Source organism: Argiope bruennichi, chromosome 11 (assembly GCF_947563725.1).
Source record: "Argiope bruennichi chromosome 11, qqArgBrue1.1, whole genome shotgun sequence".
NCBI classification, from domain to species: Eukaryota; Metazoa; Arthropoda; class Arachnida; order Araneae; family Araneidae; genus Argiope; species Argiope bruennichi.
The window spans coordinates 102,699,330-102,771,418 of NC_079161.1; the positions used below are offsets into that span (position 1 = coordinate 102,699,330).

The 72,089-nt window shown below is 40.1% G+C and overlaps 5 protein-coding genes across 5 annotated transcripts; all 5 read left to right on the plus strand.

The window, feature by feature from the left end:
* Positions 1-13,832: 13,832 nt before the first annotated feature.
* Positions 13,833-14,828, plus strand: LOC129956824 (uncharacterized). Its single transcript, XM_056068776.1, has one exon. It carries the CDS (start codon positions 13,833-13,835, stop codon positions 14,826-14,828), a length of 996 nt encoding a protein of 331 aa, XP_055924751.1.
* Positions 14,829-20,388: 5,560 nt separating this feature from the next.
* Positions 20,389-21,597, plus strand: LOC129956825 (uncharacterized). The gene has a single exon (XM_056068778.1). The coding sequence runs from the start codon at positions 20,389-20,391 to the stop codon at positions 21,595-21,597; it is 1,209 nt and encodes a 402-aa protein (XP_055924753.1).
* A 2,036-nt stretch (positions 21,598-23,633) lies between these two features.
* LOC129956826 (uncharacterized) lies at positions 23,634-26,023 on the plus strand. The gene is made up of 3 exons (XM_056068779.1): positions 23,634-24,610; positions 24,713-25,016; positions 26,003-26,023. The coding sequence occupies exons 1-3, from the start codon at positions 23,634-23,636 to the stop codon at positions 26,021-26,023; spliced, it is 1,302 nt and encodes a 433-aa protein (XP_055924754.1).
* Positions 26,024-44,611: 18,588 nt separating this feature from the next.
* Positions 44,612-45,883, plus strand: LOC129956827 (uncharacterized). The gene has a single exon (XM_056068780.1). It carries the CDS (start codon positions 44,612-44,614, stop codon positions 45,881-45,883), a length of 1,272 nt encoding a protein of 423 aa, XP_055924755.1.
* Positions 45,884-58,760: 12,877 nt separating this feature from the next.
* LOC129956828 (uncharacterized) lies at positions 58,761-62,370 on the plus strand. The gene is made up of 3 exons (XM_056068781.1): positions 58,761-59,211; positions 60,025-61,421; positions 62,224-62,370. The coding sequence occupies exons 1-3, from the start codon at positions 58,761-58,763 to the stop codon at positions 62,368-62,370; spliced, it is 1,995 nt and encodes a 664-aa protein (XP_055924756.1).
* The last annotated feature ends 9,719 nt before the right edge of the window (positions 62,371-72,089 follow it).

Below are 72,089 nucleotides of genomic sequence, written 5' to 3' on the forward strand. Positions count from 1 at the left end.
TTATTTATTAAAAAAGTTAAATATAAAATAAATCTAAAAGGGAGGTTTTTAATCATGCGATTTGTGATTAAATCCAATCCTGGCGATTTATTCGGCTTGAGGTTATTCATGAATTCCATGATTTCCGTGGGCCGAACGGGGTGAAGGTCGTTTACGTGTTGTTGCGATAAGAAGCTCTCCAGCTGATCTGTGACGAATTGAGTCAGTGGGGGTTCGCCAGCCACGCGTCCGCGTGGGGGGCGAACTGGTCCTGTAGGCTATCTGCCAAAGTTTCCGCCTTCTCAATGGGAGCAAGTGCGAGTTCCCCCGTCCCCCCTCTTAGGGGGGGGATCGGGGAGAATGGTTTTCTAAGGAAGGAGGAGCGGCGCCAGAGGCCGCGTGTGTCAAGGTCTTCTAATTGACTCGCTCGCAGTTGCTCGAAGTGACCTACTTTTAACCCTTTGATCTCATCCTGGATTCTGCAAAGTTCCGTTCTCACTTGAGGATCGCGAGAACGTTGCCAAATTCTTCGCAGGTAATTTCGCAGTTTAATTTTGGTTTGGATTTCGAAAGGAAGCTTTTCTGGAGGTTTGTTAAATTTTGGTTTTGAGGCTTCTGCGAGCGCCTCCGTGAGAATTTTTCCTAGACTTCCAACTGCAAATTCGGCGTCATCATTGCTATCAATTTTGAAGGGAGGAAGGGGTTTTGAATTTAAAATATGCCGAAAGTTCTCCCAGTTGGTGGAGAAATGTGCTGGTGAATTTAGAGAAAAGGTTCCAGTATTAAAAGTCAAAACTACTGGAAGATGATCTGATTCTAGACAATTTAGCACTCTAATTTGAGAGTGGAAAGGAATTCGCTTTAATATTGTGAAATCTATGACGGAATCATTAGAGCTAACTTGATTAATGTGGGTTGGAGAGTGTGGCGCCAAAACATTGATTCCGTCCTGCGTTGCAAGATAATTATACAACTGCATACCATATCTAGTTGATTTATAATTGTTCCAAGCGATATGACCTGCGTTCATATCGCCCGCAATGATGACGTTAGGGCCTAAATTTAAAAGTTTTTTCAAATCCTCCAGAGGGAATCTGTACGAACTCCCAGATCGTACATATGCTGACACAATTTTGAGAGGGGGGAGATTTCCTAACTTAACCTCAATAATTGTCGCGTCTATCCTCTCTAAAACGGGAGTGGGGATGACGTGATGTTCAATTATTGATTTCACATAAATACAAGTGCCTCCATGATTGCCTGGCCGATTATTATTATTTCCGGATCTATCTGTTTTATAGATCCGGTAATTAGCGATTAGGGGTGTGAACTCCGGGGGGAGTCGGGTCTCTTGTACCAAAAACACATCAAGATTTTGCTCTGAAACAAAGTCTCTAACTTCCGCGATCTTGTTACGCAAGCTATTTGCGTTCCAAGTGCAGACCTTAAGATTATGCAAGTTTATTATGTTGTTGCGATTGAATGTTAACGTTGGGGACCGTAACTAAGACTGACGTATTCTTGGAAGAGAAAATACGCCATATCAGCACCGTGGGATGCAGCACGAATTGCTGGTAATGCCTTCCTAAAGGCTTCGAGTAGAAGAGGTGGTTCACACCAATCTTCTCTCATTACTGTTGCTAGGCCAGAAAAAATGTCGGTGAACATTTTAGAATTTTTAGCATCCGCTGGGACCGACTGATTTGGAATAGAGGTTTTAGCAACTGATGGAGTTGTTTCGCTCTCCACTGGGGTCTCTAATGGAGGAAATTCTGACTCTGAATTTGTCAGAATTTGTGAGAATGACACATTTCCTTCCACTTTCCTGAAATTTTTAGGAGGTCGATGCGTCCTGGGTACATCCCATATGGATTTTTTGGAGGGGTGATTTTTAAGGAAATTAGTAGTGGTGTTATTTCTACCACTTTGTCTAGGGAAGCGGGGACATTGGCGCCAGTTCGCTGCATGCTCACCTGCACAATTTGCACACGTAAGTTTATCCTCATAGGCTAGAGTACATTCCTTAGCCCTGTGAGGTCCTGCACACTTGACACATTTAATTGGTAATTTGCATGCTTCAGAGCTGTGGAAGAAGCCCTGACACCGCCAGCATTGAGATGGCCCCTTCCTTCCTCTGTATCGCTCCACTGAAATTTTCGTGCCAAACATTTCAGTGAGAGTGTAGACCGTCTCTGACAGAGGTCCGTTTGCTACTTGAACGTAGAATAACGGCATAGATGATTTTGTTTGGAATTTGGTCAGTTGAGTTATGCTAACAACTGAGAAGCCTTCCTTATGAAATTCCGATTTAATGTCCTCAATAGGAGTGCAGGATGGAAGTCCTCGAATAACTACTTTTATGGGCCTATCTTGTTTCAGCATAAAAGTTTTAAACTCAGCACCCTGAGATTCGAGGAGGTGGGATAGGCTTCGGTGCTCTTCCTCAGTTTCGACAGTTAATTTTAGAAATTTATTGCTCATTACTGAGCGTAGGGAAGGAGCCTCTAATTTTAAGATATTAAGCATAGTTCTAAAATCTGCTCGGGGGGGTAACAAAAAAGGGCGGCACTCTTTTTTGTTTTGGTTGTGCAGGTGAGGGATCGGCATCGACCTCGTTGTCTAGCGCAACCTCTTCTATTCCTTCAGGAACTTTTTTAATTTCAATTTCTTTATTTTTAACACTATTGGGTTTTAAGTTTTTAATTTTTCTGACAAGGTGGGCAGCCGGGGCTATAAACCCATCCTCGTCAGCAACACGTTTTTTGCTTTCTTTAACTGGACTGCCTTTTGGCGAAGAAACACTCTTATTTTTATTTCCACTAAGATCTATTTTCCTTCTAGGTGCAGCTTTAACATTTACATTAGATTTTACACTTTCATTAGATTTAACATTAGAGTTAACATTTTTAGCTTCTACATTAGAGGCTGCGCTAGGAGCATTTTTCATCCTAACCTTTTCACAGATAAAGTTAAGCTTTCTAACATTTTCAGGAAGTTTAAACAGGGGGATCCCTAATTTAATTAGCAATTGATTCACACAGCCGCTTACCTGCTGAATCTCCCTCTTTACTTGAAGGTGCTGTCCTTCATCCTTTGCAGCTGCCAGCGCTTGGGCCCAGTTGCCCAGGTTTTCTTTGAGCGAGATGGCTTGCGTGATTTCGAGACTATGCTCTGCGATGAATTCGTCCGTCACTTCTATTGACGCTGGGGAAATTGGTCTTGGGACCGTTTTAATTTCTTGTGTTCTTGTTACTTCTTCACTGGAGTTACCTTGGCACTGTTGTAAATCCATAGAATTTTCCTCATCGGATGATGAGCTCATCTCCCCCTTTCCGCTCAGGTTCTGATAAGAACCAGTCCGGGGGGTCTGCGCTCCAGGCATCGTCCGCTTCGTCGGCGTAATCACCCGCAAAAGCAGCTCCTGCTCCGTCGGAAACGGAGCTCTCTCCACAAACGACCTCTCCATTTGGAGTCCAAATCGAGAATCACTCTAATCTACGGCAACGGCAACGTCGTGATGTTTCGGAGTTCCGCGATGTGACAAAGTGGTCACGAGCACCTCCACATCATAATTTGGAATAGATACTTTAATTTGTTAATTTAGGGAAAGTTAAATTTAATTGAACTAGTTTAGACGAGCGCAGTAAAGCTCTAACGTCATGAAATTTGGTAATTAATTTAATTTATACATATTTTTCAATATTTGATCTCATTTAATTAATTAAAATAATAAAAAGATTATTTATGGGGTAAATAGATAATTTTAATGGATTTACGTTGCACGTGCCTTTTTTCTATGGGGGACTGATCATAACTGGGCTGAATAAAAATTACAGAAAATTATCACGCGTGTAGCACATCGTAGCTATCTAGGGCCTAAACAGTAATAATTTTGAGAATTTTAAGCCTCCAAATTGGCAACAGAGTTACGATGTCCTCAGCTTTTTTACGGCTGGGAAATTAATGTAAACATTATCAATTGCAGCTCTAGGTCTTTTCCTAGAGCTGGGTAAAGCAGGATCGTATGCTGGTAGATTTAGTAACTCGTTGCGAATCTGGGGTAATTTTTCAAAGAACTTAATTGACGTTCTTTTAATAAATTCCGAAACAGGTTCAATTTTGAGGTCGTTATGTATTATTTTTCCTCTGACGTACCAGGGTGCGTTAACTATTTTCCTCAGTTGTCTGTTTTGAAAAACTTGCAACCTCTTTATGTTAGTGGCTGATGTCGCCCCCCATATTTGGGATCCGTACATCAGAATTGGTCTTAAAATGGCTTTGTAGAGCAGAAGCTTGAGCCTAATCGATAGCTGGCTCCATGGAGCAATTAAGCTGTTGAGTTTACAACTCATTTTGGTAGCTTTGGAGAGGGCTGCTTTAATATGACTATTAAAGCTTAATTTTGCGTCTAAAACTAACCCTAAGTATTTGTATTCATTTACAAAGGGGACGGGTTGGCTGAATATTTGGATTGGGGCTAGGTCAGGCATATTCACTTTTTTAGTAAATAGGAGGCACGCGCATTTACTTGGGTTGACTTTTATTTTCCAGCCGATGAGCCAGCACTGCAAAATGGTCATGTACTGTTGAATGTTTGCTATGACTATGTTTGGATCTCTATGCTGTGTAAGAATGGCGGTATCGTCTGCAAAAATTGCTAAGTGACAATTGCTAGCTCTAGGTAGATCGTTAACATAAATGTTAAAAAGAGTTGGAGAGAGTAAACTTCCTTGCGCACAACCGCTTCGGATTGGTCTGGGGGAAGAAATTACATCATTAACTCGTACCCGAAAATTACGAGAAAGTAGGTACGAGCGTAAAATTTTGACAAATTGCGCCGAAAATCCAAGTCGCATGCACTTGAATAAAAGCCCTTCGTGCCAAATTTTATTAAAGGCCTTGGCTACGTCCAGAAAAAGTGCACCTGTGGTTTGGGACTTCACAAAGCCACTGTGAATCAATTCTGTAACACGAATTAGCTGGTGATTCGTCGACAGATTTTTACGAAATCCGAATTGCTCGGAAATTAAAATATTATTGTCGCTTAGAAATTGATTCAGGCGTTTGAGAAGCACAGATTCGTACACTTTGCTCAAGCTACTAAGTAGCTAGATGGGACGGAAATTTTGAGGTAAAGTCAAATCAGAGTTTGGTTTTGGAATAGGGACAACCACAGCTGTTTTCCAGCAATCGGGGAAATAACAAAGTTCCATTAATTTATTTATTAAAAAAGTTAAATATAAAATAAATCTAAAAGGGAGGTTTTTAATCTTGCGATTTGTAATTAAATCCAATCCTGGCGATTTATTCGGCTTGAGGTTATTCATGAATTCCATGATTTCCGTGGGCCGAACGGGGTGAAGGTCGTTTACGTGTTGTTGCGATAAGAAGCTCTCCAGCTGATCTGTGACGAATTGAGTCAGTGGGGGGTTCGCCAGCCACGCGTCCGCGTGGGGGGCGAACTGGTCCTGTAGGCTATCTGCCAAAGTTTCCGCCTTCTCAATGGGAGCAAGAGCGAGTTCCCCCGTCCCCCCTCTTAGGGGGGGGATCGGGGAGAATGGTTTTCTAAAGCCGCGGTCCAACGGCCGGATGATCTTCACAGATGTGGTCATAAAACTGTCACCCCTCCTTCGTGGTTTCACCCCCGCCTGTGGCAGCGGACCCACGACCAGAGAAATCTTCAGACGGCACGCGTTCCCCTTTCGACCGCTCAAAACCCTCAGTTTCTTTGACTCCCTTCCCCCCCATAGCCCAAACAAATTTTCTGGCTCTTTGATGTTTATCCATCTACCGACATTTTGCGGGAAACTACAGGCGTACTACAGGCGTACCGCGGGCGATGGGGGAGTGTGGTCCTCTAGTGGGTTGGATGTCAGATTTATGACCAAATCCGTGAGGTCGCAGGTCGTTGGACCGCCGCTTAAGGAAGGAGGAGCGGCGCCAGAGGCCGCGTGTGTCAAGGTCTTCTAATTGACTCTCTCGCAGTTGCTCGAAGTGACCTACTTTTAACCCTTTGATCTCATCCTGGATTCTGCAAAGTTCCGTTCTCACTTGAGGATCGCGAGAACGTTGCCAAATTCTTCGCAGGTAATTTCGCAGTTTAATTTTGGTTTGGATTTCGAAAGGAAGCTTTTCTGGAGGTTTGTTAAATTTTGGTTTTGAGGCTTCTGTGAGCGCCTCCGTAAGAATTTTTCCTAGACTTCCAACTGCAAATTCAGCGTCATCATTGCTCTCAATTTTGAAGGGAGGAAGGGGTTTTGAATTTAAAATATGCCGAAAGTTCTCCCAGTTGGTGGAGAATTGTGCTGGTGAATTTAGAGAAAAGGTTCCAGTATTAAAAGTCAAAACTACTGGAAGATGATCTGATTCTAAACAATTTAGCACTCTAATTTGAGAGTGGAAAGGAATTCGCTTTAATATTGCGAAATCTATGACGGAATCATTAGAGCTAACTTGATTAATGTGGGTTGGAGAGTGGGGCGCCAAAACATTGATTCCGTCCTGCGTTGCAAGATAATTATACAACTGCATACCATATCTAGTTGATTTATAGTTGTTCCAAGCGATATGACCACTCTAATCTAACGGCAACGGCAACGTCGTGATGTTTCGGAGTTCCGCGATGTGACAAAGTGGTCACGAGCACCTCCACATCATAATTTGGAATAGATACTTTAATTTGTTAGTTTAGGGAAAAGTTAAATTTAATTGAACTAGTTTGGACGAGCGCAGTAAAGCTCTAACGTCATGAAATTTGGTATTTAATTCATATTATTATAATTTTTGATACAATTAATAAATTTAAAAATAATATTTATATTATTTATGGGGTAAAATAGAACTTTAGTGGAATTACGTTGCACGTGCCTTAACTATTGGGGCTTTTTTGGAACTAAACTTTCTGAAGGAAAAATTTCAAGGAATTTCACGCGTGTAGCTCATCGTAGCTATCTGAGGCCAAAACGAATAATTTTGAAAAATTTAATCCACCAGATTGGTAACAGAGTTAATTAATTCTCAGTTTTTTAACTGAGGGGAAATTTACATAGACATTGTCTATTGCAGCTCTAGGTCTTTTCCTAGAGCTGGGTACTGCAGGATCATAAGCAGGTAGATTAAGTAACTTGTTACGAATCTGGGGCAGTTTTTCGAAGAAATTTATTGATGTTCTTCTAATAAATTCCGAAACAGGTTCAATTTTGAGATCGTCATGTAAGATCTTTCTCCTGATATACCAGGGGGCGTCAACAATCTTCATCAGATGCCTATTTTGAAAAACTTGCAACCTCTTAATGTTTGTGGCTGATGTCGCCCCCCATATTTGGGAGCCGTACATCATTATTGGTCTTAAAACAGCTTTGTAGAGCAGAAGCTTGAGCCTAATCGATAGCTTACTCCTAGGAGAAATTAAGCTGTTGAGTTTAACACTCGTTCTAGTAGCTTTGGTGAGGGCTGCTTTAATATGACTATTAAAGCTTAATTTTGCGTCTAAAATTAACCCTAAGTATTTGTATTCATTTACAAAGGGGATGGGTTGGCCAAAAATTTGGATAGGGGCTAGGTCAGGCATATTTACTTTTTTAGTAAACAGGAGGCACGCGCATTTACTTGGGTTGACTTTTATTTTCCAGCCGATGAGCCAGCACTGCAAAATGGTCATGTACTGTTGAATGTTTGATATGACTATGTTTGGGTCCCTATGCTGTGTAAGAATGGCGGTATCGTCTGCAAAAATTGCTAAGTGACAATTGCTAGCTCTAGGTAGATCGTTAACATAAATGTTAAAAAGAGTTGGAGAGAGTAAACTTCCTTGCGCACAACCGCTTCGGATTGGTCTGGGGGAAGAAATTACATCATTAACTCGTACCCGAAAATTACGAGAAAGTAGGTACGAGCGTAAAATTTTGACAAATTGCGCCGAAAATCCAAGTCGCATGCACTTGAATAAAAGCCCTTCGTGCCAAATTTTATTAAAGGCCTTGGCTACGTCCAGAAAAAGTGCACCTGTGGTTTGGGACTTCACAAAGCCACTGTGAATCAATTCTGTAACACGAATTAGCTGGTGATTCGTCGACAGATTTTTACGAAATCCGAATTGCTCGGAAATTAAAATATTATTGTCGCTTAGAAATTGATTCAGGCGTTTGAGAAGCACAGATTCGTACACTTTGCTCAAGCTACTAAGTAGCTAGATGGGACGGAAATTTTGAGGTAAAGTCAAATCAGAGTTTGGTTTTGGAATAGGGACAACCACAGCTGTTTTCCAGCAATCGGGGAAATAACAAAGTTCCATTAATTTATTTATTAAAAAAGTTAAATATAAAATAAATCTAAAAGGGAGGTTTTTAATCTTGCGATTTGTAATTAAATCCAATCCTGGCGATTTATTCGGCTTGAGGTTATTCATGAATTCCATGATTTCCGTGGGCCGAACGGGGTGAAGGTCGTTTACGTGTTGTTGCGATAAGAAGCTCTCCAGCTGATCTGTGACGAATTGAGTCAGTGGGGGGTTCGCCAGCCACGCGTCCGCGTGGGGGGCGAACTGGTCCTGTAGGCTATCTGCCAAAGTTTCCGCCTTCTCAATGGGAGCAAGAGCGAGTTCCCCCGTCCCCCCTCTTAGGGGGGGGATCGGGGAGAATGGTTTTCTAAAGCCGCGGTCCAACGGCCGGATGATCTTCACAGATGTGGTCATAAAACTGTCACCCCTCCTTCGTGGTTTCACCCCCGCCTGTGGCAGCGGACCCACGACCAGAGAAATCTTCAGACGGCACGCGTTCCCCTTTCGACCGCTCAAAACCCTCAGTTTCTTTGACTCCCTTCCCCCCCATAGCCCAAACAAATTTTCTGGCTCTTTGATGTTTATCCATCTACCGACATTTTGCGGGAAACTACAGGCGTACTACAGGCGTACCGCGGGCGATGGGGGAGTGTGGTCCTCTAGTGGGTTGGATGTCAGATTTATGACCAAATCCGTGAGGTCGCAGGTCGTTGGACCGCCGCTTAAGGAAGGAGGAGCGGCGCCAGAGGCCGCGTGTGTCAAGGTCTTCTAATTGACTCTCTCGCAGTTGCTCGAAGTGACCTACTTTTAACCCTTTGATCTCATCCTGGATTCTGCAAAGTTCCGTTCTCACTTGAGGATCGCGAGAACGTTGCCAAATTCTTCGCAGGTAATTTCGCAGTTTAATTTTGGTTTGGATTTCGAAAGGAAGCTTTTCTGGAGGTTTGTTAAATTTTGGTTTTGAGGCTTCTGTGAGCGCCTCCGTAAGAATTTTTCCTAGACTTCCAACTGCAAATTCAGCGTCATCATTGCTCTCAATTTTGAAGGGAGGAAGGGGTTTTGAATTTAAAATATGCCGAAAGTTCTCCCAGTTGGTGGAGAATTGTGCTGGTGAATTTAGAGAAAAGGTTCCAGTATTAAAAGTCAAAACTACTGGAAGATGATCTGATTCTAAACAATTTAGCACTCTAATTTGAGAGTGGAAAGGAATTCGCTTTAATATTGCGAAATCTATGACGGAATCATTAGAGCTAACTTGATTAATGTGGGTTGGAGAGTGGGGCGCCAAAACATTGATTCCGTCCTGCGTTGCAAGATAATTATACAACTGCATACCATATCTAGTTGATTTATAGTTGTTCCAAGCGATATGACCACTCTAATCTAACGGCAACGGCAACGTCGTGATGTTTCGGAGTTCCGCGATGTGACAAAGTGGTCACGAGCACCTCCACATCATAATTTGGAATAGATACTTTAATTTGTTAGTTTAGGGAAAAGTTAAATTTAATTGAACTAGTTTGGACGAGCGCAGTAAAGCTCTAACGTCATGAAATTTGGTATTTAATTCATATTATTATAATTTTTGATACAATTAATAAATTTAAAAATAATATTTATATTATTTATGGGGTAAAATAGAACTTTAGTGGAATTACGTTGCACGTGCCTTAACTATTGGGGCTTTTTTGGAACTAAACTTTCTGAAGGAAAAATTTCAAGGAATTTCACGCGTGTAGCTCATCGTAGCTATCTGAGGCCAAAACGAATAATTTTGAAAAATTTAATCCACCAGATTGGTAACAGAGTTAATTAATTCTCAGTTTTTTAACTGAGGGGAAATTTACATAGACATTGTCTATTGCAGCTCTAGGTCTTTTCCTAGAGCTGGGTACTGCAGGATCATAAGCAGGTAGATTAAGTAACTTGTTACGAATCTGGGGCAGTTTTTCGAAGAAATTTATTGATGTTCTTCTAATAAATTCCGAAACAGGTTCAATTTTGAGATCGTCATGTAAGATCTTTCTCCTGATATACCAGGGGGCGTCAACAATCTTCATCAGATGCCTATTTTGAAAAACTTGCAACCTCTTAATGTTTGTGGCTGATGTCGCCCCCCATATTTGGGAGCCGTACATCATTATTGGTCTTAAAACAGCTTTGTAGAGCAGAAGCTTGAGCCTAATCGATAGCTTACTCCTAGGAGAAATTAAGCTGTTGAGTTTAACACTCGTTCTAGTAGCTTTGGTGAGGGCTGCTTTAATATGACTATTAAAGCTTAATTTTGCGTCTAAAATTAACCCTAAGTATTTGTATTCATTTACAAAGGGGATGGGTTGGCCAAAAATTTGGATAGGGGCTAGGTCAGGCATATTTACTTTTTTAGTAAACAGGAGGCACGCGCATTTACTTGGGTTGACTTTTATTTTCCAGCCGATGAGCCAGCACTGCAAAATGGTCATGTACTGTTGAATGTTTGATATGACTATGTTTGGGTCCCTATGCTGTGTAAGAATGGCGGTATCGTCTGCAAAAATTGCTAAGTGACAATTGCTAGCTCTAGGTAGATCGTTAACATAAATGTTAAAAAGAGTTGGAGAGAGTAAACTTCCTTGCGCACAACCGCTTCGGATTGGTCTGGGGGAAGAAATTACATCGTTAACTCGTACCCGAAAATTACGAGAAAGAAGGTACGAGCGTAAAATTTTGACAAATTGCGCCGAAAATCCAAGTCGCATGCACTTGAATAAAAGCCCTTCGTGCCAAATTTTGTCAAAGGCTTTGGCTACGTCCAGAAAAAGTGCACCTGTGGTTTGGGACTTCTCAAAGCCACTGTGAATCAATTCTGTAACACGAATTAGCTGGTGATTCGTCGACAGGTTTTTACGAAATCCGAATTGCTCGGAAATTAAAATATTTTTGTCGCTGAGAAATTGATTCAGGCGTTTGAGGAGCACAGATTCGTACACTTTGCTCAAGCTACTAAGTAGCGAGATGGGACGGAAATTTTGAGGTAAAGTCAAATCAGAGTTTGGTTTTGGAATAGGGACAACCACAGCTGTTTTCCAGCAGTCGGGAAAATAACACAATTCCATTAATTTGTTTATTAAAAAAGTTAAGTATAAAATAAATCTAAAAGGGAGGTTTTTAATCATGCGATTTGTAATTAAATCCAATCCTGGCGATTTATTCGGCTTAAGGTTATTCATGAATTCCATGATTTCCGTGGGCCGAACGGGCTGCAGGTTGTTTACGTGTTGTTGCGATAAGAAGCTCTCCAGCTGATCTGTGACGAATTGAGTCAGTGGGGGGTTCGCCAGCCACGCGTCCGCGTGGGGGGCAAACTGGTCCTGTAGGCTATCTGCCAAAGTTTCCGCCTTTTCAATGGGAGCTAGAGCGAGTTCCCCCGTCCCCCCTCTGAGGGGGGGAATCGGGGAGAATGGTTTTCTGATAAAGGAGGAGCGGCGCCAGAGGCCTTTTGTGTCTAGGTTCTCTAATTGACTAGCTCGCTGTTGCTCGAAGTGACCTACTTTTAACCCTTTGATCTCATCCTGGGTTCTGCGAAGTTCCGTTCTCACTTGAGGGTCGCGAGAACGTTGCCAAATTCTTCGCAGGTAATTTCGCAGTTTAATTTTGGTTTGGATTTCGAAAGGAAGCTTTTCTGGAGGTTTATTAAATTTTGGTTTTGAGGCTTCTGCGAGCGCCTCCGTTAGAGTTTTTCCTAGACTTCCAACTGCAATTTCTGCGTCATCATTGCTATGAATTTTGAAGGGAGGGAGGGGTTTTGAATTTAAAATATGCCGAAAGTTCTCCCAGTTGGTGGAGAAATGTGCTGGTGAATTTAGAGAAAAGGTTCCAGTATCAAAAGTCAAAACTACTGGAAGATGATCAGAATCTAAACAATTTAGCACTCTAATTTGAGAGTGGAAAGGAATTCGCTTTAATATTGCGAAATCTATGACGGAGTCATTTGAGCTAACTTGATTAATGTGGGTTGGAGAGTGGGGCGCCAAAACATTGACTCCGTCCTGCGTTGCAAGAAAATTAAACAACTGCATTCCATACCTAGTTGATTTATAATTATTCCAGGATATATGACCTGCGTTCATATCGCCCGCAATGATGACGTTTGGGCCTAAATTTAAAAGTTTTTCTAAATCCTCCAGAGGGAACATGTACGAACTCTAATCTAAATAAAACCACCATCCATGTTCCATCTCGCCCCTCCTATTGGCAGTCACAAATAAAATCTCACCCCATCCCCCACACAACCACTCTACCGGCAATCTGTGTTTTTGACTCACTTACTTCCCAGGATGCACCTCTGCCATAGCCCAACCCTCCAGCCGTACCAAGACGACCTCGATGACAGACGGAAGCTTCCCATTGGTTGAGAGACAGATCCAGCAAGAACTATAAATGACGCCGCTCCCTGCCGCCAGCCTCTTTCAAGAACATTTTTATTCACCGCTAAGTTTTACTTCTTGCTAGATTTACGGATGGTGGGGCCTGCGGCCCCAATGAGCCGTAATCCCGATCTCAACTATCAGAGCCTCTTTCAAGACCCTTCCTCACTCATGACCAAACCATCTTTCGTCATGCAGAAAGATTTTGTCGATCGGAGATGGCGCCCTACGGGCGCCGGCGTTCCAAAATTTTTCCTTGTGTCCTTGTGGGTTGTACCAGTTAGTGAAAGGGTTAGATGTGTTAGAGGAGTACGTTTTTTGGTCTTTTTATTCGCGGATTGGGATCGTAATTAGGGATTAGTTTTATAGCTTCGTTATCTATATTTACTAGATTGTTATGGAAGTTAGTGGCTATTTTTTGTATGAATTTTTTGAGAGGTGGGTAATCGAGAGCTTTATAAATTTCAGAATTGGAGAGATATCTGGGTACTTTACAGATACTTTTTATAATTTGATTTTGTTGCTGAATAATTAATTTTAGGTTACTTTTGGCAGCATACCCCCACACTGGGCAGGCATATGTGAGTACTGGACGCAAATAGGCTGTGTAAATAAGTAATTTATTTTTCCTATTCATTTTTGAATTCCATGATAGTAGGGCCCCTCAGGGGCTCACCTTCTTTAGGTGAGTACGGGTGTCCCAATCCCGAGGTTCCCAGGGATCTTTACTCCCTTCATGTTCAAACTCCCCTACGCCTTCTGCTTTCTGCTGTTTTTTCCTTCCCTCGACGGCAAGCGAGGGAGCTCTCCATGAGAAGCTGTCGCCGCTCTGTTTGCTTCTTGCTTCTCATGGACAGCCAAAAACCCCACGTGTTTGCCGTGCGTGGCGACCCATTAGACGGGTGGTACATTTCGGTCCCCGGTGTATCAATCGGATGGTATCCCAGCCATTTGGCTGGTCTGCTCAAGGGGATCAAGCGAAGGGGTCATCTTCTGGGGCTCTGCGTTAAGGGTGGTAGACGTTCCTGGAAGTGGCTCTTAGCGTATAGGTCCTAGCTAGCACCAAGGTAAGCGCCGAGGCTGGTAAGATCTAGAGCCGGTGGCTGCCTTCCCTTGTTGGGCTCCGTGGTGGGCGGTGCCGTTGGGACCCGAATTTCTTTCCCTTTTGTATGGGTCCTTCTAACTGCACCATAGTCACTGCTGATACAAAATTTTTCATCATGTCAACAACAGATACGTTTCATGAAATCTCACCTTTTAAAGTTCACAAGCTCATTTTATCTCATATTGGAGAAGTAAAAAATGTAAAAAAACTGAAATCTGGGGATTTACTCATCGAAGTATCTAATCCTACCCAAGCAGCAAGTCTAAGCAAATTAACAGCATTAGGAAATATTAAAGTCAACGTTTCTGTACATAGGAATCTGAACTTTTCACGCGGAGTAATATCCGAACGCGGTCTCAAAAACCATACAGAATCTGAACTTGTAGATGAATTGTCTGATCAAAAAGTTTGTGGAGCTCGTCGTATTCACATCAAACGTGATGGTAAATTAATCCCTACACAACATGTCGTTCTAACTTTTTCCACCACAGAATTACCAAAGTCAATAAAGGCGGGTTATTTAAGATGCCCTATCAAACCCTATATTCCTAATCCAGTCAGATGCTTTAAGTGTCAAAGATTCGGACACTCGCAACAAGCTTGCAGAGGTACAAAAATATGTGCCAAATGCTCCGTTCCTGGACACGATTCTTCAGAATGTATCTCGGAGGAAATTAAATGTAGGAATTGTGAAGGTGCTCACCCAGCCTTTTCAAGATCTTGTCCTAAATGGGCCTTGGAAAAAGAAATTCTGACTCTTAAAATGAAGAGAAATATTTCGTTTGCAGAAGCCAGAAAAATAATTACCGAACGTACTCCCAAACCAGGAGTTACATATTCATCGGTTATTAAACAATGTACACATTGCGGACATATTCCAAATCCAAATAATACAGAAACCGGAATTTCATTCCATTCAAATGCGTCGAGGACACCTGTACCGTCTAACTCATCACAATCCATAAAAGCGCAACCTATTCCAATGAAAATTCCTTCCGATACTTCTCTTTTAAAACATGCGTCATCCTCCTCTACACAAAAACAAGTAAAAAACAAGTAAAGCAAAAAACAACAAAAAACCTGACCGAGTAAAGGAAACTAAAGCAACTAAAAAGGCTCGTCTTGCAGCTTTAAAAAAAGATAAACTTTTACAAAATCAACCAAAAATTAAAGATGATTTCTTGAAAAAAATGGGAAAAACAGAAGACTCAAAAAATGCTGATTCAATTATCAACATACATCCATCAGATGACGACATTCTGTCCTCAGCTAGTGAAACTGATACTTCATTACGGTCTCCTTAAAAACTCATTTGCTTTGTGTTTTAATTTTTTTGCATGGCCAATATTGTCTCTTGGAACTGCCGAGGAATTAAAAATAAGATTTCAGACCTTAAGGACATCATCAATGTACACCACCCTTCCATTATTGCTCTCCAGGAAACCTACTTAAAGCCTAACAACACAATTCCAATAAAGCATTATGAACTCGTACAAAAAAATGGTACAGGCGATAGAGCTTCGGGTGGGGTAGCTTTGCTGATCTCGAGCTCTTTTCCTTCATCTCCACTAGCATTAAATACCCCTTTGCAGGCAGTAGCAGTTCAAATTCATACTCATTCCTTATTTACAGTCTGCAGTTTATATCTCCCACCAAATACTCCTGTTGAGCAAAATAAGCTGAATCATCTTATTTCCCAGCTACCGGAACCATTCATCATCCTTGGTGATATGAATGGACACAGCCAACTTTGGGGTAATACTGATGCAAACACAAGGGGCAAACAAATTGAAAAATTATTAGATGATTACAGTCTTTGTCTGCTTAATAATGACGAATATACTTATTTTCACGAGCCAACTAGAACTTTTCACTCTGTAGACCTTGCAATATGTTCTCCAACCCTTCTGCCTCATCTTACACTCCATATTGCCAATAACCTTCACAATAGCGATCATTTTCCTTTAATTATTTCTGATAACAGACAAACACCTTTAACTCATCGCACACTGAAATATAATTTTAAAGCAGCCAATTGGGTAGAATTTCAGTTAAGGGCAAATATAACTAAAGAAATGATCACTAACAATAGTATAGATACTGCTATCAAAAATGTCACTGAAGTGATAATTGCTGCAGCCGATAATTCAATTCCTAAAAGCTCCAATAATTTTAAAAGACAAAGGAAGGTATGGTGGAATGAGGATTGCCGCGAGGCATACAAGAGGCAAAGAAAGGCCTGGAGTCGATTCCGAAGAAACCCAACCACGGCGAACTTAATTAGTTACAAGCAAGCAAAGGCCAACTCGAGAAGAATACAACGACAAAGTAAGCGGGAGTCATGGGAAAGATACATTAGCAGTATTAATTCCAACATATCTAGCAAAAAACTATGAGAGAGGGTAAAGAAAACCTGCGGCATATACAAATCTAACAATATAAGAATTCTCTATGCTAATGGAATCTCTGTTTCATCTCTAAAAGACGTTGCTAATTGCATTGCTTCAGAATTAGCTAAAACATCAAATAGTAATAATTATTCAACTGCGTTTGTTCGCCATAAATTTACAGCTGAAAAGCAAAAAATTAATTTTCATTCCTCTCCATTTGCTCCTTACAATACAGATTTCACTTTTCCTGAATTAAAAAGATGTCTCTCTGAAATTCGTAAATCATCTCCAGGTCCCGACAATATCAGTTACCCTATGATACAACATCTGTCTAATATATCTTTACGCAATCTACTATTTCTCTATAACAGAATTTGGCATGAGCAATCTTTCCCATCATCCTGGCAAGAGGCTATTATAATACCTATTCTTAAACCTGGAAAAGAGCCATCAAACCCATGCAACTACCGTCCGATTGCACTTACTAACTGTCTATGTAAGGTCCTCGAGAAGATGGTCAACAAGCGTTTAATATATTACTTGGAAACTAATAAATTTCTTAGTCCCTTCCAAAGCGGGTTTAGAGAGGGACGTTCAACAATCGATAACTTGCTCGCCTTGGAAACAGAAATTCGAAATTCGTTTGTTCGCAGACAGCATACCGTAGCTATTTTTTTCGACATAGAGAAAGCTTACGATCGTGCTTGGAGATTTGGTATTCTTCACGATCTGTATAATTGCAACCTTCGTGGTAATCTACCCATATTCATTCAGAATTTTTTAAAACTCCGAAAATTTAGAGTAAGAATTGGAGACCAACTATCAGACTATTTTATTCAAGAACAAGGCGTGCCTCAGGGTAGTGTACTTAGTGTAACGCTTTTTGCTTTAAAGATCAATGACATTTTAAAACAACTTCCACTCTGTGTCAAAGGTTTCCTTTACGTTGATGATCTTTACATATCTTGTTCAGGGGATGATATTGCGTTTATGGAACGACAACTTCAACTGGCCGTAAATAAAATCCAACAATGGTCTACTCTTAATGGGTTCTCTTTCTCCTCAACGAAAACAAAATGTGTACATTTTTGTCGTAAACGCCGCCTTCATCCAGATCCTGAGATCATACTTGACGGTCAACTCATCAATGTTGTTAATGAAATTAAATTTTTAGGACTAATTTTTGACAAAAAACTCACTTTCGGCCCACATGTTTTATATTTACGAAAGAAACTCGAAAAGGCTTTAAACATCTTAAAAGTTCTTTCAAATACATCTTGGGGAGCTTCCAGAACATCCTTGCTTCGAGTTTACAGAGCAGCTGTGCTCTCCAGGATGGATTACGGATGTGTAATATACGGTTCTGCAAGACAGAGTGTGTTAAAAAAATTAGACCCTATTCATAACTCAGCTCTCAGACTTTGCAGTGGCGCCTTGCGTACTTCTCCTGTCGAAAGCCTGTATGTCGAATGTTGTGAGCCCTCTCTCGATCAGAGAAGGAAAATGCTAACTCTCCATTACTATTTTAAACTTTTATCCCTTCCATCACATCCGTTTTTTAATTACAAGCAAAATCAATTCATACTTCGCTTACAAAATGCCAGACCATCCGTCATTCCTTCATTCTTTAACAGAGCAACAAACATTCTAAACAGTTTAAACATAGACAATATCCACGTTGTATCAAACGTAAAATATTACCTCACTCCGTGGAAATCACATGGACTAAAATACTTAAATCCATTTACACCTTTTGATAAAACTAATACGGCCCCTGAGATTTACCTCCAACTTTTTGCTCATCATCGTGAATCTTATAAAAATTTCATTCCAATATTTACAGACGGTTCGAAAAGTTCTTCATGTACTTCATTTGCTTGTGTTTTTATCAATGATACCATCTCATTTCAACTTCACCCTTCATGTTCTATTTTTACTGCAGAAATTACCGCCATCCTTCATGCATTATCTCACATTTCAAATAGTCCACCTGATAACTATATCATTTATTCAGACTCAAAAAGTGTCTTAGAATCGTTGACATCACTCCACCGTTTCTCTCATCCATTGACTTTTAACATACTTGAACTACATGATAATCTCACTTGCAAGGGGTTCAAAGTTCTTTTCTGCTGGGTTCCTTCTCACGTTGGTATACGGGGAAATGAATTAGCAGACAATCTAGCGAAATCTGCTACCAGTATATTAAAATCTCCTATTCCATTAAAAGATATAAAAAACCACGTTAAATCCAGTTTGCATTTCAAATGGCAAATCCAGTGGGATCTTACAGAGGCAAATAAACTTAAAACAATAAAGCCTCTAATCGATTGTTGGCCTTGTTTGCCTAGTAGAAAAATTGATACCATTCTTACCAGATTAAGAATTGGCCATACACGGCTCACACATAAACATTTGCTGTTGGGGGAACCCGCACTCCGATGTACAGCATGTCAGTGTCCTATGACGGTTCTTCACATTTTAATAGAATGTCCACAATTTAACAATGAACGAATTCGCTGCTTTCACTCTCATCAAATTAAATTAAAAGATATTCTTCATAAAGTACCCCATCCCCACCTTTTTACCTTTTTAAAAATGATTGGCTTTTACTTTTCAATTTGAATCTTAAATAACTCTTAGATTCTGTTTTACCATGCTCTTACGTTTTGTAGATTTTACAGGTAGACAAGCTCAGGAAAATGATGCAATTTAGAAATTTTTAAACCTTTTAAAAGAGGATTAATCTCACCGTATGTTTGGCGCAGTTTAATCAAAAATGGTTCTTGCGCCAATAAACTCCATCAACCAACCAACCAACCATGATAGTAGGGGGTAAAATTTTCTCGAGAGATCACGGAATTTGTTTTTGACATATAGTAGGTGAGGCTTCCATGTTAGTTTTCTATCTAATATTACACCGAGGTATTTGCAGTTCTGAGACCACGGGATAAATTTATTATTAATTTTAAGTTGGGGGAAGGATTTATTAATAGGTGATTTGTGGAAGATAATAGCTTCTGTTTTAGATACGTTAATGGAAATTTTCCATTTTTCGAACCAACCTTCAAGATTGTGTAGGTGTCTATTTAGAGCTAGCTGCATGTAGTTTGGATTTTTGTTTTTAGCGAGTATCGCTGTGTCGTCTGCAAAAATGCATAGCATGGTATTGAACTGCTTGGGTATGTCATTAATAAATAATGAAAACAGCACTGGGCCAATTTTTGAACCTTGTGCGACGCCGGCTTGGATGTTTTTTTCCGAGGAAATTGCATTTTTTATTTTAACTTTGAATTTACGGTTTGATAGGTAGGAGTAGATTATTTGAATTAAATAGTTGGGGATTTTGTAATTTATTAATTTATATATTAGACCGTGTTGCCAAACTCTATCGAAGGCTTTTTGGATGTCTAAAAAGACCGCTGCTGCTTTTTCTTTATTAATGAATGCTTCTTCGATGAATTCGGTAACACGGTATAGCTGATGAGTTGTAGATAGGTTTTTTCTGAACCCAAATTGTTCTGGGATAAGGATGTTATTTTCTTCAAGGAAGTAATTAAGTCTATTAAGGATAATTTGTTCAGTTAGTTTACTTATTGAGGGTAGAAGTGAAATGGATCTGTAGTTGGTTGGGTCGGTTGGGTCTTTGCCGGGTTTGTGTATTGGAACCACAGTTGCTGTTTTCCATCTTTTAGGAAAATACCCAATGATTAGTCCCCTCAGGGGCTCACCTACTATAGGTGAGTACGGGTGTCCCAATCCCGAGGTACCCAGGGATCTTTTACTCCCTTTAGGTTTACTCTCCTCTGCGCCTTCTGCTGTCGCCTTTTTTTTTTTTCTTTCCCTCGACGGCAAGCGAGGGAGCTCTCCATGAGAAGCTGTCGCCGCTCTGTTTGCTTCTTGCTTCTCATGGACAGCCAAAACCCCACGTGTTTGCCGTGCGTGGCGACCCATTTGAAAGACGGGTGGTGCACTGTGGTCCCCTGTGCATCAATCGGCTGGTAGCTAGTCACCTTAGTGGCTAGTCTGCTAGGGATCAAGCGAAGGGGTTACTCCTTGGGCTTGGCGTTAAGGGTGGTCACTGTCCCCGGGGGTAACTCCGAGCGTATAGGTTCCGGCTAGCATCAAGGTAAGCGCCGAGGCTGGGAATGGCCAGAGCCGGTGGCTGCCTTCCCTTGTTGGGCTCCGTGGTGGGCGGTGCCGTCGGGCCCGAATCATTCGCAATATCGTATGGGGCCTCAAAATCAAATTCCATCACCATCGTTTTTCATAATTAGTCGTGTATCATCTGAAAATGAAACATTTCACGGTGTGTCACCATTTCTAGTTGAAAAGGCTATATCCGGGCATATCGGTGAAGCTAAAGCAATAAGGAAAATTCGCTCTGGCGATTTACTTGTTGAAGTAGCCAATAAGAAACAAGCTCAAAAAATTTTGAAAATTAAATCTTTGTCAACGATACCTGTCACTGTTAGTGCACACAGATCTCTGAACTCTTCTAAAGGAGTTATTACTTGTGGAGAGCTGTATAATGAGGAGACTGACGAAATTTTAAAAGAATTACGAAACCAAGGCGTTACGGAAGTCCGGCGAATAACAATTAAAAGGAATGGTAATGTTATAAAGACCAAACACCTTATTCTGACATTCCACTTTCCAAAGACACCCGAATTTATTAAGGCGGGTTACATGCGATTAGCTGTCAGACCATACATACCAAACCCACTTCGTTGCTTTCAGTGCCAGCGCATAGGTCACTCCAAAGCTACTTGCCGAGGTACTCTTACCTGTGCCCGTTGTGCTGAGGCCGGGCATGAGAGCGTTGATTGCACTGCAAATGAAAAATGCGTTAACTGTAAAGGAGAGCATAGCTCCTTTTCCCGCACTTGCCCTATCTGGCAATTAGAAAAGGAAGTACTCTCTGTCAAGGTTAAGAATCAAATATCTTATCCGGAAGCAAAAAGGATTGTGAAAGCCCGTCTACCACCGGCTGGCATTAGTTATGCAAAAGCGGCAAAGGTAATAACTCCTTTCACTCCTGGAAATGCACAGGATAAATCGTGTGTAGGTATTTCCCTTTCTAATAATCAGCTAACAACTGAATTAGATGCTTCAGATGCTGGTTCACCACACAAGTTAAAACCAAAGAGGAAAAAAATTTCAAAATCGCAGAAATCACTGGCACTGAAACTTTCAAAAACAGGTCGTTCTTCTAAAGACATTACCTTAGCTCTTTCTACCAAAAAATCTCTTGCCTTAGATATGGCAAAATCTGGCCTTGTTCGTAAAGACCTAACTTCCTTATTCGGTGGTCAGCCGAAGAGTCCGGAATTATTGCGACTCCATCCCTCCGAGGAGGAAGATGATTTTCAGATGAGTTGTGATGCTTCTGCAACTCCGCCTACGAATGATAATAAAAATTCCCCAAATAATTCTTAATGTGTTCTTTCCTTTCCTGGAATTGTCGCGGCATTCGTTACAAGATTTCTGACATTAAGGTTTTATTAAATACATTTCAACCTGTTTGCTTTGCACTTCAGGAAACCCACCTGAGGTCAGATATTCCTTTTAAGATTCGTGGTTATAATTCTGTGCGGAAAGATGTTGATACTGGGAGAATTAGTTCCGGTGGAGTTTGCATTCTGACCTCCAACCAGTTCCCCAGTACCCCACTAACTCTTCATACTTCTCTACAGGCTGTAGCTATCCAGGTTCACGTTAGAACTCTCGTTACAGTCTGTTCTATTTATCTACCGCCAAATGAAACTATTTGTCAAAACGACCTCAATGCTTTAGTTGATCAGCTTCCTAGACCTTTTCTCTTGATTGGTGACTTTAACGGCCATAGTCCTTTATGGGGTTCAGATAGCTCAAATTCTCGGGGGAGACAGATTGAAGAATTTATCTCGGGAAATTGTCTCTGTCTCCTTAATAATGATGAGCAAACGCATTTCCATGAGCCGACGCATACTTTCCACAGTATTGACCTTGCTATTTGTTCTCCCTCACTTTTCCCATTGCTGAATTTAAGAGTTGGAGATAGTCTGTTTAATAGTGATCACTTCCCTGTCATTGTCTCCCATGCTGATAGTACTTGTGGAACACAGCGTCCACAACGATATCTATTCCAGCGGGCAGATTGGGGAACATTCACTGAACTTGCAGTTATTACAGAAGCAATGGTTGCTGTTGAAAATATAACTGATGCTACTCAAAATGTTATTAACACAATTAGAAATGCTGCTGACATTGCAATCCCTAAGAGCTCACCCCACCCACGAGCATTTCGTCGGCCGTGGTGGAACGATGCATGCCGCAACGCTTACAAGACACAAAAGAAATCATGGGGAATTTTCCGTAGGTATCCAACTACGGAGAATCTCATTGCCTTTAAAAAAGCCCGAGCAAATGCACGGCGCATTCGACGTCGTAGCCAAAGGGAATCATGGCTCCAATTTGTCTCCTCTATCACTTCAAATACAACCAGTGCGCAACTTTAGAGAAAAGTTAAGGCAGTAAATGGGATTTACCAGGAGTTCTCGTTTCCAGTTTTAAACACAGGAAACGTTTCATATTCTTCCCCTATAGAAGTCGTTAACATTATCGGTCAAACATTTGAGAAAGTTTCAAGCACAGCCTCATATAATTCAACATTCCTCGCCACTAAGAGGCGTGCTGAGAAGATACATCTCCATTTCGAAACCGACCATCTTCATCCGTATAATTGCGCATTTCAAATCAATGAATTAAAGAGAGCGCTGTTTCAAGTTCATGATTCTAGCCCTGGTCCGGATGGAATTACATACAACATGCTCCGCCATCTGGATGAAGATTCCTTGGCTAATATTCTTTGCCTATTTAACAGAATCTGGAATGATCAAATATTCCCTTCCCAGTGGCATGAAGCAGTTGTAATACCACTCCTAAAACCTGGAAAGGAACCATGTAATCCATTGAACTACAGACCAATCGCCTTAACAAGCTGCCTGTGTAAAATTTTCGAACGCATGATTAACGCGAGACTTGTATATGAATTGGAAAAAAATGACTGTATTCCCCTCTTTCAGAGTGGTTTCCGAAAGGGAAGGTGCACCATTGATAACATTATTCATTTGGAAACTCACATTCGTAATGCCTTTGTCCGTCGAAACCATCTTGTTGGGGTGTTTTTCGACATTAATAAAGCATACGATCGCACATGGCGTTATGGAATTCTTCGCACATTATTTGATTTTGGTCTTAGAGGAAACTTACCTGTTTTTATAAAAAACTTCCTATCTTGTCGTATTTTCCGTGTTCGAGTTGGCAGTTATCTTTCAAATACTTTTGTTCAACAGGAAGGCGTTCCTCAGGGAAGCGTCTTAAGTGTTACTTTGTTTATTCTACATTTTAGCCAAATTCTTCAAGTTTTACCAGCAACTGTTACTGGAACCTTGTACGTGGATGATCTTCAGATATCCTGTCAATGATCGCATATGCCTTTCATTGAGAAACAACTGCAAATCGCTATCAACAAACTTTTATCTTGGTGCGATGAAAATGGACACGCACTTTCTCCCGAGAAAAGTTGTTGTGTTCATTTCTGTAGAAAGCGAAGTCTTCACCCAGATCCTGTGGTCTATATCCGTAATACTGCCATTCCGGTTGTTGCAGAGATGCGCTTTTTAGGAATTATTTTTGACAGAAAACTCACCTTCCTTCAACATATACTTCATTTAAGGAAGGTATGTGAGAAAAAACTCAATATTCTAAAAGTTCTATCGAATACAGCTTGGGGAGCGGATCGACTTTCGTTACTTCGCATTTATCAAGCATTGATACTCTCGCGCATTGATTATGGCTGCGAAGTATACGGTTCTGCTCGATCCAACATTTTGCGAAGACTCGATCCATTGCACCACTCTGCTTTACGGATCTGCACTGGAGCCTTCAGGACTTCACCAGTTCAGAGTTTGTACGTGATTTCCCATCAGATACCTTTGCATTTAAGGCGAAGAAAGCTAGCAGTTCGATACTTCTTCCGCATGCTTTCTCTTCCCAAACACCCAGTCCAGAATTTGACGGTGCCTATTAGTCTTCATAGACTTTACAATGCCCGTCCTTATAATATTCTGCCTTTTCATGAAAGAATAAGGGTTGATATTCAGGATTTGGGCCTTGGAAATGTCGAGGTTCATCCAGTTAACTTTTTATCTTTCCCCCCTTGGGATTATCCAATTTTTTCATATTTTAACCCTTTTTTGAATTTTAATAAAGCTACTACATCTTCTGTAGTTTTCCAGCAGTTATTTAATTTTCATCTTCATCAACTTTCAACTTACATACCGATATACACTGATGGATCAAAATCCTCTCAATCTGTCGGGTGTGGTATTGTCTTTCCGGAGGTTACATATAGTTACCGTCTGCATGATTCGTGTTCTGTTTTGACTGCTGAACTATCTGCAATTTTGTTAGCTCTCGAAAGAATTTCTCTTTCTAAAGAGACTTATTACTGCATTTATTCAGATAGTATGAGTGCTTTAGAGACACTGTGTAACTTTTCAAATTGCAGGCATCCTATTGCAATTGATATTCTTTGCTGTTTGAGAGATCTTCAGACTAAGGGGTATGACATCCAGTTCAGATGGATTCCTAGTCATGTTGGCATAACCGGCAATGAAGCGGCTGACATTGCAGCCAAGGAGGCTAAGCATATTCTTCAGCGCTCTTGCCCACATATTGACCTTATTAATATGTATAGTGGTTATATTCTTTCAATTTGGCAAGAATCTTGGAATCGTGAAACTGAAAACAAACTGCACTTTATCAAGCCGACAATTGGAGTGTGGCCTGCTGCTTCGGTTCGATGGGCTGATGTAAAATTAACTAGATTACGAATTGGTCACACCCGCCTAACTCACAAACATCTTTTGTTTGGCGAGAGGATACCAATGTGTTCGGATTGTAACGTTAATCTCACAGTTTTACATATTTTAATTGAATGTCCCAAATTTAATTTTTATCGTGCGCATTTCTTTAATTCATCATCATTGGATTTGCGTGAACTGGTTGGAGAACAGCCTCACCGTAATATTTTTGACTTTTTAAGAGCTACTAACTTTATTCATTTTATATAAATATCATTGTTTATTTAAAAAAAACATTTGTTTTAATCATAGACTTTTATTATTTAAAGTTTCGTACCTTTTTATAAATACTTTTAACAAAATGTTTTTATCAATTTTTAGCCTGGAGGAAACAAGATTTTTAATCGTATGGTAATATATTCGTACCATGTGTCTTGGCGCAGCATGGCCAATTCTGGCTCTTGTGCCATAAAAATATAAACCTCAACCTCAACCTCAACCCAATGATTAGTATTTTGTAGATTAAAATTGCGAGTTCATAAATAATATTTTCCGGAGATTTTTTAGCATTTTATTGTTAATACCATCATGTCCTGGGGATTTGTTATTTTTAAGTTTTTTAATAGCTGAATTAATTTCGAGGGGGGTGGGGGTGTTTTAATTTCTTTAAGGGTATTTTTATTAAATTTAAATTGGGCAATAGATTCATTTACTATATTATCAGTTTCAAAGTCTATGGTGTCATTATTTTTAAATTGGTTTTCTAGACTGTTTGCTATGCATTCTGCTTTATCCTCATCTGTTAGAGCAAGTGTGTGTGTGTGTGTTTGAGTGGTGGTATATTTTTAAATTTCTTTTTAAATGGTTTGACGAGTTCCCAGATAGTATTGTCTTCAGGGTTCTCGTTTACAATCTTATTAATGAAGTTATTGTGTTCAATTGTTTTATTTAATTTAGTGATTTCTTTATTTAATTTATTGGTTATTTTCTTGAAGGTTGGGTCTCTGGTTTGTTGAAACATCTTTCTAGCATAATTACGTTCCCTGTTAAGTAGTTTTAATTTAGGGTCAAAATGAATATTAGAAGTTGTAATGGGTTTAGATGCAGTGATCTTGGCCTGGTTTATGATTTGTTCAAGAGTGTTAATTGCGTTATCAATTTTAATTTCTGAGTCAATGCTTATGAAATTTAGGTTATCTGTTTTATTTAAATTGTTTTTAAAAAGGGTCCAGTTTGTTTTATTTTTTCCGATGCTATTTGGTAAGGTGTATTTAATGAAAAAGTTTAAGTGAATGGGGTTGTGATCAGAGCTTAATTCTGGTATGGAGTTTATTTCATAGGGATAAATAAAGTCTTTAACAAGTGCTAGGTCTATTGTGGAGGTAGAATTATTTCCAAATCTTGTGGGGGTGGCAGGAGCAATGATGTCTATACCAGCTCTGTTGCAGAAAGTGTTAAGGGAAATACCTCTATGTGTGTTATAGTTACAACTCCAGTTCTTATGGTGTGCATTATAATCACCAGCTATAATTTGGTTGGGGCTAATTTGAATTAAATTTCCAAGATCAAATGTGAAAAGTGAATTATCTGAGTGGGGGGGTATGTAAATAGAGGTGAGCGTTATGGGTTCTATATCTTTAAAATTAATAACTATTGCATTTGCTTCTACGTGATAGAGGGTTGGGAGTATAAGTTCGTAATGAGGTATGTAATTTTTAATTAGTATCGCAGTTCCACCTGCTGCGTTTTGTGTAGGATTAATTATTTTTCGGTAGCTGTAGTAGGAAGCGTAATTTGCTAGAAAGATTTTCTTTTGTGGTCTCAGGTGGGTTTCCTGTAATAAGATAATGTCGGGGTTATACTTATTTACGAACAGTCTGAATTCATTTATTTTATTCTTGATCCCGTTTGCGTTCCAGTACACAATATTTAGGCTGTTTAGCTTGAATTAACTTAGTAAGAGGAGTTTGTGTCGTGGCTTTGAAAAGCCAACATGAGTAGCTGTAATTTGTCTTCGATTTTATGTGCATTTTTGAGGTCTTTTAATGCTCTGAAGAGATTAGGGAATTGTTGGACTAATATCCTTAATTCCTGTGTAGCTTCGGCGATGTCTTTAATAAAACTATCGCCTAGCTTGGTTGAAAGGTTGATATCTTCAGTGTTTCTATGTTTGTTTACAGTGACTGCAGGTTGTTCTCGTGGCGCCCTCTGTTGAGGAGTGTCACCGTTAAAAAGATCGGCGAAAGTTTTGTTTTCTTGAATATAAGCTGATTTGTTAAAGTTATTGTATCTATTTTGGGAATAGTAATTGTCTCTTATAAGGTTATTGTTTGGTAGTTTTGGGAAGGCTTCACAGCCTCTACAGGATGCAACATGACCTGTTTTATGGCAGTTGATGCATGTAGGGTCTTGTATTTTTTCAGTGATAGTGCACTGACTAGTGAGGTGAGCTTCGTTACATTTTAAGCACCTAGGTGCCATTTCGCAACACTCAGCAGTATGATGGAATCTGTTGCATCTGGAACATTGGTTGACCATTCGTCTTCCCCTAAAGGGTTCGACAGTTATTTTTAGATAGTTTATGTGTTGAATATCAAATATTTGTTGAGCTTCATTATTTCTAACTAGTTCAACAAGGTAGAATGGGAGTGGTCTTTTCGTTTTGAGTTGAGTCAGCTGAGATACCTTGGTTACAGGTAGGCTGTGTTGATTTTTTAGGATGTCTTTAATCTCATTTGGCTCCTCGTTATGGGGTAACCCTTTGATTACAACTTTGAGTGGACGTTCATTGCGGGGCTTGATTATATAGAAATCATAGCCTTGGGTTTTGCAGAAGTTAGTAATATTTCTGTGTTGTTCCGCGTCGTTGGGGAAAATTTTTACGTAGCCTGATGAAAGTTTATTATCGGTGTCACCACATACTTTTCTGATTTGGGTGAGGACTTCGACATATGCATCATGGTATCTTAGCATTATCGGTGGTGGTTTTTTGGGTTTTATGACTGCTTCTTCTTTTTGCGAATCTATGTTTTCTAATGGTTGAAATTTGTTTTGGAGAATAGTGGCATTTGCCTGGCTAAATTGGGTTGGGCGGGCTGTTTTTCTTTTAGGTGAAAATTTAAATTTGTCTTGGGAATTAGCATTAAGGTTAGCTCTATCTTGGCCACAACAAAAAGGAAGAAGGTCCAACTCACCTAATAATTGTCCTTTCTTGGCTAGGATATCCGCCTGTTTCTGCCTGAGGGTTAGGTACTCTTGGTTATCGTTACCGATTCCATTATCCAAAAAGTAGTTTATTGCTTTGAGCAATCCTTCTGATTTTATATTTTCATCAATAATTTGACGCTCTAAAAAGAGCCGTTCATCACAGTGGCACGGATGCTGAGAAATCTCAGCATCCATTTCCATCTCGTCCGATCGAATGCGCTTTGCGCTCTCTTCCTCCGAATCACTACCGCTCATGACGGTAGCTAGCAGGAGAATGAAATGTGAAAATGAGAATGTTGCCTTTCATGAAATAGCACAGATTTGTGGAGTACCCGCCCGATGTGGGCTACCTCCAACATAGCAAATTTGAAGAGACCTAGCTTCAAATAAGTTTCCATAGGCTGTAACGTCTCCAGTGATGGTTGAGGAGGAAATGAAGCAGAATCGACTGATGAAAAGTCGCATGGCAGGTGAGGGAGAGAGGGTGAGATGTCTCAGCCAATGGCAAAGCAGACGGTCAAGGGAGTAGGAGAGGGTGAGGTAGGAGCATTTTGGTCTTGAAGAGGGTCCAGGCAGCGGATAAACTATTGTACCTGGGCGGCCAATCAGAGAGCTTCTACTTGCAGGTGGGCGGTAGTGCTACAACTTAGTCCAGGAGCGCATTAAGGAGAATGAGTTTTCTTTCCTCTTTGGAAGTATTTCCCTTTAATTTAGCTGCAACTGACAGTAATCCAGGAAATTCTTTCAGAAGATTTCTTATTTCTCTTAACGTTTCTATTAGTTCTTTCATTTCCAGGGTGTTGGTTTGTGGGTTGTGATCTGCTGAAGTTGGGGTAGAATCTGGTATCTGTTGTTGGGGCTGGTATCTCTGTCTGGGTGGGGGAGGATTTTGAGCTGCTTCTACGATTTTTTCAGTATTACTTTTCCTATTTTTGAGGATATCAGCGTAGGATTTTCTATTACTTGTTGATGGGGCAGTTGTAGGGTAGGCAGGGCAACCTTTCCAAGAGGCCAGATGTCCTGTGTTATTACAATTAATGCAGATGGGATCTTGTACTTTTTCCTTCTGAGAGCACTCATTCGTGGGGTGATTACCATTACATTTTATACAGCGCGGATTGCATCTGCAATTCCGAGCGCTGTGATAAAATCCTGCGCATCTAAAACACATTGTTGCTTTTGCAGGTCTTCTGTACGTTTCTATTTTAACTCTGATGTAGGACATGGTTCGGAGATTGTAGATGTTTTTAAAATTTCCAGTTTTCTTGACTTCCACTAGGAAAATAGGGTAGAGGGTCTTATTTCTAAAATTTTTGAGCTGTGAGATGCGTCCAATGTTGAAATTTTGTGCTTCTAGTTCTTGTTTCAGGTCATTTATATCTTGATTGATGGGCAGTCCCTTAATGATGATTTTAATGGGTCTTTCGGAGGGGTCTTCGGAGATGATGTGCTCTAGCTTCTTTTCAGTCAGGAATTCCGGGATTCCCTGTCTTTCTTCATCGCTGCCTGGGGTGATCTTAATAAATCCATTAGAATAGCTATTTTCAGATTTGGGGTATTTTCTGTTGAGCTGCTGCAGTACTAAGTTATATCCTTCTGTTAATTTCATCTGGATGGGGGGGATTTCTTTTCTTGGTTGCTGTGCTCCTTCTTCTAAAATCTGAAATTTGTTTCTGGTGGTGACTTCTGGGTTTTCAACGGAATTTTTTCTTTTTGAGGAATGTTTTCTGTCAACAGGTTGGAAGGGCAGTTCGGTTTCCATTTCTTCAGGATTATTGTGCTTGTTTTCTGTATGATCTAGGTTTTCAGTTTGAAGTGGCTGCTTGACGTTGTCAGGGGTATGCCTTTCACAGTTTTCCAAGGGACAGGGGGTTATGTCATCCAGTTCGTTTGCGATGTTCCTGATATCCGCTTGAATTTCCTTTAATTTGGTGTAATCCTCGAGATACTGGGCTGTGTGTTCCAATTTATTTTCTTTCATTTGTTGTAACGTGTCTATAAAAGTCGACGCAGTGTAGTTTAGTCTAAGCATTCTTTCTTGGGATGTGGAAATGTATGCACATAAGTTCCTGTTTCCATCATGGGTACGGCAACCTTTATTGATGCATGGTTTTGCGGTATTTAGTTTTTCTTTGTTGTGTTCTATTATTCTGTTTAGATCATCTAGATGTTTCAAAAGTTCCGCCTTTTCAGAGGGGCTACAATCTCCATTTAGCTTTCTATAGACGTTAAAAGCTTTGCAATCAGCTGAGTTAATTTCTCTCTTCCAATCCTTTAATTGCCGGCAGTGGCTTTGAATGCTTTTAATAAATTCTGAAGCGCAACTGGCTTTTCCACTGTAATAGGACTTATCACTAAGAGCACTACTAGAGTCCTCAGAGCGTCCGTCTCCCTCCATAGCTGGAGACTGAAAAAAATGTAAATCAAAATGAAAATGAAAATTGAAAATAAAATGAAAAATCAATGATGCCTTTCGAATTTGGTAGGTTTAACGGAGCACCCGCCTTGCGCAGCAAGGCTATCTCCACGATCCTTGTAATGAAGGCCTGGCGGTGTGGTATGCCCTTAACTTGAATGGTAAATTGAGAGCTGTAGCAGGTAGCTGGTCGGGTAGTTGTTTGCATGGGTCTGGATCGGAGAGTGAAAAGAGCAGATCTCGGTTGATGCTGTACCCTAGATCGAAGACAGGGGAGTAGGAGCGGGAGTGAGCCTGGTCAGCCAGTAGGAGATCGTTGTTCCAGCAGGGGGCGGAGTCAGTCTAGTGCGTAGTGAAAAGACCCAGAGAGATGTTATAAGCAGTTGAGTTGTACGTTTTCGAGGCTAGGCTACTGTTTTCGGGTGGCGAATAGGAAACGTTTCTTTGCTGGGTGGGCTGGGTGTGTCATGGGTACTTTGTTCAGTAGTGTGGGGCTATTGCAGGAGTAGCACATTTCGGGGTCTTTTAATTTTAATATCTGGGGTGTATTTGCTAATCTGGGCTATTGCTTCATTTTCATTATTATCCATACTATTGTAAAATTTAGTTGAAAGTTGTTTGATGGTTTCAGTAAAGGTGGGGTAATTTAGTGCATTGCAGACATCGACGGTTCTCATGAATCGCCTGGCTTTGCAAATTGTTCTTATTACTTGGTTGTGTTGCTGTTGGATTATTTTTAGGTTGGATTTTGCGGCATAACCCCAAACGGGGCATGCATATGTGAGTACTGGACGCAAATAGGATGTAAAGATAAGCATTTTTGTATCCCTATGCATTTTTGAGTTCCGGCCTATTAATGGGAAAAATTTACGCGACTGAGCTCGGAACTTGTCCCTGACATAATTAAAGTGTTTTTTCCAGGTTAATTTCCTGTCAAGTATTACTCCTAGATATTTAGCTTCCTGAGACCACGGGACGGGGTTATTTTTAATGGTCAGCTTGGGGAAATCCGGTTGTTTTTGGGATTTGTGAAACATAACCGCCTCCGTTTTGGAGGCATTGATTTCAATTTTCCATTTCTGGAACCAATCCTCCAACTTGTGTAGGTGTCTATTGAGTGCAATGTGCACGTATTTAGGATTTTTGTTCTTGGCCAGTATGGCTGTGTCATCTGCGTACAAGCACAACATCGTGTTGAATTGCTTGGGCATATCGTTAATATAGATTGAGAATAACACAGGTCCCAGTTTTGAGCCCTGCGGTACTCCTGCACTTATGGGTTTTGTATCCGATAGTTCTTGTTTTACTCTGACTTTAAAGGAACGATCGGTGAGGTATGATTCTAATATACGAATCAGATAGCCTGGAATCTGATTCTCAATTAGCTTAAAAATAAGACCATTGATCCACACACGATCGAACGCTTTCTGGATGTCTAGGAAGACAGCTCCTGATTTCTGTTTGTTAGCAAATCCTTCAGTGATGTATTCGGATACTCTGGCGAGTTGGTGTGTCGTGGAGAGGTTCGGCCTGAACCCGAATTGTTCCGGACACAGTAAGTTGTTTTCTACTAGGTGTGTATTTAATCTTTTTAAAATGACACTCTCGGCAATTTTGCTTAGCGTTGATAAGAGAGAGATTGGTCTGTAGCTAGAAGGATTTGTGGGGTCCTTTCCTGGCTTAAAAATTGGGACCACCGTTGCTGTCTTCCAACGTGTTGGGAAGTATCCTACTTCCAATATCTTTTGTATAAGTAGCGTGAAAATAATAATTACATTAAGGGGGAGTTTTTTAACTATTTTATTAGTGATATTATCGTATCCTGGGGCTTTGTTGTTACGCAAGTTTTTGATTTCTTTAATGATTTCAGATGGGAGGATAGTTTCAATTTTTGAGTTTGTATTTGCTAGTGGCGCCATCTGTGTGTTGTGAAATGTGTTAAGAACTTTTTCGACCTTGGATTCGGTTTCCTTGTGAGTTAGGTTGTTGTTTTTAAATTGTGTCTCGAGACTTTCAGCCAAGCAGTTTGCTTTTTCCAGGTCGGTTTGTGCTATACTGGCCGGACCTTTAAGGGTCGGAATGTTGTAGCTCTTCTTTTGGAAAGGTTTCACAAAATCCCAAATGTCCCCGTTTTCATTGTTCAAATTTGCAAGTTTATTTGCTAGCTCATTCTCTTTTAATTTCGCGTCAAGTTTATTTATTAATTTGTTCATTCTGTTTAGCTGCTTTTTGAGAGAGGGGCTTCTGTTTTGCTGGTATAATTTTCTTATCTTATTTCTTTCTTGGTTGAGTTTTTTAATCTGTGGGTCGAAATATGGTTGTTTTAATTTGACTGGGGTGGAGTGATTTGCTCTGGCAGTTTGAATCTTGTACTCTATTTCTTCCGTTAGCTTGTCTATCCCTATGGGGGAGTTTAATTTATTAGTGTTAAATATTGTCCTGGTGAGTTCGTTTTTAAAGTTTGTCCAATTTGTTTTGATTTTGGCGTATTGCTCGGGTAGGGTGTAATTGAAATAGAAATTAAGAGCGACCGGGTTATGGTCAGAGCTCATTTCGGGTAAGGAATTTTATATGGGAATAGAAAATGTCTGATAAGTGTAATGTCTATGGTGGATGCAGAGTGCGTGCCAAAACGTGTTGGTTCATTTGAGAACAAAACATCTAACCCTGCATTATCCACAAAATGTCTGAGATTTATGCCTCTTTGAGAGTTACTTTGGCAGTTCCAGGATGTGTGGTGGGCATTGTAATCTCCGCAGATGATGTTGTTTAGTCCTAATTGTATGATGTTTTCAATGTCGAAAAGAAATAGGTTATGGTCTGATTTTGGGGGGATGTAAAGTGATGTGACATTTATGGGGTCGTGATTTTTCAGTGTAATCCTGACTATTGTTGCTTCTACTTGTTGAAGGGTGGGTGGAATTATTTGATGATGGGGAATGTGGTTTTTAATCAGTGCGGCCGTTCCTCCACTGGGTCTGTTTTCATCCTGGTTTTCCCTATATGAGTAATACGCTGCGTAGTTAGCAATAAATATTTTCTGCCCGGGTCTCAGGTGCGTCTCTTGTAATAATAATATATCGGGGCTATGCTTATTGATAAACAGTTTTAGCTGATTTAATTTTTGCCTGATCCCGTTTGCGTTCCAGTATATGATTTTGAGACACCCAGCCGTGAATGTTTACACTGATGTAGCGCCATCTGGGGTGAAAAATGCTCTGAAGAGAATTTGCAGCTTGTCGGGTATTGAATTGGCTCTTTTTAATTCTTGCGCCATATTGATGATATCTGGTATGTTATTAAAAATTTCTTTGACCTGTGCTATAATTTCAAGCAGAGCCGCGATCTCGGTGGCGTTAACCTGCTCATGGTGTGTGGGGACCTGTGCTGATGCACTGGGGGTAGTCATTTGTGGCGCCATCTGTTGGGTTGCTGTGCTTTGAAAATGCTGAGCGTAACTGAGATTTGGTTTGATTTTGCTTTGGTCCGGATTAAAAGTGTTACTGATTGTGCGTTGTGGTGCTAGGTTTCTATTGTACTGTGGTGTTTTTGGGTATTTTTCGCATCCTCTGTACCCCTCAGGGGCTCACCTACTATAGGTGAGTACGGGTGTCCCAATCCCGAGGTACCCAGGGATCTTTACTCCCTTTAGGTTTACTCTCCTCTGTGTCTTCTGCTTTCTGCTTTGTTTTTTCTTTCCCTCGACGGCAAGCGAGGGAGCTCTCCATGAGAAGCTGTCGCCGCTCTGTTTGCTTCTTGCTTCTCATGGACAGCCAAAACCCCACGTGTTGGCCGTGCGTGGCGACCCATTAGACGGGTGGTACATTTCGGTCTCCGATGTATCAATCGGCCGGTATCCCAGGTACATAACTGGTCTGCTTAAGGGGATCAAGCGAAGGGGTCACTCCTTGGGCTTGGCGTTAAGGGTGGTCACTGTCCCCGGGAGTGACTCCCAGCGTATAGGTTCTGACTAGCATCATGGCAAGTGCCGAGGTTGGCAATCACCAAAGCCGGTAACTACCATCCCTTGTAGGGCTCCGTGGTGGGCGGTGCCGTTGGAGCCTGAATCTTCTCAAATGTCGCATGGCTCCTAATGTTTATACTGATTGTAATGCTTATTTTAAATTTTTCGTTATTGCATCTGAACAAAGTTCATTGAAAAAAGTATCTCCACTGTTGATACATAAAGCAATTATTGGAATTGTAGGTGAAGTAAAAACTATCAAAAAATTAAACAACGGGAATCTGTTAATTGAAATAAAAAACAAACAGCAATCTCAAAACATAATGAAATTGAAACAAATTGGAGAAATACCCGTCACTGTTACTGCGCACCGTTCACTTAACCAAACCAAGGGTGTAATCTCGGAGAAAGAGTTCCAGAGAGACCTTGAAGCAGACATTTTGGAAAACTTGAGGGAACAGAAAGTAATTGACGTTCAAAGAATAAGTATCAAGAAAAATAACCAAAAAATTCCTACCAAACATCTGATTTTAACTTTTAATACACCAGTCTTACCAAAATCTGTGCAAATAGCGTACATAATCTGTCCAGTTAAGCCATATATTCCAAATCCACTCCGCTGCTTCAAATGCCAGAAATTCGGACACACAATAACAGCTTGCAAAGGGACCAGAGAAATTTGTGCCCGATGCTCTCTCCCAGATCATAAAAGTGATAACTGCTCTGCTCTAACGCCGAAATGCTCAAACTGCAATGGCGAACATCCATCTTATTTCAGATCATGCCCAAAATTTAAAATAGAAAAAGAAATACAAACAATAAAAATTACAAAAAACATATCTTTTCCCGAAGCTAGGAAAATTGTAATGGACAGAATGCCCAAACCAGGTGTCTCTTTCTCGGAAGCCCTAACAACCAATATTATACCTTCAGCACAAACAAATCGGCAAAATTCTCAAACTAATCCAACTGCTATAGGCACTCCCCTAATGAACATAACCCAAACCGCTAAGAACGATATGGTAACCATAAAACGAAGCGACTGGTTAGCTCTGCTCGAAATAAAAAAAGCATTTGAGAAAGCTTCATCATCTGCTCCCACTTGTCAAACTATTTCAAACCAGCCTGTTATGCAAATAGATCAACGACCTTCTACCTCTACCTCAGTTGGTAATAATGACCTTCAAAATACTGCAATAGTACCTCCTGAGACAACTTCATCAAATATGGAAATAACGTCACAACAAATTACATCTATTCCGAAAACATCTTCATTCTCGGAGAATGATTCAACTGTGAAATCTCGTGTCAAAAACGCTCGTGATTCTAGAAAGCACGAGAAAGATAGTGATCTCGTTCCAAAACGTAAAGAAAAACTCTCAGCTAAACGTGCGCGAGCACTTGCCGCAAAGAGAGGACAAGATATTTCTAGCCCTTCTCGAAGCGGTCCCCTGACAAAAGAAGACTTTTTAAAAATTCCTCCTGATAAAACAGACGGAAAAACTAGCAGTGTTAAAGATGATACTGATGCCCTGCTTAAAGTCCATCCATCTGATGATGATATGTCCGTTAGCGACGCTGACGATAAAGATTTATCTTCCTAGTTTTTTTTCCTTTAGGCGGCTTTCCTTTTTCTTTTACTTCAGTGCTTGTCGTCATGGCCACTCTTATTTCCTGGAATTGTCGTGGTTTCCTAAATAAATCATCAGAACTCAAAGATCTCATCAACAAACATAATCCCGCCTGTATTGCTCTCCAAGAAACATACCTCAAGACGGATAAACACAATATCCGATATTATAAAATGTTCTCCAAACATTATATTCATAATCGAGCTTCAGGTGGCGTTGCTATCCTTGCAGCTGACCACGTTCCCTCAATGCCTATTAACCTGAACACAAATCTGCAAGCTGTTGCTATTCAAATCCAGATGCATTCTTTGATTACTGTTTGCAGCCTTTATTTACCCCCAAATGAACGTGTTATTCAATCTGACCTCAATAATCTTATTTCACAGCTTCCGTCACCATTCATAATTTTGGGCGATCTCAATGGCCATAGTCCTTTTTGGGGTAGTCCCGATTCCAACCCCCGTGGCTTGCAAATCGAGCAACTACTTACAGACCACAATTTATGCCTACTAAATTCAGATGAAAAGACTCATTTTCATCTCCCTACAAGAACCTTTCATTCAGTTGATTTAGCAGTTTGTTCTCCATCTCTTTTGCCATTCTTTAATTTAACAGTTGATAATGACTTGTATAATAGTGACCATTTCCCTCTGATTGCCTCAGACAATAGGTGCAACCCGAACAATCACTCCCATCCATCCAAATACATCCTGAATGCAGCAAATTGGCAAAAATTCACCATTTTAGCTAATATACAACCCGATATAATCCAATCCTCCACCATAGATGATGCACTAAATTACATAGTTGATGTTATAATTGAGGCGGCAAATGATTCAATCCCGAAATCATCCGGTAAACGAAAAAAGCAAAACAAACCTTGGTGGGACGACGAATGCAAACAAGCATACAAAGAGCAACGGAAAGCATGGGGCATCTTCCGAAGATATCCAACAGCGTCGAACTTTATTTATTTTAAAAAGACTAGAGCAGTTTCGAGGAGAATACAACGTCGAAAACGAAGGCTTTCATGGCAAAAATTTGTATCCAGTATCAACTCTAAGATTTCAAGCCATGAGCTATGGAAAAAGGTAAAGAGGGCATCGGGTATTTCTACATCAAGCTACACTTCTGTTTTAATTCATAATGGAGTAACATTATCATCCACTAAAGACATAGCAAATTCTATTGCTTCGACCTTGGCACTTACATCTAACAGCCAGAATTATCCTCTTCCAATTTTAAATTATAAAAGAAAAGCTGAAGATCAAAAACTAAAATTTTATTCCCGAGCTGATTTACCCTATAATTGTAATTTTACTTTCTCCGAATTTCAGTCATGTCTCGCCAGTGCCCGTGACTCTTCACCGGGGCCCGACAATATTAACTATTCCATGATTAAAAATTTGACAGTCGAATCCCAAAAAGCGTTACTGTTATTGTACAACCGTATTTGGAATGAGCAGTACTTCCCTACTCTCTGGCAGCAAGCTATAGTAATCCCGATATTAAAACCTGGAAAAGATCCTAAAAACCCAGAAAATTACCGTCCAATTGCTTTAACATGTTGTATATGCAAGCTCTTAGAAAAAATGATTAATCGAAGACTCGTTTACCATTTGGAGACTAATCATTTCCTTCATCCTCATCAAAGTGGTTTTAGGAAATCTCGGTGTACTCTTGATAACCTACTCGCACTAGAAACTGATATTCGTCTGGCTTTTTTACAAAGGAAACATCTGGTTGCGATATTTTTTGACATTGAAAAGGCGTATGATCGGACCTGGAGATTCGGTATTTTAAAGGATTTACATGACCTAGGATTAAGGGGCAACTTACCCATTTTTATTCAAAATTTTTTAAAATTGAAGAAGTTCCGTGTCAAAGTAGAATCTGAATACTCTGACTATTTTATTCAGGAAGAGGGAGTTCCTCAAGGTAGTATTTTAAGTGTGACTCTTTTTATTTTAAAAATTAATAATATTTTAAAACAACTTCCCCCTTCTGTGAAAGGTTACTTATATGTTGACGACCTGTACATCTCCTGTACAGGGATGCACATGAATTTTATAGAGAGACAGTTGCAGACTGCTGTAAATAATATAACACAATGGTGCAATGCCAATATTTTTACCATTTCGGCTTCAAAAACTACTGGTATCCACTTTTGTCGAAAAAGAAATCTACACATGGATCCTGAAATAAAACTAAATGAAATAATTATACCATTCAAAAATGAAGTTAAATTTCTAGGTATTCACTTTGATAAGAAGCTTACCTTTCTCCCTCACGTAAAAATATTGCGTAAAAAATGTGAAAAAGCATTAAACATAATAAAAGTTTTGTCAACTACGGCTTGGGGAGCAGATCGACCATCCATGCTTAAAATATACAAAGCTCTCGTTCTATCCAAGCTCGATTATGGTTGTGTTATTTACGGGTCAGCCAGAAAAACAGTTTTACAGAAATTAGACCCTGTTCACCATAATGCTCTGAGACTATGTTCAGGAGCCTTTAGGACCTCTCCAGTTCAGAGCCTATATGTTGATTGCTTTGAGACTTCCCTTGAATTTAGGCGAGAAATACTATCTCTGCACTATTATTTTAGAACTAAATCAAATACACAACATCCTTTCCATAATTTTAAACTCCGGCCATTCTTAACTCGAATACAAGAAGCACGAAAATTTTTTATACCTGTATATTTTACTAGAATTCATAATATTCTCAAGGACCTAAATCTACTTAACCTGCAGGCAACACCGCAAGTGGACAACATTTTTCCTCCATGGGCAATTCCTAATATAGAATACTTAAATCCATTTGAAGGGTTTACCAAATCTGACACTACAGATTCTATTTATAGAAAAATTTTTAATGAACATAGGCATCACTATAATGATTATATTGCAATATACACAGATGGATCAAAAACATATGATAGTGTCTCAATTGCTGTGGTTTTCCAAAACGCAGTCTTCTCGTTTAAAATCAATCCTTCTTGTTCAGTTTTCACAGCGGAGATAACTGCTGTTCTATTTGCCCTAGAAAAAATATCCGACTGTCTGCAAGATAAATATATAATTTACACAGATTCATTAAGTGTTTTACAGTCTCTAAAATCCTCTCATCCTCATTCTAAAAATCATCCTTTGGTCTTAAAGATTTTAAACCTATTTAATAGACTTTCCTCTCGTGGATTTACTATTTTATTATGTTGGGTGCCTTCTCATGTAGGTATTGGGGGCAACGAGAAGGCGGACAGTGCCGCCAAATCGGCTACTTCTACAGCAAATATTAGTATCCCTGTGAGTGATTTAAAAAAACACATAACTTTGCTCTATCTCTCAAAATGGCAGACTCAATGGGATCTGTTAACAGAAAACAAACTTCATAGTGTTAAACCTCGTGTTGAACATTGGCCATGTCTTCCAAATAGAAAAGCAGACACTATCTTAACCCGTTTGCGGATAGGTCATACCAGATTCACCCATCGCCATCTACTTTTTGGAGAAGCGGCACCAATGTGCTCTCAATGCAATTGCATCATGTCTGTTTACCATATTCTCAGTGAATGTCCAAATTTTAGTACTCAACGTTTATATTATTTTAACAACTCCACACTTTCACATTTGCTTGATAGAATACCACATGCTAATCTTTTTGCTTTTTTGAAATCAGTAGGTTTTTACCCCCATATTTAAGTAATCTTCATCTTTTTCATTCTTTTACATTGCTTTTTAAAGTTGAAATTATATTTTTAATCCTAAAATAAATACAGTTTGGCGCAGCTTAGTCAATACCATGGTTCTTGTGCCAATAAAATCCAAAAAATCCAAATCCAAATCGCATCCTCTGTAAGCAGCTGAGTGGTCGGGTTTTTTGCAGTTAATACAGAAGGGGTTTTCGTCCTTTCCCTTTCCTTTTGGGCAATCCTTGGTTTCATGTTCTTGGGCACACTTAAGGCACCTTGGTTTGAGATTACAATTAGTGGCTCTGTGGCCGAACTCATTGCATCTGTAGCATTGCGCTACAGAGTTCCTGCCTCTGTACTCCTCAATTTTCACCTTTAGATATCTGATTGTGTCAACTTCGTATATTGCTTTTACGTTTGGTGTTCTGTTGAGTTCAACCAGGTAAAGTGGGAGGGGGGATCCGGGTTTTGGCCTGGGTCATCCGGATTACCCTGTTGACTGAGAAGCCTTTTTCATTTAGTTGTTCGGCAATATCTTCAGTTATGTGCTCAACATGGAGCCCTCTAATTACAACTTTGACTGGCCTGGTTGCTCTCGGGGGAATTACGTAAAATTCAAATTTGTTTGTTTTGCATATCTCCTGGATTTCTTTATGATGCTCGATAGTATCCGTGAATATTTTGATGAACCCGTTCCCTAGCCTGGCCTCGGTAACGGTGGTATGTGAACGGATCACCTCTATCATTCTATGGTAGTCGGATGCGAATCTGAGCATTATTGGGGGAATTTTATCTGTCTTTTCTAGTTCGTTGTTAGTTTCAGAGGGTGTTTCGTTTAGGTTTTTTAACTCTTGATATCTATTAGTGGTGGTAATTGGGGTCTGCACGGGTGTAGTTTGGGGGTTCCTGGCTGTTTTTCTTTTGGGGACAGTTTGAAACTTATCTTGGTTATTTAAAGGGGGGAAATTTTCTATTAGGGATGCTTTACATCTCCCGGGCAATTCACACGCTGGTAAATTAAGACATAGACCTGTTAAGTGCTCCACTTGTCTTGAGGACTCCAGCCTTTGGTTTTGGAGCTGCATGTAGAAGTCACCTCTTTGTAGAAGATTGTCATCGATAGCTCTATCCAATGCTTTCAGCCTCACTGTGTCGCACTTTAATAACTCCTGGAGCATATGAATCTCTAATTTGTACCGCGTTCTTTGTTCACAACTTTCGCAGTATTTGATGTTGATGTCGCTGGTTTCATCTATAGTCATGCCGTCTTCCACGCAGAGGCGTTTCGACGGTTCCTCGTCTTCACTCATTCTGTCCCTTCCACAGGCTAATCCTAAAAAGGACGAGTCGGGACACTTGTTGATGTTGTAGGTTTCGGGGTCTGCCAGTGTTAACGGTAGCTCATACGAGTACGTCCTCACTGAACGAATCCCAAGCACCTGCCTTTCAAGATTTGGGACAAGATTTGGGGTTATGGAGCACCCGCCCGGCGAAGCCGGGCTATCTCCTTCCTGGTAGGATGTAAACTTGACAGCGGATGTGCCTTGTACTGCTGCAGTCTGCTGAGTGATGTTCTTCAGCGTCCGGTCTCCTGGTGGTAGCATGGGTGGTGGAGGGGGTGAGATCTCTTGACCAATGGGGACGTCTCGTTCAGCCAGGTGTGGAAGAGGTGGGAGAAACTAGTGCCGTGTGCAAAACCTGGGAAGTGTGCATTAGTTCGTGGTTGAGTGGTTTAAAGCTGCGTGGAAACTATTGTTCGTTGATAGCCAATGGGGTACAGGTCTATTTCGGGTGGGATGTACAGGATCAAGTTAGTTGGGGTGTGTTCTAATTTACTGAGAGATGGTGCTATTTCTGGGTCTTTTAATTTTAATATTGGGAGGGTATTTGGGGATACTTTTGACAGCATCATTGTCGTTGGTATCTATTTTGTTGAAAAAATTTACAGACAATTTTTGCAATACTTCGTGGAAGGATTTATAGTTCAGGGCTTTGTTAAGATCTGCCGTTCTCATGTACCATCTAGCTTTACAGATATTCCTAATAATTCTATTATATTGTTGTAGTATAATTTTAATATTGCTTTTCGCGGCATAACCCCAGACAGGGCATGCATACATGAGTACTGGACGCAAATAGGCTGTAAAAATAAGCAATTTCATGTCCCTATTCAATTTGGAGTTTCGAGCTAATAGGGGGTAGAATTTACGGGATAAAGCTCGGAACTTGTCTTTAATAGATAAAAAGTGTTTTTTCCAAGTTAGTTTACAGTCAAGTATTAATCCTAAATATTTAGCCTCCTGAGACCACGGCACTAGGCTGTTTTTAATTTTAACTTTGGGAAAGTTCGGTTGCTGCTGGCCCTTGTGAAACAGTACTGCTTCAGTTTTATTTGCATTTATTTCTATCTTCCATTTTTGGAACCAGTCCTCTAAAATTTTAAGATGTCTATTGAGGGCGATGTGTACATAGTTAACGTTTTTATTTCTGGCTAGTATCGCTGTGTCGTCTGCGAATAAACATAGCATAGTGTCAAACTGTTTAGGCATGTCGTTTATGTACAGTGAGAAGAGTACTGGGCCTAACTTGGAGCCCTGTGGTACTCCTGCATTTATAAGTTTTGTGTCTGAGTATTCGTGTTGTACCCTGACTTTAAAGGATCTGCCAGTGAGATAGGACTCTAAGATGTTAATCAGGTAGCCTGGAACCCGATTTTGGATCATCTTGTAAATTAGTCCATCTATCCACACTCGATCGAATGCTTTTTGTATATCCAGGAAGACAGCACCTGTCTTTTGTTTATTAGTGAATCCTTCTGTTATGTACTCTACTACTCTGACAAGTTGGTGTGTAGTGGAGAGATTAGGTCTAAAACCAAATTGCTCTGGGAGCAGGGTGTTGTTTTCTATTAGGTGTGTGTTCAGCCTCTTGAGTATGATACTTTCAGCAATTTTGCTTAAGGTTGAAAGTAGTGAAATTGGTCTATAGCTGGTTGGGTCTGTGGGGTCCTTTCCTGGCTTAAAAATAGGAACCACCGTTGCTGTCTTCCATCTTGTTGGGAAGTGGCCTACTTCCAAAATCTTTTGTAATAACAGGGTAAAAATCATGATAATGTTTAGTGGTAGTTTCTTAATAATTTTATTGGAGATGTTATCAATTCCGGGGGCTTTGTTTACATTAAGTTTTTGGATGTTTTCAGTTACTTCAGATGGTAATGGGAGTTCAGATACGGGGCATGTTTGTTTACGTGGCGCCATCTGGGTGTCGCGGTAGTGACTTAAAGTTTCTTCGACCTCGATTTCGGTTCCCTCATGGCTTAAATTGTTTAGATTAAATTGGGTCTCCAAGCTGTTCGCTAGGCAGTTTGCTTTTTCGAGGTCGGTTTGTGCAATACTAGCCGGACCATTAAGGGTCGGAATGCGGTGTTTTTTCTTCTTGAAGGGTCTCACAAAGGCCCACAGCTCACCGTTCTCGTTGTTCAGTCTGGCTAACTTATCGGATAGCTCCCTGGTTTTCAGATCACTGTCTAATTTATTTATTAGCTTGTTGAGTCTATTAAGCTCTGCTTTCGTCGCGGGGGATCTGTTTAGTTGGTACAATTTCCTTATTTTGTTCCTTTCTGCATTTAAATTTTTTAATTGGGGGTTTATGTACGGCTGGTTATTTTTAATGGGGAGGGAGTTAATATTTTTGCTGGTCACTATTGCGTTTTCGATTTCCTCGGCGAGTTTATTTATTCCTTCTGGGTGATTAAGGTTGTTTACTTGGAAGTGCGACTTCCTGAGATCATTAACAAAATTTTTCCAATTTACTCTCGTTTTTGAGTTAGTTTCGGGTAGTGAATAGTTAAAATAGAAGGTGAGGGCTATCGGATTATGGTCGGAACTCAATTCAGGTAGGGATTGGATATAATACGGGAAGAGGAAATCTTTAATTATGGTGAGGTCTATTGTTGACGCGGAATTTTCATTCTCATGTTAGCATCCGTCTTTGACGGTTGTGTCTGTGAGATAATGAGCGAGAGGGAAGACGAAGAGGGCGCGATGGACGCCCAAGATAGTGGTATAAACCTAATAACAGCAAGAGAGCAATTTGCTCAATGCCAAAGGCTGACGGACATGCTACTCCAAATACAACACCTACAAAGGGAGCTAACCGTCGCCGACTCCCAACTAAAGATGCCCCTCAGGGGCTCACCTCCTTTAGGTGAGTACGGGTGTCCCAATCCCGAGGTTCCCAGGGATCTTTACTCCCTTCATGCTTACTCTCCTCTACGCCTTCTGCTATTTACTTGATCCTTCCATCCCTCGACGGCAGGCGAGGGAGCTCTCCATGAGAAGCTGGCGCCGCTCTGTTTGCTTCTTGCTTCTCATGGACAGCCAAAACCCCACGTGTTTGCCGTGCGTGGCGACCCATTTGAAAGACGGGTGGTGTACTGTGGTCCCCTGTGCATCAATCGGCTGGTCGCTAACCACCTAAGTGGTTAGTTTGCTAGGGATCAAGCGAAGGGGTTACTCCTTGGGCTTGGCGTTAAGGGTGGTCACTGTCCCCGGGGGTAACTCCGAGCGTATAGGTACCGGCCAGCACTAAGGTAAGTGCCGAGGCTGGGAATGGCCAGAGCCGGTGGCTGCCTTCCCTTGTTGGGCTCCGTGGTGGGCGGTGCCGTCGGACCCGAATCTTATTCGATATCGCATGGGCTCCTCCCGAAAATCTCCCTTCAGTGGGCATCACAAAGAACTCAATCTCAAAAGTAATTTTCCACATTTTGACCGTTACTTTGTTATCAAACGTGTTTCTGAAAAGAATGATACATTTAATTCTATATCACCATTCCTCGTACAGAAAGCCATTACAGCAACCATTGGTGAGGTATCTTCTATCCGGAAGATGCGTTCTGGTGATTTGCTGGTACAGGTAAATTCCAAAAAACAAGCACAACAAGTTATGAAACTTAAAGCCTTAGCCACCTTTCCCGTTACTGTCAGCTCTCATACATCCCTAAATTTCTCCAAAGGAGTAATAACGTGTGGGGAATTATTTAACGTTCCTCTAGAGGAGATCTCCGAGGAACTGAAACCCCAAGGAGTAACTCATGTACGCCAGATCACCATTCGGCGGGATGGACAACTCCTACCCACCAAACATTACGTAATGACCTTTCATAGACCAAAAATACCTGAATACCTTTATGCAGGATATATAAAATTGCCTGTCCGCCAGTACATCCCTAATCCGCTAAGATGTTTTCAATGCCAGCGTTTTGGCCACTCCAGGGCTAACTGCCGCGGGACATTAACATGCGCCCGCTGTGCTGAAAAAGGCCACGACAGCCAGCAATGTAACGCTGAAGAAAAATGTGTAAATTGCGGTGAGAATCATGCATCTTTCTCTCGGTCCTGTGAACGATGGAAAGTAGAAAAAGAAATTACCTCTATTAAATTTAAAGAAGACATCAGCTATCCTGAAGCTCGGAAAAAAGTTTTAAATCAGACACCAAAACCTGGATTGAGCTATGCTTCCATAGTTAAAACAACCTTCTGTGTAAATTGTTCCTGCACAAATTGTGAAAAATATGCTCCTCAACCGAAAAATACTGAAAAGTCATCCGATTCTGAAATTGAAAATGAAACAAACACGACTCCTGTAACTAGCAAATCGTCTAGACCTAAAATGAATTCTAACTCTCAAAAATCACTTAAACTTAAGCTTTCGAAACGAGGAATCTCGCCAAAAGACATCAGATCAAAGTTGAAAAAATCGACATCACAAAATTCTGTCGCTTTGGGACTTGCGACACAAGGTAATGCTCATAAGGACTTAACGTCCATTTTTGGCAAACCTAAAAGTCCCGATTCCATTTCCCTTCATCCGTCTGACGAGGAGGATGAATTACAAATGAGTTGCGATGTTTCGCCAACTCTTGATAAGACTCGCACCAACATTCTCAATACTTCTGTTACTTAATGGGAACTTTCATTTCCTGGAACTGTCGTGGCCTTCGGTCCAAATTTGTTGGTATTAAGCAAATTATTAACCAGTTTCATCCCGCTTGTTTTGCTTTTCAGGAAACTTTCCTGAAGCACGACATCCCCATGAAAATCCGTGGATATAACTGTGCTCGTAAAGATGCTAATACTGGAAATAATCCTTCCGGTGGTGTTTGCATCTTAACCTCCAATCTTTACCCGAGCTCACATTTAAATTTGCAAACTTCTTTACAAGCTGTGGCTGTTCAAGTCCATATACGGACCCTTATCACAGTTTGCAGCATTTACTTGCCTCCACATGCTATCATTAACCAACATGAACTTAATAATTTATTGGACCAACTACCCAAACCTTTCGTACTACTTGGTGATTTTAATGCTCATAGTACTTTATGGGGCTCGGAAAATACAAATTCTCGTGGGAGACAGATTGAACAGTTTATCTCTGATAACTGTCTCTGTCTGCTTAATCATGATGAGAAAACCTATTTCCATGAGCCCACACGTACGTTTCACAGTCTGGATCTGGCTATTTGCTCTCCCGATCTCTTTCCGTTGCTCAGTTTTGCAGTTGCGACTGATCTCTACGATAGTGATCACTTCCCCTTAATGGTTTCCTATGCTGATAGAGGCGGCGCGACTTCTTGTCCCCCGCGTTTCCTATTCCAGCGGGCTGATTGGAATGCTTTCATGCAACAGGCAGTAATTTCAGAGAATATGGTCAGAACAACTAATATTACAGAGGCAGTACAAAATGTAGTTGACTGTTTGATTGACGCTGCGAACAATACCATCCCCAAAAGCTCCCCACGTTTGAGGAAATTCCCGAGACCGTGGTGGAATGAGGCTTGCCGCGACAGTCACCGAGAACAAAAAAAGCGGTGGAATATTTTCCGCAGATATCCCACAACAGAGAATTTACTTGCTTTCAAACGTGCCAGAGCCAATGCTCGTCGTGTCCGTAGGCAAAGTCAGAGAGAGTCCTGGATTAAGTTCATATCTTCTATCACAGCCTTTACTTCTCCGAAACTACTCTGGAGAAAGGTCAAGGCAGCGAATGGAATTTACCAAGAATTTTCCATTCCTGTTCTGAAGACTGAAAACGGATTGGTATCTTCTCCTTTAGATATCGCGAATACTCTTGGACATTCATTTGCACAGGTTTCAGCGACTAATTCGTATAAGCCTTCATTTATAGCTATTAAGAAACGTGTAGAACGCAAGTCTTTGTGTTTCTTCACCCGGAAATCGCTTCCTTACAATACAGAATTTAGGTTGCACGAACTACTGGCAGCTTTAAAGAAGGCTCATGATACCAGCCCTGGTCCTGATGGAATCACTTATAGCATGCTTCGCCATTTGTCTACCACTTCTCTTTCCAATCTGCTGATTCTATTTAATCGCATTTGGATTGAACAGAAGTTCCCATCACAATGGCATGAAGCTGTTGTGATTCCAATCTTGAAACCCAGCAAAGACTCTTCTAACCCTCTGCACTATAGGCCTATTGCGCTCACAAGTTGCCTATGCAAGACGCTTGAACGCATGGTTAATGCCCGTCTGATATATGAATTAGAGAAAAAAGCATCCATACCATTGCTGCAAAGTGGTTTTCGCAGAGGACGAGCGACTTTTGATAATATTGTCCTACTTGAAACCGAAATTCGCAATGCATTTGTTTGCCGAAATCATCTGGTCTCTGTCTTCTTCGATTTAGAAAAGGCGTATGATCGCGCCTGGAGGTTTGGTATTCTCTCTACACTTGCAAATTTTGGCTTTAAAGGAAACTTGCCCATGTTTTTAAAACACTTTTTATCATTGCGCACATTTCGTGTCCGGGTTGGTAATTTATATTCTAACCCTTTTATTCAGGCTGAGGGTGTTCCACAGGGAAGCATCCTCAGTGTTACACTTTTTATTGTCCATTTTAGTCAGATTCTTAACGTTTTACCTCCATCTATCCAAGGTACATTATATGTGGATGACCTTCAGATATCTTGCCAAGGGAGCAATATGCGCTTAATAGAGCGCCAGCTGCAAGTTGCAGTTAACAAACTGGTAGATTGGTGCGATGAAAACGGGCATGTGATTTCTCCTGAGAAAAGTCGATGTGTGCATTTTTGCAGGAAGCGTGGAATCCATTTGGACCCTATTATCCATATCCAAAATACTGGAATACCTGTGGTTAATGAAATAAAATATTTGGGAGTAATATTTGATCGCAAGCTCACTTTCCTTCCGCATGTCTTATATCTGCGGAAGAAGTGTGACAGATCATTGAACATTCTCAAAGTACTTTCAAGAACCTCTTGGGGAGCAGACAGAACATCTTTGCTTCGAATCTATGAATCAGTTATTCTAGCACGCATGGATTATGGTTGTATGGTATATGGTTCTGCAAGATCTTCTGTTTTACGTAGATTGGATACCATACACCATTCTGCTTTAAGAATTTGTTCAGGTGCATTTCGTACCTCACCAGTGGAAAGTCTTTATATTGTCTCTCACCAAATGCCATTAAATTTACGGCGCCAAAAAATATCTATACACTATTACCTCCGAGTGATGTCTGTCCCGAAACACCCTATACACTCCTTGATACTTCCAATCCGCCTTCGGAGATTATACACGGCTCGACCTTCTAACATTCTTCCATTTTGTGAGAGAGTTAAATTACTCCTAAATGATTCGGAACTCCGTGATATGAGTATTCAGACACTTGATTTATTTTCATTTCCTCCTTGGGATATCCCTCGGTTTTCCTTTATAAACCCTTTTCATGGTTTTGAAAAGTCAACAACGGCCCCTGTTATTTTTCAAAAACTTTTTTGTTCTCATCGCTGTCAGTATTCAAAGTATTTGCCTATTTTCACGGATGGTTCCAAGGCGGACGACCATGTTGGTTGTGGTATTGTTTTCCACATGGAAACATTCGGTTACACTCTGTATTCATCCTTTTCTGTTCTATCTGCTGAGTTGATGGCAATTTTTTATGCTTTACAGAAAGTTTCTCTCTGCTCCGAACGCAATTTTTGTATTTATACCGACAGCATGAGTTCCTTAGAAACACTTTCCCATTTTCACATTCGAATTCATCCAATTGCCTTGGAAATCTTGTGTCTTTTAAAGACACTCCAAAATAGAGGTTACGAAATATTATTCTGCTGGATTCCAGGTCATGTTGGTATAGCGGGAAATGAACTGGCGGACAATGCTGCAAAAACAGCCACCTTGTTCATGCAACGTGAAATACCTTCTTCCGACGCGAAGAATGTTTTCACAAAACATATTTATTCACTATGGGAAAAATCATGGAGCCAACAGACAAATAATAAATTACACTGTATAAAACCCTTTATTAAATCATGGCCTTGTCTCCCAGTGCGTGAGCTCGATGTCAAACTGACTCGACTCCGCATTGGTCACACTCGCTTAACGCATAAATATCTTTTTTTAGGCGATCGAGCTCCTTTTTGCTCCAAATGCCAAGTTATTTTAACAGTTATTCATATTTTAATAGAATGTCCTGATTTTAATTCTCACCGTTTACATTTTTTTAACTCCTTGTCTCTGAACATGCGAACGCTATTGGGAGAAAATCCTCACGAAAACATTTTTAAATTCTTGAAAGCAATTGGTTTTTACCATTTTATCTGAATCTCCATATTTGCCTGACGCATCATTGAATTGATCCAGAGTTTTATCATTGAATTTTTGAACCTTTTTTACTGACGGCTGTTTAGATTTTCATACTTTTGTTTCTTTTTGACCATATGCATGGCGCAGTATGGCCTTTTCAGGCTCTTGTGCCAATAAAATCTACAATCCAATCCAACCCAACTAAAGATGCTCGACAATCAACCCCAAACACAGGAAATCCAGGAAATAACTCACCTGAGAATTGCTGACTATCAAGCCAAACGCCAGGAAAGGGACCGCCTAATAGGTGAGTCCAAGAATACCTTTTGCCCGATAGAGTGGTGCACTCTGCACATTTCAGACTCCATCCCCCCCCAAACACAAGTTAACTCCGGAAAGAGATCATTAAATTCCCCCCCAAACTCAAAACAAAATTCTCCTACAAAAAAGGGCGCCAATGCTGAATTTAAATTAGCTCCAGTATCAAAAAAATTAGCAAAAAACAACAACCCACCTAAATCTCCCCTACTACCCACCCCAATAACTACTACAAACAGATTCGAGACTTTACCAGAAATAAATGACAAACCCATCATTCCCCCAATAATGCTACAGATAACTGATAATTACACCCTTATCCTCCAGGAAATAAACCGCAAATTCCCAGGAACTAAAAACTCACATAATAATGGATACATACGAGTTACCCCCTCAGGGGCTCACCTTCTTTAGGTGAGTACGGGTGTCCCAATCCCGAGGTACCCAGGGACCTTTCCTTTTCTCAGGGGGTTTACTGTCTTTGGTAAATACGGGTGTCGCGCCCCCGGGTTACCCTAGCGATCCATCTCTTATTTGATTTTCTAATTTCCATTTTTATGAGTTGAATTGATGTTTCCTTTCAATACGTTTTGGTGTTTTGGTTTCGATTTTGGTTATAAACTAAACCCATGTGTTGGCCGTGCATGGCGACCCGTTAGGGGCAAAATGGAATCCTGGGGTCCCTTGCGTTCCCTTTGGCCCACGCTGCTCCGTAAGTCGGGCGGCAGGAATGAGCCCGTTCTTGTCAATCGGCTGGTGGTGCGTTTTCTTTGGGAACGAGAAACCACTGCTTGAGGGTTAGGCCTGCAGTCTCTGTAGGTCTATATCCCGGTGCTACCCCTGGGGTAAGTACCGAGGCTGGAGAAAACCAGAGCCGGCAACTGCCTTCCCTTGTTGGGCTCCATGGTGGGCGGGGGCGTACCGGGATGAACATCACTTACAAATTATGGGTTCCCGCACTAACGGTCCCGACGGAGACATGCGTCCGTCAACCTCTCCTGTAAAGGAGTATCATGAGAAAGTTAAATTTTTTATAGTAAAAAGGAAAGACGGATCTTTTGATGCCGTATCAGCAATTTTAATTCATAAAGCAATAAAAGAAAATGTTGGTGAAGTTAAATCTTTAAAAAAATGTAAAAACGGTAATCTCCTGGTTGAAGTCTCATCACAAGAACAGGCCATATCAATTTTGAACTTGAAAAACATTGGTAACTATGATGTAATTGTTACTGCACATGCTAGACTTAACCAATCGAAAGGTGTAATCTCGGAATCAGAGCTGCAAAATGACACAGAGGATGACATACTTGATGAATTGAAGAGTCAAAATGTTACCGAAGTAAAAAGGATAAAAATAAAAAGAGATGGGAAACTCATTCCAACAAAACATTTCATTCTGACCTTTAATCTACCAACAATACCTAAATCTGTAAAAATAGCATATCTCAATTGTTCTGTACGGCCCTATATTCCAAATCCTTTGCGCTGCTTCAAATGCCAAAGGTTTGGACATACAATTCAAGCTTGCCGTGGTACTCAAAAATGTGCGCGATGTTCCGAGACTGGCCCCCTCAGGGGCTCACCTACTATAGGTGAGTACGGGTGTCCCAATCCCGAGGTACCCAGGGATCTGTACTCCCTTTATGTTTACTCTCCCCTCCGTCTTCTGCTTTAGACTGTCATTCTTCTTTCCCTCGAGGGTAGGCGAGGGAGCTCTCCATGAGAAGCTGTTGCCGCTCTGTTTGCTTCCTGCTTCTCATGGACAGCAAATACCCCCACGTGTTTGCCGTGCGTGGCGACCCATTAGACGGGTGGTACATTTCGGTCTCCGGTGTATCAATCGGCCGGTATCCCGGGCATTTAACTGGGCTGCTCAAGGGGATCAAGCGAAGGGGTCACTCCTTGGGCTTGGCGTTAAGGGTGGTCACTGTCCCCGGGGGTGACTCCCAGCGTATAGGTTCCGGCTAGCACCATGGTAAGCGCCGAGGCTGGGAATGTCTGGAGCCGGTGGCTGCCATCCCTTGTTGGGCTCCGTGGTGGGCGGTGCCGTCGGGCCCGAAACCTTCTCTATGTCGCATGGCTTCTACTATTTCTAACCATTGTAATGCTTTTTCTAAATTTTTTATTATAAGTGCTGAGAAAAGTTCATTGAAATTTGTTTCACCAATTGTTATTCACAAATGTATAACTAGTCTCATTGGAGAAGTTAGTAATATAAAAAAATTATTTAATGGTAACCTTCTTATAGAAGTGAAAAATAAACAGCAATCAGTAAACATTGAAAAGCTAAAAATGATAGGGGAAACCCAAGTCACTGTTGCAGCCCATCGATCTTTAAATCATTCTAGAGGCGTTATATCGGAACGAGAATTCCAGACAGACCTTGAGGAAGACATCCTAAATTGCCTCAAAGAACAAAATGTAATAGCTGTTCGTAGAATCACGATTAAAAAAAACAATCAAATCCAGCCTACAAAGCACCTTATCTTAACATTCAACACTCCTGTTTTACCAAAATCTGTGAAAATAGCCTATATAAACTGTTCTGTTAAACCATACATACCGAATCCCATCCGATGTTTCAAATGTCAGAAATTTGGACACACCATAACTGCATGCAGGGGAGACAAAGAAATTTGTGCTCGATGCTCCCTTCCTGATCATAATAGTAACAATTGCACTTCGACAACACCAAAATGTTTCAATTGTAGCGGTGACCATCCGGCATACTTCCGATCATGCCCACGTTACAAAGAAGAAAAAGAAATTCAAACAGTTAAAATCACAAAAAACATACCTTTTCCAGAAGCTCGAAAAATAGTAACAGACAGAACACCTAAACCAGGTCTCTCGTATTCTGCTGCATTAAACTCAACAACTGAACGAAATTCGCAGCCAATACCTAAACCGACTGTTAATAATCCTGTAACACCTTCAAATACCAACCCAGATACTGTAACAATAAAAAGAAGTGATTGGCTCGCACTTCTTGAGATAAAAAGATCATATGAAGAAAATTCCTCCCAGCCTTCTAAAAACGTTAAGCGAAAAAAGATTTTGAATAAAGTGAAAGCTCGTCAACATCTTGAAAAAGAAAATAAAAAACATCAAATCGAGGAAAAGGAAGAACAACTGACAATTCATCCATCAGACGATTCTATAAGTAGCATGGATGAGGACAAAGTTAATTCTGATTCTACTCACATGACATCCGAACATTTTAAATCAAAATTTTTTAAAAAACCCAAATAATGGCTATTCATTTAATCTCTTGGAACTGTAATGGATACCGCACCCATTCTGATGACATCAAATCTATTTTGAATAAATATCAACCAGTTTGCTTAGGGATCCAAGAAACACACCTCAACTCTATGACTGACGTGAGAATAAAAAATTATAAAATAAATAGAAAAGATTATTTACAAAATACTCGTGCTTCTGGAGGTGTCGCCACTTTCATACCCAGCTGTTTTCCATCCAAGAATATCGATATTACCTCTCCACTGCAGGCTGTAGCTGTACAAATTCAGATCAAATCTGTAATTGCCGTCTGTTTTGTGTACCTTCCACCTAATGACACCATTCACCAGAAAGATCTTGATGACCTTATCAAACAGTTACCAGCTCCCTTTATTATTCTTGGAGATTTTAATGGGCATAATACGCTTTGGGGTAGCACAGATACAAATGCAAGAGGTCGACAGATCGAAAAACTCATTGATGATCATTCTCTTTGTCTTTTAAATGATTCAAATGTTACTTATTTTCATCAGGCAAATAAAACTTTTCACACCATTGATCTAGCCATTTGCTCACCTTTACTTGTTTCCCATTGGGATTTCTCAGTTTCAGACGATCTATTCAATAGTGACCATTTTCCCATTATTTTAAAATATTCAAAATCTGATGTTAGCCTTCCCAGGAGACCTGAGCGTTTTATCTTTGACAAAGCCAACTGGCAACTTTTTAGATCACATTCCGAAATTACAGAAGACATAGTAAAACAGCCAAATATTGATAATGCAGTAGATTCAATAACAAAATGCTTGATAAAAGCTGCTGAAATAGCAATTCCGAAATCCTCTGGAAATTTGCCAAGGTTTTACAAACACTGGTGGAATGAAAAATGCGCTGCTGCTAAAAAAGCACAAAGAAAGGCTTGGGATAAATTCAGAAGATATCCTACCACCCCAAATTTTATTGCCTTTAAAAAATCTAAATCCTTTTTTAGAAGAATTAGACGAGAAAGTCAGTTTAACTCCTTCCAAAAATATGTTAGCTCCATCCACGGACATTTGTCTTCCAAGCGCATGTGGGAAAAAGTTAGGAAAATTTTAGGGAACAATAAATCATATCAGAAACTTTCATTCTTACACAGCAATGGAAATTCCATCACTGATACAAAAGATATAGCGAATACATTGGGTACAGCTTTTGCTAATGTGGCCAGTGAAGAATCGTATTCTCAAAGTTTTATTACCTATAAAAAACAACAAGAAAAAAGAAAAATTGATTTTAATACCTTAGCGTCATATGCTTATAATGCTGATTTTCAGCTTCATGAACTTAAGCGAGCATTGCAGAACTCACATCCTACAGCACCTGGACCTGACGGCATTCATCATGACATGATAAAAAATTTGAGTTCCAATTCGTTAAATTCGCTTCTAATTTTATTCAATAGAATATGGAATGAGCATGTTTTCCCAACGTCCTGGAATCGAGCAACGATTATTCCCATTCTAAAACCTGGTAAAAATCCAGAGCTTCCATCAAGCTACAGGCCTATAGCCCTTACCAGTTGCCTCTGTAAGACTCTGGAAAGAATGATCAATGCTAGATTAATCTATGTTCTAGAAGAGAAGAAACTGCTCTCTAAATATCAGAGTGGATTCAGACATGGTCGCAGTACTTTAGATAACATACTAATCCTGGAAACAGCCATCAGGGAGGCGTTCATTACCAAAAAACATCTAGTGTCTATTTTTTTCGACATGGAGAAAGCATATGATCGTACTTGGCGGCATGGCATTTTAAAAGATTTACATAATATGGGTTTTCGTGGAAAATTGCCAATATTTATTCAAAAATTTCTTCAGAAAAGAATTTTTAACGTTCGTATTAATGATGTTTTATCTGATGATTTTATTCAAAATGAAGGGGTACCGCAAGGGAGTATTTTAAGTGTTGTTTTATTTATTATTAAAATTAATGGAATTATGGAAAAACTTCCACCATATGTTCATGGGTCATTATTTGTCGACGATTTTCAAATCCATTGCTCAAGTACTCACATGCCCTTTATCGAACGACAATTGCAAGCTGCTGTCAAATCTATAACGGAATGGTCTGATAAAAATGGTTTCGTCCTTTCTACTCAAAAAACCGAATGCACTCATTTTTGTCGAGTTCGTGGATTGCACCCCGACCCAGAAATTCAGTTAAATGGCACAGCTATTCCCGTTGTGCCGGTCGTTAAATTTTTAGGCCTCTTATTTGATTCTAAACTAACATTCCGTTCTCATATTCTTCATCTAAAGAAAAAATGCGCTCAGTCTTTAAATATTCTCAAAGTTTTGTCAAATACAACGTGGGGATGCAATACTTCAACTCTATTAAAAATTTACAAAAGTGTCATTTTATCAAAATTAGACTATGGTAGCGTGATTTACAACTCAGCAGCAAAGTCTATTCTGCAACAGCTTGACGCAATACATCATCAGGGGCTCCGACTTGTATCAGGGGCTTTTAGAACTTCTCCTGTTCAAAGCTTATATGTAATAACTAAAGAACCAGGTTTACAATTACGACGCCAGAGATTTTCTCTCAAATACTTTTTTAAAATAAATCAGAATCCGTCGCACCCTTTATATGACAGAATCGTGAATCCGATTTATGGACAATTATACGAGAAAAAGATTTCATTTATTCCATCATTTGGTTTTAGAATCCGCCCTCTTTTAGATAGTTTTAACCTAAAGAACATTGACATTTTAACTAAAGAAGACGAAATTCCTCCTTGGACATGCAAAAGCATTCTAACTGTCGATGATTTTAATAAGCTACCAAAATCTACAACTGCACCATCTGTTTACATACAAATTTTTTGTGATCATAGGCAGTCGTTTGAAAAATACGGCACTGTTTTTACAGATGGTTCCAAAATCGGTGACCACGTTGGCTCAGCTGTAATATTTGACCACATTGTACTTTCCAGAAAGCTAAACAAACATTGTTCTGTTTTTACCTCGGAGATTTTTGCCATCTACACTGCTTTAAGAGCGATAAGACTATTATCAAAGAAAGACTGGATCATATATACCGATTCAAAAAGTTCAATTGAAGCAATTTTGAACTCATCCAAACAAAGCCATCCTTTAGTGCTCAGTACAGTAAAACTATATTTTAAATTGCTGGATCGTAATTTTAATATTCTATTTTGTTGGATTCCCGGACACGTTGGTATCCTTGGGAATGATCAAGCTGATGTTGCCGCAAAAACAGCTAATTCAAATGAAGAAACCTTTGTCCCATTTCAAGACTTAGATCAAATTCTAAAGCAATGTTCACTTCGTATATGGCAGAGTACTTGGGACTCGCAACTTGATAATAAATTGCATTCCATCCAACCATTTATTTCTGGGTTTAAGAATGACTCTCTCAGCCGTAGAATGAGTGTTGTGTTAACAAGGCTTCGCATAGGTCATACTCATTTTACTCACAAACATTTACTTTATTCAGTTACAGCTCCAATTTGTACAAAATGTAATGCTATAATTTCAGTTCGGCATATCATATGTGAATGCCCTAAATACCGCTTTCTAAGAGCAAAATATTTCGGCAGTGATTATCCAAATTTGAAAGATATAATTGGCGAACCTTTCCATATTAATGTATTTTCATTTTTACTTGACATTAATTTCATGCATAATATCTAAAATTCTATTTTCACCTTGTTATTTTAACTTTACATCCCCTTACTGAAATGAGTTTATTTTTTTGTATTTTAAGTTAATTCGAGTTTGGCACAGCTTGGCCAGTATTGGCCCTTGCGCCATAAAAAAACAATCAAATCAAATCAAATCAAACCGAGACTGGCCACGAGAGTCAAACATGCTCAGCTGTTCCTTCCTGTATAAACTGTAAAAATGACCATCCAGCGTATTCTAAATCTTGCCCTCGTTGGAAACAGGAAAAAGAAATCCAAACAATCAAAACCAAACAAAACCTCTCTTTTAAAGAAGCCCGAAAAATTGTAATTGAGCGAACTCCTAGAATTGGCATTTTCTATTCTACAGCAGCGAAAAGAGTGATGGTTTCAGCATCCACTCAAACACACCGGGAAACTCATGAACAAGATCATTTTCCCTCATCCATTGAAACTAAATCTGTAACTGGAAGTCCCAAAACCACATATACAATAGATAGCAATAACAAACAAAATCAATCAAGTCCTTTGAAATTAAACAACGAACGAAGAACATCATCTTCTAACAGCTTAAACAAAATTTCTTCATCGCGCATACCAACTGCTAAAGCTGATAAAAAGGAACCACCAAAGAAACTTTCGAAAACCTCGAAAGAAACGAAAGCTATGAGGAAAGCTAGAATACAATTCCAGAAGAAAAACCTAGATGATAAAATAAAAGACTCAATAAAAAAGCGTACAATATCAAAGCAAGAATTATTAAAACAAACGAAATACGATGGAGACCATGATGAAAGATATGATATCAAGATTCATCCATCTGAAGATGATGCAATGTCGACAAGCGGGGAAGAAAACATAACTTCTTAAAGCAAAAACACGGCAAATAATATTCTTTGTTGGAATTGCCAAAGTTTCCGTTCTCATATTCAAGATTTAAAAAATATTTTAAACAAGTACCAGCCCGTTTGCCTTGGTTTACAAGAAACTTTTCTTACACCAGATCAGTCTACCAAAATCAAATATTATAATATAGTTAGAAAAGATTACACCCAGGGTTCCAGAGCGTCGGGTGGTGTGGCTCTTTTAATTTCCCAAGCCTTCCCATATAGAGAAATACCTTTAAATACACCTATCCAAGCAGTGACAGTTCAGCTTCATATAGGTTCTTTACAAACAATTTGTTGTATTTACTTACCCCCGAACGATAACGTAGCGCAAAATGAACTTAATAATTTAATAAATCAACTCCCTCAACCTTTTATCCTAATGGGAGACTTTAATGGACACAACCCGATTTGGGGAAGTACAAATCTTAATTTAAAAGGGCAGCAAGTTGAAGCTTTGATGGATTGGTTGGTTGGTTGGTTGCTTGGGGTTTTATGGCGCAAGAGCCATATCTGGCTATACTGCGCCAAGCAAAATGTAAAGTAGGCTTTATCGGTAATTAAAAATATCTACAGCACCAGACTACGATAAAAAGTTTCATAAAACATAAATATATAATATTTAAAAATGTTAAAAAGAAAACACAAACAATTATTTTGAAAAAGAGTAAAAAGGAAACGAATGATGGAAAGTTGTTAAAAATTTTAAAGTGATAAGGCATAAGTAATTTGTGAAAACATCAAATGCGATTTAAAAAGCCTGTGGCTCTCAGAAAGTTAAAAATATTTGGGTGGTATTTCTCACCCACCAAGTCCCTTTGATGGAAGACCATGATCTCTGTTTATTGAATGATAAAACTTACACATATTTTCATATACCAAGCCGCACGTTCCATACTTTAGATCTAGTTTTATGCTCTCCACCTTTAGCAACTAAGTGGTTTTTTAATGTTGCAGAGGACCTCCATAATAGTGATCACTTTCCTATTATTTTGTCATATAAAGATAATGATATCGTTTATCCTGGAAAACCAAGAAAATATATTTTTGATAGAGCAAACTGGGCTCTCTTTTCACAAATGGCTTTTATTACTCAGAATATGGTGGACATGGAAAATATAGACGATGCTATCCAAATCATTACACAAAAAATTTTGACAGCAGCTGATACGGCAATTCCAAAGTCATCTGGGAAGATACCAAAACTTTGGAAGCCCTGGTGGAATGACGATTGCAAAATTGCTGAGAAGAAACAAGCCAAAGCCTGGAACAGGTTTCGACGTTATCCTACTACGGACAATTTTATCGTTTTTAAACAAGCTAAAGCATATGCTAGATTAATCAGACGGAGAAGTCAGAGAATTACGTGGATGACATTTGTTAATTCTATAAAGGGACGGATTAGCTCCAAGCTATTATGGGACAAAGTCAGAAAGATGTCTGGCCTTTTTAAAAATGAATTTCCTTTGACATTTTTAAATTCAAATGGACAACTTATTACAGACATTAAGGCAATAGCTAATACATTGGGTGAGGCATTCTCCAAAGTGTCTAGTGAAGCAGCTTACCCCCAGGATTTTATATTTTACAAATTAAATGAAGAAAGAATTTATTTAGATTTTAATACAAACTCTCACGAGGAATATAATTCTGACTTCAGTTTTATAGAACTAAAAAGAGCATTGCAAAAATCTCGGGCTACTTCTCCTGGTCCTGATAATATTCATCTCTATATGATCAACAATCTTAATGAACAATCTTTAAAAAACATCCTGCAACTATATAATAGAATCTGGCACAAAAACTGTTTTCCTAATTCGTGGAGAAAAGCAATAGTAATTCCGATCGCTAAACCAAGGAAAGACACCAAAGATCCAAACAACTACCGGCCCATAGCACTTACTTGTTGTTTATGCAAAATTTTGGAGAGAATGGTAAATGCTCGTTTAATATATATTCTAGAAAGAAAGAATTGGTTATCTCCTTTTCAGAGCGGTTTCCGTCGAGGCAGGAGCACTTTGGACAACATTTTACAATTAGAAACATCAATCAGAGAGGCTTTTGTAAGCAAGAAACATTTAGTTTCGATAATGTTTGATATGGAAAAGGCTTACGATAGAACTTGGAGATATGGTATATTGCGGGACTTATATAGAATCGGCCTCCGTGGAAATTTGACATTTTTTATCGAGAACTTTTTAAGAAATAGAAACTTTCAAGTTCGATTGGACAATATTCTGTCGGACAGTTTCCATCAAGACGAAGGCGTTCCTCAGGGAAGCGTCCTGAGTGTAATTTTATTTATCATAAAAATCAATAATATTATAAAAAATCTTCCGGCAGGCGTTAAGGGATCATTGTATGTTGACGACTTCCAGATACATTGTTCAAGTGAAGACATGGGTTTAATTAGGGAAAAGCTACAAGAAGCGATTAATAACATTTGTGAATGGGGAAAAATTAATGGCTTTACTATCTCTTCTCAAAAATCTGCTGCAATTCATTTCTGCAGAAGACGAGGATTGCACCCAGATCCGAAACTTAAATTGAATAACCAACTGATTCCCTTTGTTTCTGAAATAAAGTTTTTAGGAATGATTCTGGATTCAAAACTTACCTTTAAACCACACATTGATTATCTTAAAAGGAAAGGCACGCTTTCCATGAATATAATGAAAATACTCTCCAACTTATGGTACGGGGCAGAAAGCGGCTGCTTACTCAAGATCTATAGAGCCTTAATACGTTCAAAAATTGATTATGGTAGTGCTATTTATGGATCTGCCTCGAAATCTACGTTACGACCACTCGATACTATACATAATCAGAGTCTCCGACTGTCAATAGGTGCATTTAGAACTTCCCCAGTTATGAGTTTGAATGTTGCTTGCAACGAGCCTCCTTTAAAACATCGACGGAACATGTTAGCACTTAATTTGTTTTTAAGAATAAAAAGTGACGATTCTCATCCATTACATTATAAAGTCATAAATCCCATCTATAGTTCATTATTCGCATTGAGATCTTCATTCATTCCCACTTTTGGTTTCAGGATCGGGCAAATTTTCAGAGATCTAGGAATAGAAGACTTCCCAGTCCTAAATAAATCGGACGAAATTCCTCCATGGAAAAATACAATTATAAATTTTATTGATGCTTTTGAAAAATGGCGTAAGCCGACAACATTAAATTTCATTTATCAGTCCATTTTTAACGCTCACAGACAACAATTTTCTAATTATGAAGCTGTTTTTACAGATGGATCCAAAGCTGGTAACAATGTGGGTGCGGCTGTAATGCTAAGGCATGAGATATTCTCAGAAAAATTGCACAGTTTTTGCTCCGTTTTCACATCGGAAATTTACGCTATATACAGGGCTCTGATAAAAATAGCAGAAAAGGGTTATAAAAGAAATATTTTATACACAGACTCCAAAAGTGCAATCGAAGCTCTCAAAAATGTTTCTCCTTCAAGTCACCCAATAGTGGTGAAATGTGTAGAATATTATCTTTATTTATCAGAGAAGGGTATACAGATAATATTTTGTTGGATTCCTGGGCACTCAGGAATTCAGGGAAATGAAAGAGTAGATAATGCTGCAAGAAGTTGTACAGCATTAATTGAAAATTTTGTTCCTTTAAATGATGCTTTGCAAGCTATAAAAAATCAGCTTGCGAAAAGATGGCAAAATGTTTGGGACCAGCAAGATAAAAATAAGCTACACGAAGTTCAGCCCTTAGTAAGATCTACAAAAAATAATAATTTAAGCCGAAGGCAATCAATTTTATTAAATCGTCTTAAAATCGGACACACCAGATTAACGCACAAACATCTTCTCAACTCAGGACCAGCGCCTACATGTTCCTCCTGTCATTGTCTTTTAACCATTAAGCATATTTTGGTGCAATGCCCTAGTTTTAATACATTTAGACGAAACCATTTTGGCAAAAATAACATTGAATTAAAAGACTTGCTGGGAGATAATTCCCATCCAAATTTGTTCTTGTTTTTACATGACATTGGAATTGATAAGCTCCTATGAGTTTGTTTTTTAATTTTTTCTTATGTGTGTGTGTGTCTTAGTTGGAACAATGTAAATCAAGATAAGTCATGTGTTTGGCGCAGCATGGCCAAATATTGCTTTTGCGCCACTAAAACAAACCAAACCAAACATACGAGTTACCCCTAAAGATGAAAACGACTATCGTAGCATCATACACCTTCTAAAAGACAAAAACTTAAACTACTACACCATCACCCCAAGAAGCGAAAGGCCGCTAAAAGTAGTCATAAAAGGCCTCCCCATCAACACATCCCCCACCGAAATTAAGGAAGAATTAATCGCTAATAACTTCATAATAGAAAAAGTAACCCAACTAACTCAACAAAAAACAAAACAACCCCTCCCAATATTTTTCGTCCAGTTAACAAGATAAAATATACAATATAAACACAATGTTATATCTTAGAATAAAAATAGAAAGCTTTCAGAAGCGCTCAGGGTTTACCCAGTGCTGGAACTGCAATTTCTTCCACCACAGCTCCTCAACATGCGGAGGCCTGCCAAGATGCCTAAAATGTGGCAAAAACCACAAAACCAGAGAATGTACAATAATAAACAAGCTAGAAAATCCCCGATGCATCAACTGCGGCAAAGAGGGTCACGTGGCCTCATGGAGAGGATGTGAAAAGTTCCCCAAGATGCAAGCCCCCCTCCCACGCCCAGCCCCTTCAACCTTCAACAGTAAATACACCGACAATAGATCCTTCGCCAGCGTTATCAACAACAGTCAACAAGCCCCCCGGTCAGCTCCAGCAACATCTTCAGACTCATCCCCACTACAACAGATGGCGCCACTACTGCAGTCCGTCCGAGACTCCCAAGACGAACTATCTCTGAAGGAAACGGTAGAATTGCTCCAGACACTAATAACCCTGAGAAACGTCCTGAAAGCTAACCCACAACTTTTAGAAACAATAAGATTAATAAAAAACGCCCAAAACCCACAACACCAAGTAGAGAAATTACTCGAAGCAGCAATCAACATAAACAATTAATTTCACTCCAAACAGTCTAAGAATAGTGTTCTGGAATGCAAACGGCATCAACTCCCGCTCTTACGAGTTGAGAGACTTTATAAATAAGCACAACCCTGATATCATATTAATTCAAGAAACTCGCCTGAGACCCCCCCAAACTGTAAAAATTTCAAACTTCACCACCTATGTAAACTATAGACCAAATCAAGACCCCATCCAACCTAGTGGAGGAACTGCAATAATAATCAAAAATAACCTACCCCACCACGAAATACCACCCCCTCAATTAAATCAAATAGAATCAACCATCATCTCACTGAACCTACCCAATTCAAACCCTATTCTAATAGCTTCTGTTTACATCCCCCCCTCCTCAGACAACAAAACATTCACAATGGACTTAAAAAATATCATGCATTTAGAAAACCTATGCATTCTAGGTGGAGATTTTAACGCTCATCACGTTAGCTGGGGCTCCAACAAAAATACTACAAGAGGTAAAAACCTACACGATTTTATTCAAAAAAACAACTTCGAAATCACCGCCCCACCCACCCCCACAAGATACGGCATATATTCTGCATCATTTATTGATCTTGCCGTAACTAAAAACATACTATTCCCTTACGATATCTCCTCAGTCCCGGAGCTCAGTTCAGATCACAATCCAGTTATACTAAATTATTACTTTAAATTTAAAACTCCTAATAATAGCAACAAAATCAAAACAAACTGGATTAAATATAAAAAAGACACCATAAACAACACTAATCTTAATTCTACAGCAAACAACATTCACGAACTCGACACACTGGTAGAAGAATTCTCCAACACAATAATAAACACCTTCAACGCAAATTCCAAAACAATAGACCCAGAAGCCCAATTTATTAATAACAAAGTTAAAAACTTCTATAAATTAAGAAATGCTGCGAGGAAAAAATGGCAAACCACTCGGGACCCAGCAGTTAAAAAAGAATATAATAAATTAAATAGACTGACCAACAAAACCAAAAAACAAGCTATCGAAGAAGATTGGAAAAATAAACTCACTACCCTTCAACCAAATGACAATTCACTCTGGAACACTGCAAAACACATGAGAAAACAACACACTAAAATATCAGCCCTTAATGGCCCGGCCGGTAAAGCAATTTCCAACACAGACAAAGTAGAAACTTTAGCGCAAAGCTTGGAGCAACAATTTACACTAAATGACATGCACAACACAAACACAGAACACTTTGTGAAATCAACACTACACAAATTCTACACTACACAAAACACAACAGAATTAGATCCCCCCCACATCATAGACTTCTTTAAATACATTAAAAAATTAAATATTAAAAAAGCACCAGGAATTGACGGCATCTCTAACCTTATCATCAGAAATCTACCCTTAATCACTTTAATCAAATTCTATCACATATTATCACTAATTTTTAAATTTAAACACTTCCCCACAGCTTGGAAAACAGCAGTTGTGATTCCAATTCTCAAACCTGGTAAAGATCCAACTATCCCCTCCAACTACAGGCCAATATCTCTCCTTCCAAATTTCAGTAAAATTACTGAACATTTTATACTTGAAAAATTAAATAACCACCTAAATGAAAACAATATTCTAATCCCCTCCCAATTTGGTTTCAAACCCAAACTTTCAACAACCCACCAGCTTCTCAGAGCAGTTGAATTCATCTCCTCAGGGTTTGAGAAAAGAGAACACACAGGTGCTGTTTTCCTTGACATACAAAAAGCTTTTGACAGAGTGTGGCTTGAGGGCCTAATTTACAAGTTAATAAAATATAATATACCACCCCCACTAATCCAAATCATAAATTCGTTCCTTTTCAATAGAAAATTCACAGTTAGAGTAAACGCCACACTCTCCAAACTTCGCTCCATACAAGCAGGCGTCCCACAAGGGGCAAAACTGTCCCCCACCCTTTATTCCATCTACATAAATGACATACCACAAAATATAAATACTAAACTCTGCATTTTTGCAGACGACACCGCGATACTGGCCAAAAACAGAAACATAAGATACATTACACACGCACTAAATAAACACCTCAAAGACCTAGATAGCTGGTTCCACGAGTGGAAAATCGCCATAAACACCTCCAAAACAGAAGCTGTATTCTTCTCCAAGAGAAACAAAAAACCAAAATTTAACATTAAAATTAAAAACGCAATAATCCCCTGGTCTCAGGAAGCAAAATACCTCGGAGTCATAATGGACAAAAGCCTAACTTGGAAGTCTCATATTAACTACATTAGAAATAAATTCCGAGATAATTCGCGCAAACTTTACCCCCTAATTTCTCGGAATTCCGAAATGTGTAGGGACAATAAAGTGCTTATTTATACTGCGATGCTAAGACCTGTCTTAACTTACGCTTGTCCAATCTGGGCTTATGCAGCTCCAAAAAATTTCAACCATATAGACAGGTGCCAAAACATTATTCTCAGACAAATTTCAAAGGCGAGATGGTTCATGAAAAACGAAGACATCAGACATGCCCTTAATTTACCTTCAATAAAAGATTTCATCAAAAAAATAGCAACTAAATTCTTCTCAGACTTAATCAATATAGACAATCCAGCAATAAAAGAAATCGAATCCTACACCCCAAACCCAAACTCCAGAAGACCCAGATTAATTCTACTATAATCAGATCAATAGTTTTTTCAATTAAATCATCATCCTCAACCCTTTCTAACCCTTTAATCCCATAAATAAAACCCCTATCTAATCTAAATAAAACCATCATCCAAGTTCCATCTCGCCCCTCCTATTGGCAGTCACAAATAAAATCTCACCCCATCCCCCACACAACCACTCCACCGGCAATCTGTGTTTTTGACTCACTTACTTCCCAGGATGCACCTCTGCCATAGCCCAACCCTCCAGCCGTACCAAAACGACCTCGATGACAGACGGAAGCTTCCCATTGGTTGAGAGACAGATCCAGCAAGAACTATAAATGACGCCGCTCCCTGCCGCCAGCCTCATTATTTGTCTCCAGCCATGGAAGGAGACGGTCGCTCGGACGCATCTAGTACGAGCAGCAAATGTAGTGTGAGGAATGGTTATCCAGGATCTCGCATGCATCTCTCCGAATTTAGTATGGAAATTGAACTTCGCTGTTGTAATCTGGGGCTGGCGTACAGAAAACTGAAAGATTCTGAGAAAAGATTAAAGGAATTTGAGTTACGACAAAACCTTCCCAGTCACATAAAGAGCGAGAGTGATAGACAAGCATGGATAGAGGAGCTCAAAATTCGAATATCCGAGAGTGAGGCGGAGATAAAGAATTCGAAACCCTGCATCAAAAGAAATTGCCACGTGCATAGCGGCGCCAAAAACCTATGTGCACACATCAAGCATCTCCAAACCAGAATTCAGCAACAAAAAACCATTGAATCCACCTTCATAGACACCTTAAAACAAATGAGTGAAAGCAACCTTGACAACACAACCCAATACCTGGATGACTACAACAAACTTAAAGAAATACAAGCTGACATCGTCAATATTGATGGAGAGTTAGGGGAATTATTCCCATGCCCTATCAGGAATTGTGACAAACACACCCCTGTCAACGAAGAACAGCCCACACAGATGGATGTAGAAATTGAACCGCCTTTCCAACCTGTCGACAAATGACACACGGCCAAAAGGAAAAACTCTGATGAAAGCCCTGATGTATCCACCAGTAATAAATTTCAGATCCTCGAGGAGGATACTCAGCAACTAAGAAAAGAAATCCCCCCAATACATCTAAAGCTATCAGATGGGTACAACCTGATCTTACAAGAAATTAACAGAAAATTCCCCAACACAGAAAATACCTACTATAATGGATTCATCAAAATCACTCCCAGCACCGATGCAGACAGACTGGAAATCCTCGAGTACCTGAGCGAAAAGAAGCTAGAATACGTTTTAACGGAAGACCCTACTGAGAGACCCATCAAAATTGTCATTAAAGGGCTGCCTCTCAATCATGACATCACAGATATCAAACAAGAACTGGAAGCTCTAGATTTTAATATTGGTCGCATCTCCCAGCTTAAAAATTATCGGAACAAGACCCTCTATCCCATTTTCCTGGTAGAAGTCAAGAAAACGGGTAATTATAATAACATTTACAATATCAGCCACCTGTCCTACATTAGAATAAAAATTGAAACCTACAGGAGACCTGCGAAAGCAACGATGTGCTACAGATGCGCTGGATTCCATCACAGCGCTAGGAATTGCAGATGCAATCCGCGCTGCATTAAATGTAACGGGGAGCACATGACCATAGAATGCCCACAGAAAGAGAAAATACTAGAGCCTGTATGCATTAACTGCAAAGATACCGGACATCTGGCCTCATGGAAAGGATGCCCTGCCTATCCAACTACAGCCCCAGCACCCAGAAATAGAAGATCCTTTGCAGACGTCCTTCGAAATAGAAATACTACCCCTGAAAAAGTCACTGAAATTGCACAGAATCCACCCGCACCCAGACAGAGACCCCAGCGCCAACAACGGTTACCTGATCCGACCCCAACTTTAGAAGCCCACGACCCTCAAATAAGCTTACCGGAGATGAAGGAACTTTTTGAAGCCTTCAGAGAAATAAGAAACCTACTGAAAGAATTTCCCGGATTACTAACAGTGGCAGCCAAATTAAAAGAAACTAAATCCAAAGATGAAAGAAAGCTGGTCCTCCTTAACGCACTTCTCGACTAAGTCCAGACCCACCCGCCCACCATCAATAAGCAAGCTCCTGATTCGCCCTTCTCAAACAATGGATTATCCACCACCTGGCTCCGAAAACTGTCTAGAAACTGTCAACAACACCCTCACCCGCACTCCCCCAGCTAGCTGTTCCTGATTGGTCACCGCCGCACCTACTCCCCTTGCCTTTCCTGCTTCACCGGTTCCAACCTTGCTAGGCTTCATTTCTTCCTTGCAACGAGAGAGGACGGTCCTTCGGACCGCTCCTCTCGATGTAAAAAGTCCATGGCATTTAGTAAAGCTAGGCTAATTTCCTCAACTTCCCACCATCTACAGCCCCTCAGGGGCTCACCTTCTTTAGGTGAGTACGGGTGTCCCAATCCCGAGGTACCCAGGGATCTTTACTCCCTTTCAGTTCGCTCTCCTCTCCGCCATCTGCTGTCTGCTATGTATTTCCTTCCCTCGACGGCAAGCGAGGGAGCTCTCCATGAGAAGCTGTCGCCGCTCTGTTTGCTTCTTGCTTCTCATGGACAGCCAATGTCCCACGTGTTGGCCGTGCGTGGCAACCCATTTGAAAGACGGGTGGTGTACTGTGGTCCCCTGTGCATCAATCGGCTGGTAGCTAGTCACCTGAGTGGCTAGTCTGCTAGGGATCAAGCGAAGGGGTTACTCCTTGGGCTTGGCGTTAAGGGTGGTCACTGTCCCCGGGGGTAACTCCGAGCGTATAGGTTCCGGCTAGCACCAAGGTAAGCGCCGAGGCTGGGAATGGCCAGAGCCGGTGGCTGCCTTCCCTTGTTGGGCTCCGTGGTGGGCGGTGCCGTCGGGCCCGAATCACTCTCAATATCGTATGGCTCCTCCCAAGAAGGGTCCCTTTAGTGGGCGTCATTCTGTTCCAACTACATTTATTTCTTCTCATCATTTTGATTCCTTTTTTGTCATTAAACGCATTTCGGAGAAAAGTGTAACTTTCGCAACAGTGTCTCCTTTCCTTGTCCAAAAAGCTATTTCAGCAACAATCGGTGAAGTATCATCCATTAAGAAGATGCGTTCTGGAGATTTATTGGTAGAAGTAAATTCTCGTAAACAATCCCTGAATATTCAAAAACTGAAAGCCTTGGCTACAATAGCTATTAGTGTAAGTCCTCACCAGTCGATGAATACCTGTAAAGGAGTAATTACATGCGGTGAATTACTGAATGTACCTCTAGAGGAAATAACATCAGAGATGAAATCGCAAGGAGTTATACACGTCCGTCGTATTTCTATTAGACGTGATGGTGAACTCCTTGAGACTAAACATCATGTTTTAACATTCAAATCGCCAAAATTACCCGAAAATGTATATGCAGGTTACATACGATTACCCGTCAGGCCTTACATCCCTAATCCACTCCGATGTTTTCAGTGTCAGAGATTCGGCCATTCAAAAGTTAATTGCCGCGGGACACTCGCATGTGCCCGATGTGCTGAAAGAGGGCATGATAGCCAGCAATGTGCTGCACTAGAAAAGTGCGTTAATTGTGGCGGCAATCATCCTTCTTATGCTCGATCCTGCCCGAGATGGATACTTGAAAAACAGGTTGTGACAGTTAAAATTAAAGAAAACTTGTCATATCCTGAAGCCCGACGTCGGATACAAACTGAAACTCCTACTGCTGGTGTTAGCTATGCATCCGCAGTTAAAAAATCATTTTGCAAAAATTGTTCATGCAATAATTGTAAAAAGAATTTATCAGAACCAAAAACTGATGACAAACAAGAGTCCGATACAGAAAATTCCACAACCAGTACAGCTGAAACTTCTCGAACCGAAACAATCAAACCAAAACCAAAGAGAAAATTGCAATCTTCACTAACTTTGAAATTAGCTAAACGTGGACTTACACAAAAAGACCTTAGCTCAAAATTTAAAAAATCAACAACAAAAAATTCCGTCGCCCTAGGGATGGCGAAGAAGGGTGTCGCCCATAAGGACTTGCCGTCCATTTTTGGGGGCACGATAAATAGTGCAGACATCAAATTGCACCCATCTGAGGATGAAGATGACCTGGAGATGAGTTGTGAGTTTTCAGCAACTCGTACCAAAGCTTCTAATAATTCTCTTTTAAAACCTGTCTCTTAATGGGTACCTTCCTCTCTTGGAATTGTCGTGGCATTCGTTCCAAACTTCATGAAATTAAATCAATTTTAAACAAATTTCATCCAATCTGTTTTGGTGTTCAAGAAACATTCTTGACACCCAACATTCCAATTAAATTGCGTGGATATAATTGTGTCCGGAAGGATACAGACACGGGATCTCACAGTTCTGGTGGCGTCTGTATCTTCACATCTAATTTGTATCCGAGCACACCTCTAAATTTGCATACCTCTCTTCAGGCTGTGGCTGTGCAAGTGCATACTAAAGCGCTGGTCACAGTCTGCTGCATTTATCTTCCGCCAAATAATGTTATTTGTCAACGAGAACTCGACAATTTGATTGACCAACTTCCTTTGCCTTTTTTGCTCGTAGGTGATTTCAATGGCCATAGTGTTTTATGGGGTTCAAACAGTACAAACTCTCGTGGGCAGCAGATTGAACAGTTTATTTCTAATAACTGTCTCTGCTTGCTGAATAATGACGAAAAGACATACTTCCATGAGCCCACACGTACCTTCCATAGTCTAGACTTGGCCATATGTTCTCCTGAACTTCTGCCAATGCTAACCTTTGAGGTTAGCAACGATCTATATAATAGTGACCATTTTCCTATTATTGTCTGCCATGCTGATAGCGGCGGTGCGACTTTCTGTCCTCCGCGTTTTCTATTCCAGCGGGCAGACTGGATTGCTTTTAAGCAGCTGGCGGAAATCACCGAGTCTATGGTCAGTACTGCAGACATTACGGAAGCAATGCGTCTCACCGTTGAAGCCATTTTGAATGCTGCAAACACCTGTATCCCAAAGTCTTCCCCACGGCCCCGCAAATTTCGTAGACCTTGGTGGAACGAAGCCTGTCGCGATAGTCATAAGAACCAGAAACGACTTTGGAATATATTTCGAAGGTACCCTACGACAGAGAACTTAGTAGCTTTTAAAAGAGCAAAAGCCATTGCACGTTGCATCCGCCGTCGATGTCAGAGGGAATCGTGGATTAGTTTTGTTTCTTCCATCACATCAAACACTTCCAGTAGAACCTTGTGGAAGAAGGTAAAGGCTGCTAATGGTATCCATAGTGAATCCTCTATTCCTATTTTAAAAACAGGAAATATGACGCACTTCGCTCCATTAGACATAGCAAATATTCTCGGTCAAGCATTTGCACAAGTTTCCGCTATCGATTCTTACAGCCCTGCCTTTCTGGCAACTAAGAATCGTGCGGAACGGCTGCCATTGCGTTTTAATGACCGAAGTACTTTTCTTTACAACTGTAAGTTTAGTATGTATGAATTGGAAGCTGCATTATCGAAGACCCACGATACCAGCCCCGGGCCAGATGGAATTACGTATAATATGCTTCGCCATTTGAATTCAACTTCCCTTTCCAATCTGTTATTGCTATTCAACAGAATTTGGACTGAGCAAATGTACCCAGCTCAATGGCACGAGGCTACTGTAATTCCTATCCTAAAACCTGGCAAAGATTCCTCAAACCCTTTGAATTACCGACCAATTGCCCTGACTAATTGTATGTGTAAAACCTTTGAGCGCATGGTCAATGCCCGCCTTATGTACGAATTGGAGAGACATGGATGCATCTCCCCGTTGCAGAGTGGTTTCCGCAGAGGTAGATCTACATTTGATAACCTCATTTTACTGGAAACCCAGATACGCAACACATTTGTTAGGAGGAATCACCTTGTCTCCATATTTTTCGATATTGAGAAGGCATACGACCGAGCATGGCGCTATGGCATACTTTCGACACTTCATAATTTTGGTTTTAGGGGAAATCTACCCACATTTTTACAGAACTTTTTATCACATTGGACTTTCAGAGTCCGTGTAGGCAACTTTTATTCTGATTCTTTTATTCAAGCTGAGGGAGTTCCGCAGGGAAGTGTCCTCAGTGTTACACTTTTTATTGTTCATATTAGTCAAGTTTTGTCTGTTTTACCTTCATCTGTTCATGGAACTCTTTACGTTGATGATCTGCAGATCTCTTGCCAAGGCTGCAGTATAAATCTCATTGAGCGTCAATTACAGAATGCGGTTAATAAAGTGGTAACTTGGTGCAACAACAATGGGCACGCGATCTCTCCCGAGAAGAGTAGGTGTATTCACTTCTGCCGAAAGCGAACCATTCATTCGGATCCAAATATCTATATTCAAAATGTACTCATTCCTGTGGTGAGTGAAGTGCGGTTTTTGGGAGTGATATTCGATAGAAAGCTTACATTTCTTCCGCATATTTTGAACCTGCGGAAGAGATGCGAGAAAACGTTAAATATATTGAAGGTGCTCTCCAGAACATCATGGGGAGCTGATCGAACCTCCCTACTCCGTATTTATCAAGCGATTATCCTCTTCCGCATTGACTACGGTTGACTATGGTTCTGCACGCCCTACAGTTTTGCGGCGACTGGACACCATCCACCACACTGCTCTAAGGATCTGCTCTGGAGCATTTCGTACTTCTCCAGTTGA

Coding starts and splice junctions, on each gene's coding strand:
- LOC129956826 (XM_056068779.1), top strand. CDS start 23,634: ATGCCTTTCATTGAGAAACAACTGCAAATCGCTATCAACAAACTTTTA. Junction 24,611..24,712: donor GCTGAACTATCTGCAATTTT/GTTAGCTCTCGA, acceptor TTCAAATTGCAG/GCATCCTATTGCAATTGATA. Junction 25,017..26,002: donor CTTCGGTTCGATGGGCTGAT/GTAAAATTAACT, acceptor ATTTTCTTGAAG/GTTGGGTCTCTGGTTTGTTG.
- LOC129956828 (XM_056068781.1), top strand. CDS start 58,761: ATGGCTTTTATTACTCAGAATATGGTGGACATGGAAAATATAGACGAT. Junction 59,212..60,024: donor GGCAATAGCTAATACATTGG/GTGAGGCATTCT, acceptor ATCTTCCGGCAG/GCGTTAAGGGATCATTGTAT. Junction 61,422..62,223: donor TACACGAAGTTCAGCCCTTA/GTAAGATCTACA, acceptor CTTCCACCACAG/CTCCTCAACATGCGGAGGCC.
- LOC129956825 (XM_056068778.1), top strand. CDS start 20,389: ATGGGGCCTCAAAATCAAATTCCATCACCATCGTTTTTCATAATTAGT.
- LOC129956827 (XM_056068780.1), top strand. CDS start 44,612: ATGGGCTCCTCCCGAAAATCTCCCTTCAGTGGGCATCACAAAGAACTC.
- LOC129956824 (XM_056068776.1), top strand. CDS start 13,833: ATGGGTCCTTCTAACTGCACCATAGTCACTGCTGATACAAAATTTTTC.